The following is a 72,089-nucleotide window of genomic DNA, read 5'->3' as shown; positions in this document are numbered from 1 at the left end:
CCCACTCCATCAGATTTCCCACATTAACTTGGAGTGAAAGTGAAGATGTCGGTTTTCATCAAAACTGGGGGTCATTCGTGTTAACTCGTGACCTTCCCTTTGGTTGTGATGCTCGCCGAGCAAGTTGGGAAGTCTACCACCCCCACTTTACTGCCCGACAGCTTGGCTACCTCCAAGGTTGCCCGGTGCCTCTACTTTCTTCCCGCTCCCTTCTAAACCAAGGGCGCGTCTTTAGTTCTTCAGAACGGGAATGTAGAGACATCGAGAAAGAATTTCAGGAACGGTGCAAGAAATTTCACCTTCGACCAACTGTTCCTGAATCTCTCGGCACTGACACCTTTGACGACTGGTGGGACGAATATACTCACAACTTTTTTGGCACTTTGGTCGAGGACATAGTGAACAAAATTTTTGGTGACCGACCCAAGAAATCCTTTGCCCTTCAATCTAAAGAATGGCCCCAAGGTATACCCTTGTTTCTACCTTTATTCTTCAAACACTTGAACGGTTTATTAATGAGATTTCACTTTCTTAGGTGGTTGGGTACTGAAACAAGAGGACATGGTCATCCCGACAGTGGTCAAGAAAAACTTGGCCCCTTCCTCCAAGAAATCCAAAATCGCCGCACAAAACACACCGAGTAAACGACCTGACCCAGACGCTGAGACGGTAAGTGAAGTTCTTCGTCCCCCAAAACGCGTCAAGAAATTGGCGAAGAAAGGAGCATGGGAGATTCATGTTATCTCTAGCCACACCACCAGGACAACTGCCCTGAGTGCCTCTTCTTCTGCTCTTGTTGTTCAAGCCTCAGCGATAAATCGGCCATCTTTAACCAGCCCGACAATCCAAGCTCAACCAGTACCTGAGGTTGTGGTTAAACCAGTTGCTGTACCGCTGGTCGACACACTTGCAGCTCCAGGGCCGACCGTAGGACCTGTACTAGGGGAGGCAACCCCTTCGATCAAGAACAATTTCCCCAAGAATCTAAAACAATCGGTGATCATCTTAGAAGAGGTATGACTATGCTGGCCACTCATTTTACTCATTAAATTCAAAAGTATTAACAACTCTTTTGTTTCAGGATGATGAGAGTGACGAGACTCTGCCGGCGATTCGTTCTCGACCGACCGAAACTCTTTTTGTTGATCCTGATGCGACGTCAGAAACTCCAATTCACCCGTAGGACCAGGACTTCGGCATCCCCTCTCAAGAAGTGACCTCGACTTTTGTAAGGCTCGATTAATTTCTCTTGTCAATTTTGTTATAACAAGTTTGAATCGAGAAAATATTAACTATCAGGTGCCCAGTTATTCATTCCACCGAAAATTTTATGCGCCGAAAGGTGTTATCTATATTTCCTGGCCACCTCAGTGGCCATCGAACGTAAATAACCTTCATCGGCCGCGTGAATTGAGAAGCAGTTTGAAACACTGGGCTCGGCCTTTAAGCTCTCTAGGTTCGAGCAATGAACCCTGAGACATGGCCGAAATCTCCTATCGGCAAGTCTAAACAAATCCTCCATGCTACATTCTTTTAAGATTTTCCTTCCGCCTAAACTATTTTCTTTTGTAGCCTTCATGGGAAGTCGAGTTTGATGCTCTCCTATCCAGCACTTCGGGAGCGGCTAGTCCTTCAGTAGCTACGACTGAACCCGCCGAATCAACTGTTCTTGTTCGGTTACATGAGCTTTTGTCTCTCTCAGTTTCGCAAGTTCTCGAGCATAAAGGTCTTGATTCGATAGGTGCATGTCTAAACGATCTCAGAACTGATTGTCAATTGAGCGATGAAGCCATCATGCAAGTGTCATCCATCTTAGAACAAACCTAAGAATATTTCAGTGCTTTCGAGAAAGCTTTTCGAGCTGACGATGACTTGAAAGCTGTAACGGTCATTCGAGACGTTCTTCATCTGAAGATCAAAGTTTTAAAGGCAAAAAATGAGACCCTGGCTGACCTTGACCGTTAAATTGTCGAACTTCAAAATTGAAGGTCGGCAATTGTTTTTGAGCTTGCGAAGGATTTTGAGCTGGGCGTCAAATCTTGCTTAACTGAATATGCGGCGAGCGTGAAGCGAGTCGAGCAGCTGAAGATGGACAAGAGGAATAGGCAAGCTGAGATCACGATGGGCGAGGTGAGGTGGTTAGAGCTGAAAGTTGTTCTTGAATCTCTTCTTCCTTCATCACCCTATAATTATTTGATTGTAAACTGATCGATCAATGAAATGAACTTAATGAAATGAACTTTTATTCTCGCATCTCCCATGTGACTGGGTAGTATTTCTTTAAAAACCTTCCATTGATTGGAAACTTGTGAACAATATCGGTTCGATCTCTAAGATGGTATGCCCCTTTGCCGAGGATTTTATGAATAACGAATGGCCCTTCCTAATTCGAAGATCACTTGTCGAACCTGGGGTCTTTAATTCCTACGGGTAGTACGGTTTGCCAAACCAGTTCTCATTCGCCGAATGTTTTTTGTTTAACTCGTTGATTATATGCACACTCGGTAATCTTCTTTTGAGCCATTAATAAGTTATAAGGATCAAGCCGACCTTCTTCTAAATCTTCTAGCTCTCATGGCTTGATTGTACTCGGTGCTAAACAAACTACTTTGTTCAATTATTCGCAATGAGTTCATACTTCGCTCGACGGGCAACATTGTGTCGTGTCCATAAGTCAACGCGTATGGAGTTGTTCTGGTGGCTGTCCGTAGAGAGGTTCGATAAGCCCATAACGGTTCGTTTATCCTTAAGTGCCACATGCCTGGCCTTTTTTTTGTCATCTTTTCAAGAATACCAATAAGAACCTTGTTACTTGCTTCGGCCTGTTCATTCGCCTGCGAGTAGTATGGCGTAGATTGCTCGAGTCGAATCTTTAGATTTGCCGTATAGTCCTTAAATCTGTCGGATGTAAAGATCGTACCATTATCTATTATAATTGTTTCTGACACGCCGAATTTAGTCACAATGTTTTCTTCAACGAAACTACAAACTTCCTTAAACGTCAGCTAGGTATATGACTTGGCTTCGACCCATTTAATGAAGTAGTTCGTTGCAATAAGTATCCACGCATGTTTGGCTGCATCAAAAGATGGTGTGATTTTATGGATAACATCCATGGCCCATCCTCAGAACGGCCATGGTTTGATGACTGAATGTAATGATTTGACCGGTACTCTCTGTATAGGCCCATGGATTTGACACTGTACACAACCTTTTGCGTACTCAATACAATCCTTCAGAATACTCGACCAGACATAGCCGTGTCGTCGAAGTAGCCAACATATTTTTCTTCCAGATTGGTGGGGCCTTTCGTGTACTTCTGCCATTGCTTGAGCAGCTTCTTAAGGGCCGAGGCACAGCAACAGTAACCCATCCTTACCTTTTCGATACAGCTCATTCTAGTATAATACGTAGTTTGTGTCGTGCAACCTTGTCCGTTGGTCGTGTTTTTCATTGGGGTGATCAACATATCGCATAATCGTCATTCTTCAATCGTCTGGTAATGCTTCGACGGCACAAACCTCAATAGAGTCCTTTTGTTCTAACAATGAAGGTAAAGACATGACCTGTGTACAGATCACGCAATAACGTTGGAGAACTTGCTGATTAATCAAGGCTGAATGTGCTTGTCGTGACACAGGTATTTCTCGGCCTAATTTGGCCCTCATGAGTTGGGCTCCGGAGGCTATTTGAGCCAATTCATCGGTGTCAGTGTTATAAACTCGTGACATGTGTTTGAAAGTTACGTCATCGAAGGATTCGACCAAATAGCTGGCAATCATGTGGTAAGGCGCCATAGTACAACTCATGCAACGTAAAGTCTCGTTGAGTTGATTAATGACAAGTTCGAAGTCACCAAGAACAAGGACATAAGTTGCCCGTAAATTGTGCAGCACACTGAGGCCGATAACAAGGGCTTCATATTCGGCCTGATTATTCGTACAATCGAAATCGAGCTTGAGAGAAAAATACCAACGATTATGAGTGGGGAATTGAATAATGATCCTAACACCAGCCGAGACTGAAGTATTAGAACCATCACAGTACATCGTCTAGTAATTATCACGAGTTTGTATCAAGCCGATGTTGACATCATTACCCCTGAACTCATATGGAGAAGGGTGGTGGGCCAAAAAATCAGCTAGAGCTTGACCTTTGACAGCTTTCTGGGGTACATATTGCAAGCTGAATTCAGAAAGGGCCATCGTCCACTTGTCGATTCGGCCCTTTACGATCGGCCGAGTGAGCATGTAACGAATGACATCAGTCTGGGCGATGACCTGAGTGATTGACGGGAGCATGTAATGTCTGAGTTTTGACGCGATGAAAAATAGGGCAAGACAGAGCTTCTTGACGGCGGAGTAATTAATTTCTGGTGGGTTGAGGTTTCAGCTAAGGTAAAAAATGGCCTGTTCGTGCCCGACGTCATTGTCTTGTGCCAAAAGGCATCTGATGGATTCTTCGGCCATCGAGATATACAGTTTAAGAGGTCGACCCCATCGTGGTGGAACGAGGATGAGTGGGGTTGTTAGAGAGACTTTGATCTATGTGAATGCCTCTTGGTGCTCGGTACGCTATTCGAAGGTGCCAAAGTCCTTGAGTTTCAAAAGTGTGGAAAAAGCTTTCATTTTCCCGGCTGAGTTGGCAATAAAGCATCGGAGAAAATTGATCTTGCCGAGCAATGACTGTAATTATTTCTTAGTCGTCGATGGTGGAGCATTAATGATTGCGCAGGCCTTGTTGTCGTCTACCTCAATACCACGGTGATGTATGAGGAAGCCTAAAAAAATTTTGACTGATACGCCAAAAGCACATTTGGCGAGATTCATCTTCAGATTGTGCCGGCACATGCGCAGGAATGCCTGACGGAGGTCATCCAAATGCGTATGCCGTCGTGCTGATTTGATGACCACATCGTCGATGTAAACTTCAATGATGGTACCAATTAAATCATGGAAAATAATGTTTATAGCTCGTTGGTATGTTGCACCAGTATTCTTGAGGCCGAAGGGCATGACGACCCATTCGTATGTCCTGAGTGTACCGAGACACCGAAAGGCAGTCTTATGGACATCAGCTTCGGCGATGAAAATCTGGTTATAACCAGCATGCCCATCGATGAAGGATAGGATCTCGTGATATGTTGCGGCGTCAATTAGCAAGTCGGAGATTGGCATCGGGTACTCGTCTTTGGCATTGCCAAGTTCAGATTATGAAAATGGATACAGATGCGTAGGGCTCCATTTTTCTTTAGCACCGGAACGATATTGGCCAGCCACTCGACGTATCGAGCAGCCCGAATAAACCCAGCTTTTAAAAGTCAAACTAGTTTATCTTTTATGCCGAGATGTACTTCGATCGAGAACTGACGAGGGGGTTGGCGGAAAGGCTTACAACCAGCCTTAATGCGTAATTCATGTTCAACAAAGGTCTGATTAAGGCCCGGCATCTCATGATAACTCCAAGAAAAACAATCTTTAAACTCGTTGAGTAATTGATAGAGTTCAACTTTCATGGCATGGGGTAATAGTGCACTAATAAATAACAGGGTCCTTAACTTTGGGTTGACAGTCTTCAAGTTCGGCCGGTGCAGCCTAAACTTTGTCTAACGACAGTACTGGGCCGTTATCTTCCTCAGCCAAAAATTTGATTAAGTTGATGCCCGAATATGGGTGCTTGGAAATAGCATACCAATAGGCTAGCAGGCGTTCCATCGTGTATGAAACCGCAGCCCGATGCCTTTCGCCTTTGATTTCAATCATCAAGGGTAAGGATCAAGTTAGCCAAGCCGAGTCATGCCGAATCCTGGTGGACAGTCTCACCTACCTCGATGGCTTTCTAGACTGAGATCTGAGTCGGCTGTCCATCTTCATTAAAACCATGTAGGGTAATGTAGCCGACATGGTCATCATAATAGCGGGCCTGAATCATGTTGGTTTTAAACGGCTGATTATCGGCTGGGTGGACCACGACCGATTTACCGTCCCAAAAAATGAGAACTTGGTATAAAGAAGAAGGGATGTAATTCGTTTGATGAATCCAATCCTTGCTGAGTAAAGCATTATACTTGGTATTAGAGTCGACGAGAAAAAGTGCGGTCATGTGATTGCGACCTGTAATGTTCACCTCTATAGGGAGTAATCCTTTGGTTTGAGACTTGTCACCGACGAAGCTGCTCATGGTTATTCCTGAAAGAATGAGTTTGTCGTTAGATCATCGTAATACTTTCATGACGGATACAGGCATGATATTGACCGTTGCTCCGCAATCAACAAAATTTTTGAAGATTGGGTAACCTTCAATGTAGGCCGTGACATACAACGACTTTAAATGCAGAAGATTAGCCAAGGATAAGGGGGGAAACAAGATGGCCAGGGTTGTTTTAAGTTTCTTGTCGTTGTTTGCTGGCTCATCTTCAATGGCGGTGACGAAATCAACTTGTGTTGCTTCCTCAGCTACTACATCACCATCCAAGGAATTTGGTTGGTGTGTAGTTGGCTGGAATTCAGCAGGTAGAACATGGACCATGCGGATTTCCATATTCTCAAGGACTGAAGGGCCCATTGGATCTTGGTCGTCGTCTTCCAGGTTATTGAATACTATATCATCATGCGTTAGAGCATCATCGGCCTGATGATCGGGTGTCTCGACAGGTACTTGCTCTTGTGCCAAGGATCCCGACCTTGTTTCCTTAGGACTGTAATTGTCGAGCTTGTTTGTTTTCGGTGTCTAACTTTGCTCCTGCAGTGTTTTTTGAGCACATTCTTCATAGGCGATCTGGGTGTCCCTTGTGTCCAGGTAGGCGTCCAAACGTACCACCTGATCTTTCTCATTGGTCGTTAGGCCGAATAGAGATGTGGCCGAGAAGACTTCGAAGTGATATCGTAGTTGTTGAAAGTCTTCTAGAGAAAAAGGAAGCTCGGCTGTATCAATGTCTGTGTATGGATCGACCTCGAAACCAATAACCCTAGCCTCTCGTATATGCTGGAATCTAGCTTTCATTGCTGGGTCGGTGGTTTTTTTGGATGATCTGTTCAGCATCGGGGCAAGTTAGTGCCAGGTCGAGGGCTTCTTGACACGCCTTGGGTAGTTCATACAAATCGTTGGCAAAATACTTCTTATGAAACTCTTTCATGTATTCTAAGGATTCACCGAGGAACGGAGGGTGTAGATTCTACCGAACTCTTATTATTAGCTTTTTCAGGTAACGGGGAAAGTTCGCTTTTAACCTCTTTCTTAAACTGCTCGAAGCGAGGTTTCATCTCCCCGGGATGAATGAAGAGTTTAATGCGCTTCTCGGACTCTTTAATGGTAGTTTCATAGTCACGATTGGTTTCTGTTGATGCACAAAACCAGAGGGGTCTTGGAACAACGTAAATCCGACCATAAATATGCAAGAAAGTAAAGAACACAAGATGTATCATGGTTCACCCCAACGTTTGGGCTACGTCCACACTGATGTTGATTGTATTTCTCTGTATGAATGTATGGATTACAAGTGTGAGGGGGAGTCCCCCAGAGAAAGAGAGGGTTTGAGAGAGCTTCTCTGTGAGGATGAAAGCTCTAAATATGAGAGCCTCTGTTTGGGGATGTGAATCTTGAGGATTGTGAGGGTGAGGAGTCCCTTTTATAGACTCAGGGCTCATCCCCTTTTACATAGATCATGGGCTCAATGTCCGGAAGCCCAAGTAACGAGGCCCAATATAATATGGTACTAATAGTAGTCCCCCAAGTCTTCAGTCAAGAGAGTCTTTTAGTTGGAGACTTGAAATTCAGTTAATGTGTGGGCCAAAGTAACTAGATGTCGTCTAGAACTGATACTCGATATGAGACGGTGCTCAATCTAAAAGTAGCACATGTTGTGAGGCTGCTCAGTTTGTCCCTTTTATAGAATAAGGGCTCGCTCCTCAATACATAAGTGATGGGCTAGAGTTGATGCTCTCTAATGATGGCGAGGGAGTCCATTTTATAGAATATGGGCTCGCTCCTCAATACATAAGTGATGGGTTATGAGTGATGCTCGCGGTGAGGCGGTTACTCAGCTGGCGGTGATGCTTTCTAATGATGGTGAGGGAGTCCCTTTTATAGAATAAGGGCTCGCTCCTCAATACATAAGTGATGGGCTAGAGTTGAGGCTCGTGGCGAGGTGGTTGCTCAACAGGCGACGATGCTCTCTAATGATGGTGAAGGAGTCCCTTTTATAGAATAAAGGCTCGCTCCTTAATACATAAATGATGGGCTAAGAGTCTCTCTCTAATGAAGGTGAGGGAGTCCCTTTTATAAAATAAGGGTTCGCTCTTCAATACATGAATAATGGGTGCTCTATATATCGTACACTATAAATAATGGGCTAAGTCCCCTAAGTATTTTTCATGAGGCCCAGTTGCGGAAGCCCAATATATGGTACATAGTGTAGTTCCCCAAGTCTTCAGTTAATAGAGTCTGTTGGCTGGAGACTTCAAATTGAATCCATGTATTGGCCGAAGTGGCGGTTATTCGGAGGCGGTATTTATATACCCTGCACTGAAGCTTTGTAGGTGAAGCTTTGCAAGTGAAGCTTTGAAGCTGGAGCTTTTGTAAATGAAGTTTTTGAAGCTGGAGCTTTCGAAGCTGAAGCTCTGTAAATGAAGCTTTCGAAGTTGATTGACATAAGTGATGATCATGAATGTTTATGTTGATTGACATGAGTGATGCTCATGGATGTTGACATGAATGATGGTCATGAATGTTTATGTATGATCGACATAAGTGATGCTCATGAATGTTTATGTATGATTGACATGAGTGATGCTCATGTATAATTTTGGAATACTGGACGTACTTTTGATCACCTAATTAGTGATAATAGCGGTAAGCTACCGAATAATTTTGGAGTACTGGACGTACTTTTGATCACTTGGTTGGTGATAATAGCGGCAATAATTTTGAAGTATTGGACATACTTTTGATCACCTGGTTGGTGATAATAGCGGCAGGCTGCCGAATAATTTTTTGTAGTACTGAACGTACTTTTGATCATCTGGTTGGTGATAATAGAGAGCCTGGCTCTTTTGGGCATATGGGCCTTCGCCCTCCACATAACATTCCAGCCCATTATTTTGGGCTTGCCATTTTTTTTAATTATTATTATTATTATTACCCTCTGATGGGGTTATACAGATGTCTCTAAAAGATAAGAAAAATAAATCACATCATTAAAAAATAAATCCGACCCTCTGCTCAATGGGTCACGCCCATAATTCCCTTTTCTGCATGCAATCACCACCTTAATTATGTCTGCTTCTTTTTATCTTCTTTTGCTTTCTGCTTTGACTTTCTGCTTTTCTTTCTACTTTCTGCTTTTGTTTCCCACTCCATTTCCAGACATCCTTTTGTTTTTTCTTTTCTCTTTCCACTGCGCCTCTCTCTCTGTCTATGTCTCTGCGCTTTGGATGGCACAAAAGCAATGTTGAGGGATCGCTTCAATGACTACACTACTTCCTCAAATATGCTTGCTGTACCAGCCCCCACGACCCCTACTGTAACATTTGGAATTCCAGCAGCCTTCTAGGCCTCTAAGAAGACTGAACCCGCTTCAGGGGACGTTATGACAATCCAATCAAATGTAGTATCACTTAATACTGTAGAAAGCCTATCCAGATCTAGCCCTCGTGTATGCTCAATGAGCAGAAGCTCCAAACAGCTGATTCCCTGCTTGGCCTTTACGAAATGTAGAACCCAGAAATCCAACGTAGAACACGCAGCAGGGAGGCGATGAGCTTGCCATTCTTCGGTTGTGCGTGTGAAATGGAGGTGGAAGTTGTAGAGGCTGCGTGGATCCTGGAAGCAATAAGGAAGATTCGCCAATGAAATGGCAGACAAGAAGGTGAGTAGGAAATAAGAGGAGAGAGAGAGGAAAGACAAATGTGTGTCATTCGAAACGTGTTGGAGATAGAGGATTGGTTGTGTTGATGAGTGAGAAATGGTTTGCGAGCTGTTGCTGCCTCGTTTGGAGTCACAGTTCTGCTGTTGTTGGTGATGGAATCATCGTCGCAAGCTGGCAGTGCCCATCTCAAAGGCTTAGGTGACGACACATATACCTTGAAGCTGTCGTTTTCTTCAGTAATTCTAGAGTTGTGAGCTGAGGATCTGGAATTGTTGAACATGGAACCGTTTTTGAATTAGTCACCACAGGACAGCTTGAAACCTTGCTTGCAGTAAGTGCCATGGAAGGATCAACACACCATTAAAGTGAAACTAGCCAGTGTTTCCTTCACAGAAGCTTAAAGCTGCGGCAGGAAGCACTGACTTTATAGGAGAGAAAGAGAGGCAAAAGGTATGATCGATCTGTGAGTTTTGGTTTTCTGCAGAGTCGTGGTAGACAAAGAGATTGAGATAGAGAGAGAGAGAGAGAGAGAGAGAGAGAGAAAGAGAAAGAGAGAGAGAAGTGTGGCCATGGTGGCTTTGTGTTTGTAGGGGTTTTCTGGAAAAGCCCAAGGAGGGAGGTTCTGGGTTTCTACAGATTCACGGTGGTGAGATGAAAAAAATGAAAGAGAACTGACACAACTTTTCGTATCGTTTCTCACAGACGGCGCCAAATATTGATGCACAAAATCGGAGGGGTCTCGGAACAACGTAAATCCGACCGTGAATCTGCAAGAAAATAAAGAACAGAAGATGTATCATGGTTCACCCCAATGTTTGGGTTACGTCCACACTAATGTTGATTGTATTTCTCTGTATGAATGTATGGATTACAAGCGTGAGAAAGAGTCCCCCAAAAAAAGAGAGGGTTTGAGAGAGCTTCTCTGTGAGGATGAAAGCTATGAATATGAGAGCCTCTGTTTAGGGATGTGAGTCTTAAGGATTGTGAGGGTGAGGAGTCCCTTTTATAGACTAAGGGCTCATCCTCTTTTACATAGATCATAGGCTCAATGTCTAGAAGCCCAAGTAACGAGGCCTAATATAATATGGTACTAAAAGTTTCATTCTACCCCTGTAATTCATCCATGATTATTGGGGTTGGCCTGTCGTCTCTGCTTCCTACCGCCTCTTTCAGCTACCATCTTGTGGCCGAAACAGTTTAGGCCGCCTGCCGTCGAGCTCTGCAGTTTATACGCTGACGTCGACGTTTCTGAGATTTGGATAGCGCAGTATACATATTGGTGGGAGAATTGTAATTGTACCAACATTGGTCACGTGGTTCAGGCAGCCTGAAGGTTTTTGAATTCGCTGATAAGCTTGAGCTACTGGAATTACGCTAATAATAATCATCGTTGTAAAACGGTGTGTCGAAATTAAGGCGCCGTCTGACCGAGGTAGAGCCATCCGTCTGTTTCTGGGTGCTGAGCCTATCGAACACTTTCTGGCGCTGGCATTCACTAGGTTCCTTTGGAGGTGCCGCCGTGGCCATAGATTGTTGCCGCGATGTCGAAGTCTGAGTCTGAGGTAATTTCTCCTTGAGTTCAATTAATACAACGAGTGCCTTACAATTACTGCACAAAACTATCGGTCCATCACTTTCTTCTTCACTGGAATCTGTCATAGATTCAACTAGAACTGGTCCCGAAAACTCGGTAGGTGGTTCCTTGGAAAATAGGTCGATCTTGAGTCGTGGCTGGGAATGTTTCTTTAGGACGTGTCGTATTGGGATAAACTCGGCCTTCCTTTTCCCTTTGCTCTTGGGTAAACGAGCGTCTACCATGCCAACTGTCACCGAAGGGAATGGATGAGCGTCGACCGTCATTCGTTTTTCGAGAAACTTTAGCTTGCCTTTATCAATCCAACTCTGGATAACATCACGAAATACGACAAAGTTGTTTGTGGCATGCTTGGTCCAATTATGATACTTGCAATACGTCTTTCCTTTAAGCTCTTCGGCCTTGGGAATGTTATGTACTGGCCGAAGTTTGATGATCTTTGCTAATAGCAATTAGTCGAAAATTGCCTCTGCCCTTGTGATATCAAAAGTGTAAACTTTCGATGTTTTCGTCGTCCCTTCAGTGGCCAAGCGGGTTTTAGCATCCTTGGAATTAAGTTGAGTTAATGCCTTGCAAACATATGGTTTATCTATTACTATCTCGACCGCGTTTACACTGACGTATTGGGAATCTTCGCCTTCAATCGATGCGTAGTTGACCGAAGGATTTTTTTAAATCGCTCATCGGGATGGGGATTTCGAGATCTTTTCTTCTCAGAGCAAATAATCATATTGCTCGACATGCTGGGCTAATTCATACATATCCTGAAAGTTTGCCCCTAAGAACTTCTTTTTGTACTCCACGTTGAGCCTGTTCAGAGCAAGCCTAACAAATTCGACTTCGGGAAGAGTTACTCGGCACCAATTCTTGGCAAATTTAAATCTTGTAATATAATCCATTGGTGACTCATCAGATGCTTGAGCCATCGTAGTCAATGAAGAAACTGACATTTCCATCCCCGACCGATAAAACTGTTCGTGAAAGTTCACGACTAACTCCTTCCAGCTTTGAATAGAATTAGGTGGGAGGTTGATATACCATGCGAATGCTGAGCCTATCAACGAAAAGTTGAACAGCCGTAGTTTATGAAAATCACTATTGACATCTCTGCATTGTGCAGTGAAACGGGCCACATGTTCTAACGAGGATAAGGACGATTCTCCAGCAAAAGGGCTGAAATCTAGAATCTTGAAACCTTTAGGATATTCAAACTTTTCTACATAAGCTGGATATGGGTGAATGAATTTCGGGAATTTTAGCCCTTTTTTCATTATCGAATCGATCATTCGTTGGACCTCAGTTATATTGATAGATGTTGCTTCCACTCTTTGGTTGGATCCATCTGACCTACTACTTGATCATCCCCTCTTTTCTAAGTCAATCATTTTGGGCCAAGTAGATACTACTTCGGCTTGTAAGGGATTACCTTTAAATGGAAGCTGCCGAGCCTGATCAACAGGTCTTCATTCGAAGACTTTGCTAACTAATAGTTCGAGCAATCTAGTATGGGTCTCACCATTGCTTCGTATCACTTTGAGTAAATTGTTCATTTTTTGACCAACTGTCTGTTCCACTTGTCAAGATTCCTCATCAAGTCATCTTCGAAGAAACGACCTCGTTCGAGGGTCAGAGCCTTCACCGCCGTCTTCGTCGCAGTTCTCCATTATTCCTTTAATGAAACCGCCTACGGTTCGGTTGGGTACTTCTGCATTTCAAGGCTGGGTACCGAGGCACACTTCATTTTCTCGGTGTGTTACACTTACAGCTTCAGGGGTCACAGCGACAATAGGATTTCGCGTATATGACACCTCTTGTCCAGGACTCTAAACTGGCAAATCGGTCGCTGATTTTCCCATGGTTGTTTTCTTTTTTATCGATCGTGTCTTGATGGTCATGTACTTCGTAGTAAAATGTGTTGATGTTGCGTTGAGCGCGTGGCTGACTTCTCGATCGTGCGACTGCGGTCGAGGAAGGAATACGTCTTGACCTTTGGGTTCTAGAGCCTGAAGAAAAGGCTACTAGTTCTGCGAAGTTCACAAATCATCGTCGTCGGATTCAGTCACGGTGATTATGTTCGTGAGAGTATAAGCACGCCGAATCGACACCAGAGTATATAGACACAAATACTCAAAACAAATTTACGTCTTGATTGTGAAAGTGGTTCGGCCGTTAGAATGCCGAACTCTAAAACCTACTTGCGAATACACAATCATAAATAACTCGACGTTTAATGTGCCGAGCCCTAGTAACACCTCACTTTGCCGAGAAGGCTGATAAGATGACCTCTGCTAATAAGGATCCAAAAATTCTTCTGGACCGAGACTTGGATAGATAACCAGTCGACCCTGTTGCAGTGCTATTTATCCAAACTAAAGGTGCTTCACGGTCGGCTGATTCTACGGCAACAGTGATGTTTATCCAAATTGAAGATGTTCACCGGTTGCCTCCACAGTGCTGTTTATCCAAACTGAAAGTATGTCGGCGAAAAAAGAAAGTAAAAATCTCAAAGTTGTTAAGAGGTTTCGTGTAGAGTGAGAGTTTGCACAGAGTAGTTTGTGTGTTGAATTAGAGGGGGCTTGTTCGATGTCCTCCCTCCCTATTTATAGTAGCCAACCTGCATTGAATCCCAATCATTCTCGGATTAAAACTCATTTCCCGATCCAACCTTATCTCGACCAGTCCTACTCCTACTAGGACTTTGAACTTAACTCGTTATCAGGCCGCATTAAATCTCAAACCCTAGCATCTTTATCTTGTCGAAACTCCTTCTTGTAATAGGACTCACCCGCATCTCACAGGTTCCCGACGAGATATGGCTAACTTCGATTGCGCGGCACATGAGCAGGATAACCCCCAATGACACCTAAAGACGGCCTCTGGGCCGAGAACAATTCTAAACTCGGCCCGACCAATACTGGGCCTAGAACAATTTTAAACTCAGCCTAAACCAATATTTTTGGGCCCAAACAAGAATATAATTAAATTTAAATTTAAAAAAAATCAATAAAGAAAATAGGCAAATGACTCAAATTACCCTTCAGAATCTGGAACCCTCCGCCCCACCCCCACCATTCCTCATATCCTTTACCTCTCTGTTACCCATTCTCTAATTTCTTTCTTCTTTCTCTCTTCCTTTTTTTCTTTCTCCTCCTCTTTTACGCCGGAGAAGAACACAGGAAGGCCGACCACTTCACCATTAGTTAGATCAACGTTGGATACACCAGATTTGAGGTTGAGTTGCCGTTGAACATCCATCGGCTTCCATGTCGAATTAAGAGTGGAGAAATCCAGGAAAAATGATAAAGAAAAATAGGAAGAGGGAGAAGAGATAGGGTGCCTCGATAAACTAGCTGGTCGGCGATGAGGGTGGGTAGTTGCTGCTTTCTGATGATTTTTTGGCGTGGACAAGATGGTGAATTGTTCACTGTGATAGGGTAATTCAGAAATTGTGTTGATAAAAAATTTTAATTTGCATTTTTTCATTTTAAAAAATAAAAGAGACAGGTGGCAACTTTTGATTAGTTGGGAACTCCAACTCAGCTATTATGCCCGGCTCCTGGAAAAATTTCTCCATCTTAACAACATGCCTAGAATTTAAGAAGCCTTTCCAGGCACATGAGTGATTTTGCCTAACTTTCGTTTCCAAGAAACTCTCATGTCCTAAGTACTTATTTGTAATAATTTGAACCCATCAATTTTGATCATCAGTAATGATTTTCCAGCCCAATTTGCCCAAGCAAGCATTGTTAAAATGAACACTCTTTCTAATACCCAGGCCACCATTATCTTTTGAAGAGCAAACTTTATCCCAAGCAATTGGGAATAATTTAAACATAACCTTAAGTGCAAGGAAGCTCTCTCATAAACGGTAGTTTTGAACACAAAACCTTAAATGCAAGATGAATTCTCTTCTTATTACTTGAGCTATAAATATCTTTTTACATTTTTAAATTTGAAAGAGATGGAATTGTTTCTACTTTTCATATATAATTAAGGGATATTTTGGATGCGGTCCCTAATCCTTGACATTCTTTCATTAAAACCTTAATAGTATTCAAAGTTTGATCAATGTCCCTTGACTTTGCTTGACTTTGTACACCTCATTATATTACTATTAATATTTATATTTTTATAGTTTTGACAGTAATTGTTTGATATTTTATGAGATTTATAATCCTATAAATTTAAAATCCCTCATTATAATACTATTACAAACAGTTACAATAAAAAAATTCAAACATTTTGATTGAATAAATGGATAAAAATTATGTAAAAATAAAAAATAATAAATGGCAAAATAATGTATCCATAGTGTTCAAAAAATTGGTACATTTCACATATAAGAAAGTGGTACATTAATAAAGAAGAATGCGTACATTAGAAATAAATTAGGGTACAAATAAAAGATTAAAAATTATGAATACAAATGAATTTTTAAAAATATAGGCGCTAAAAGAAATTAATACATGGGTACAAAATAACACTAAAAAGAAAATACTAAAAATTTAAAAAAAAATATTGCAAATTAAAAGTGGGTACAAACTAAAAATATAAATATATGATACAAAGTTTAGGCATAAAACATAAATATATCATATGTAATTTTTGTGACGACCCGTCCCTAATTTTCCTATGTAATTTCTCCCCGAGTATGTGTGTTGACGATTATACCCTTATTGGCAAGTGACGTGGACTTATTCTTATCGCTTTCCATTTTATTTCTCGCTATCGCATTTAAATTGTACACGCTAGTACGAGTAGACGTAGATTTTAAAGTGTAAAAATATCTACTTCGGATAGATTTCGATTTCCTTTTACTGTAGGAAATCTAAAATCCTATCCTTGGATTCCTTTTAAACCCATCCCGTGCACTTCCCCCTTCATTATTCACTGTCACCTATCCCATCCCTTCTTTATTTTATGTTCCCTCAATCAGAAAAGCATCTCTCTCTCTCTTCTCACTGTCCCACGCCACATTTCTTCTCCTTCTTCTTCATCTCTGCAACCTTCACAAAACATACCAAAACTCACAAACGTGACAAACCAACTACACCATTGTGATCATCTCAGTCTCACGATCACAACCATGTCTTTGAAATCTGGTGTGGACGAGTTTTGACTCACCAACTCAGAAGGTCTGCTCGGCGAGTTCGACATATTGATTTTCAAGCCATGCATGGCTTAGGTAAGCCTTGAGAAACCTTTAGAACCTTCATTTCACTTCTATAGGTTGTTATTGATCCTTTGTTTGTGTTTTGAACGTGTGGTTTTACACAGAAACTCGAGAAGAAGGAGAATCTGCCATTTTTCACTCAAGAACCGTGGCCATTTGGTCACTTTCAAACCATTTTTCTGGTCAACCTCGACCACAACTGGACTTCTTCTAGGTACAAACTTGTTCTCTACATTCCTAACTTCAAAATGGATTTTGAATCACTGAGTTTGGTTAAGTAACGAGTTAGAAATCAACTTTGGAAGTTGGGAAGAAAATTTTAGTTTTCTGGAAAATTTCAGCCCTGGTCGTTTGGCCACTTTCAGACCAAATTTCTAAATAACATGGACTATATTCAAACTTTCTGTAAATTGGGATTGGTAGATCACATTCCTAGCTTTAATTTGGCTTTTGTAGAAGTGAATTTGGTTGAGAATTGAGCTCGTTAGGGGCTCTGGAAGTTGGCCCAAAAATCTGCAAAACTGCAGATTTTCACGAAGAAGGCGAGTACAGTGTACTCGAGGGGCTCGTGGGCGCGCGTGGGCAGCCACTTTGGGGGGCGCGTGGGGGCATGTCCGGCCTCCGACCGGCGCATGGTTGACACGTGTGTGTTTGTGTCATCGAGTAGATCAATTTCATATATTTACACCCTAGGTTTAAGCAAACTATGGGGGTTTTATTTAGGTTTCCGTTATGTGGTTTAATTAATGTTATTTAGTTATTTCACATATAGGGGAAACTTATACCGAGGATTTTCGAGACCAAGCTAGGCTCGGGGGCTACGAACCAGCGACGTACTTATGAGTGGGCAGTTGTTTTATACCTATATATATTTATAGTTTCCATAAATGCGTATTTACTTCACTTTTACGCCTATCTTGCCTAGTATCATTATTGTGATGTAAATTGTGATACATGCTGCTATATGGTTGTGATATTACTGTCATGGCATTCATACGTACTTGTATACATGCTCATCTTGCTACACCCGATGTTAGTACTCGCCCCAAGGCCAAGGCCAGTCCTTCACGTGTATGTACACATCCTCATCGTTCGCTCACCTTGGATCCAAGTTTAGGTGCCAGTCTTGTCGGGTAGATTGCATTTGGCAATGCGACTTGTATGTGATGTGCTTTTGCACCAGTCTTTACGTGATCGTAGTACTAGAGCATATTGATTACACCCAGTCCTGTTCGTGTCAGAAACCATCTGTTCGAACTTGTGTGTCAGCTTAAATGGATGAGCACTTAGTTATACTTGATTATCACATGATTATTATTCTGGCATATGATACATCATTTACTTGGCATATTTCTGGTTTTATGGCTGATATATTGGATTTCATACTTACGTAGTATGTTTTGAGGAAACTATACTTGTTTTACGGCGAGGGGTTAGTATATTCAAAGATAAAGGTTTTTTTATAAGCATTGTTTTGCTGACCCACTTAACTTTGTTTTTCGCCCCTTTAGGACTTAGATAGATGTACTCTCTATGGCACTCGAGGAATCACGGCAGTTCTGACATTTCCTTCTGTTTAGATGTACGAACTTATCATTATTATGTAATAAGTGTACTTTGGTTGCTTTGACTACTCTTTCGTAGTCTCACTGTCTATTACGCTTTGAATAATTGTAGTGGGTTCAACCCACGAAATGCGCACTCTTTCACTATTTAGTTCTAATTAGTTTTAATTTTATTCCCTTTTTGCATCACTTACCCTTATGGTTACGTCACTTCACGGTGACGGCCAGCATGCTTTGACCTTTCTAGGTCGGGGTGTGTCAGCTTGGTATCAGAGCATAGGTTTAGACAATCCTGCACTTCCTAGTGTGTTTTAACTATAGTTTTGTTATGTCAGAACCATGCCACCTCGTAGAGAGCCACGTTCTCCAGCGAAGAATAACTTTTCAGACTTTAGGTAATTTGGTGACATTATTGCCACTGCTATTCAGTCTTCACTTCGTCCTACCCCGAGGAATACTCTAGATATTGTATCCCGCCTGAAGATTAACGATTTCTATGGTAATGAGGGACCGGAGAAGTCAGAGATATGGTTCGATCATGTGGAGAAGACTTTTCGAGTTATGCACAGGTAGGGTAATCTTTCCCTAGAGAGATGGGTTGAGACTGCGACCTAGTTCTTTCGATTGGGAGCAGAATCTTGGTGGGATCTTGAGAAGAAATCCTTATCTTATACGGATGTTGCAGATTGGGATGTTTTCAAACAATTATTTAAGACCAGATTTATTCCTCCTCAGTATGTGGATAGTAAGAAGAATGAGTTCATAGACCTGAGGCAGGGCGATATGTCAGCCATTGAGTATCATTGAAGGTTTACTCACTTATCCCGTTATTGCCCCGAGACTGTTGCTAATCCCCGGAAGATGCTTCGTTTGTTTAAGAGGGGAACTTGCAAGAAATGGCACAATATAGCAACTGCTATTCCTTGTGCTACTTACTAGGAGTTCTTTGAGGTCTTGCTTCGAATTGAAGATTCTAATAATGCTCCTGATGATGAGAATGAGGGTGTTGGCGGGAATGTCCAGAGGTACAATAATGGGGGGTGATCATCTATTGGCCCAAGAAGGGCTCAGAATTAAAAAAAAAGTGGAAATAGCTATGGATCCTCGAGCAGGGGTTCTAACTCCGGTACACCTCAGAGAGGAGGCAGGTCCACTGGTGGTTCTCGTTTTTAGAACCAAGGAAACTTCAGCAGTTTAGGTGTTCAGTTTTGTCGCAGGTGTAACACCCGTCACTATAGCGAGTGTAAGAAGGGAAGCAGAGGATGTTTCACTTGCGGACAAACAGGGCATATGGCTTATAATTGTCCTCAGAATTAGAAGAATCAACCTGTTAATCTGCCACCAGCAGTCCCCCTACAGCAGCTTCCAGCACCTGGTAACCGTCAGCAGTTAGGCTACAGTGGAGCCTTCCACTACCAAGGGGGTGTAGTCCCGAATCAGGGAGGACCATACCAGTATACACCTGAGGTTCCCTGCTACCATAGAGGCTATCAGCAGACTCATGGAGGTTATCCACAGTTCCAGGGAGATTATACGCCGTATCAAGGCGGCGGAGTACAGATGTATACTGGAGGGCAGTATCAGAACCTAAACGTAGCGTCTAGCAGTGGAGGTTCAGGCAGGCAGGCAATTCCACCCCAGCAGGGCCGAGGTAATCAGGTTCAAGCAAACAGAGGTCGTGGAGGCAGACAGCAAGTGCAGGGAAGAGTTAACAACATCACCCTTCGGGATGCTTCGGTTAATCCGGACTTGATCATGGGTACGTTGAATGTTCTAGGCCATTTTGCTAAAGTTTTAATTGATTCTGGTGCTACACATTCAGTTATTTCCCATAAGTTTGCTCCAACGACTCAACCACATCCTACTTCACTCGACTACGCGTTGGATTTCTTGATGCCTAGGGGTGAAATCTGTTATGTTAGTTGGGAATATCAAGGATGTCCCATCCTTATCGAAGATGTAGTCATGTCGGCTAATCTTGTTCCTTTGGATATCATTGATTTTGACGTTATCTTAGGCATGGATTGGTTACACTGCAATCATGCCAGGTTGGACTGTTATGAGAAACTTGTTACTTTTCACCGACCGGGCATGCCTACTGTCACGTTTATCGGTGAACGTGGTGGTCTAAAGCATGGAGTTATGACTACCATAAGGGCGAGACGACTGTTGAGTAGAGGTTGTCAAGGTTACTTAGCTCATGTTGTGCTAGCGAAGGAGACTACTGCATCTGTAGAAGACGTTAGAGTAGTTAGACATTTTCCCGATGTTTTTCCTAAAGAATTACCTGGCTTACCCCCAGATTGTGAAGTGGAGTTCACCATCGATCTACTTCCATGTACTAATCCTATTTCTCTTACACCTTACCGTATGGCTCCTGCAGAGTTGAGAGAACTTAAAACTTAGTTGCAAGAGTTGGTTGATAAGGGTTTCATTCAGGCAAGTACTTCCCCGTGGGGAGCTCCAGTTTTATTTGTACGGAAGAAAGATGGAACCTTGAGGTTATGCATCGATTTCAGGCAGTTAAATTGGGTGACGATTAAAAACTGTTATCCGTTACCTCGTATTGATGACCTCTTTGATCAGCTCAAAGGTACTTGCGTGTTCTCGAAGATTGATCTGAGGTCTGGTTACTACCAATTGAAGACCATAAGCGACGACGTTCCGAAGACAGCTTTCAGAACTCGATATAGTTTACGAGTTCCTAATGATGCCATTTGGATTGACTAATGCACCACCATCTTTCATGAACCTGATGAATCGAATATTCCATCTATATCTCGACAGGTTCGTCATTGTTTTCATAGATGACATTTTGGTGTATTCTAAGAATGAAACTGATCATGCCAGGCATCTGCGTTTGGTTCTAAAGACATTAAAGGCAAATCGGTTGTATGTAAGTTTAGTAAATGTCAGTTTTGGCTGGATCAAGTGTCATTTTTAAGGCACATGGTATCAGCTCAGGGTATGCTTGTGGATCCTCAGAAAATAACAGTTGTGGAAAATTGGGAACAACCTCGAACAGTTACGGAAGTTCGAAGCTTTCTTGGTCTTGCTGGTTATTATCGACGCTTCGTGAAAGACTTTTCGACCATAGCACTACCTCTGACAAAATTGACTAGAAAAGATGTTCCTTTTTGTGTGGAGTAGTGAGTGTGAACAGAATTTCCAGCAGTAGAAGTATCTTCTCACTCATGCACCTATTTTAGCACTTCCCGATGATGGTGGGAACTTCGAGATCTACAGTGATGCGTCTCTGAATGGTCTTGGTTGTGTGTTAAGGCAGCATTATAAAGTGATTGCTTATGCATCATGACAGTTAAAGCCCCATGAGAAGAATTATCTTACTCACGACCTCGAGTTGACAGCGATAATCTTTGCTTTGAAAATTTGGAGGCACTATCTTTATGGGGAAAAGTGTAAGATCTTCACTGATCATAAGAGCCTTAAGTACATCTTCAATTAGCCGAACCTCAATCTTTGGCAGTGAAGGTGGGTAGAGTTACTCAGTGATTATGACTGCACCATTAAGTATCACCCAGGTCGTGCTAATTCAGTAGCTGATGCTCTTAGTAGTAAGTCTCATGACCAACTTAATGCTCTTTATGCTAGCCGCATTCCTCTTTCGATTGACCTAAGATCTACTGAAGTAGCATTGAAAGAGGGTCGTCGGGGGGCCCTAATTGCCAGTTTTCAGGTCAAACCGGTTATGTTGGATCGTGTTCTCAAACCCCAAAGGAATGATACAGAATCTCAGGAATTGATAAAGGCAGTGTTAGACGGGAAAAAGAATGACCTCTAGATTAGAGATCCTGACGGCATGCTTATGTAAGGTGATCAGATGTTTGTATCGAATGTTGAGGAATTAAAGAAAGACATATTGGATGAAACGCGTATCTCTGCTTATGCGATGCATCCAGGGAGCACCAAGATGTATCATACCATCCGACACTTCTATTATTGGCCAGGTATGAAAAGAGAGATTGCAGAGTATGTTAGTCGTTGTGTAATTTGCAAGAAGATTAAGGTAGAAAGGAAAAAACCGTTTGGATTGCTGCAACCACTCCCGATACCTCAGTGGAAATGGGAAGATATTACGATGGATTTCGTGTACAAGTTATCTCGTACTCGAAACGGTTAGATGGTATCTAGGTAGTAGTTGATCGACTTACCAAGTCAGCGCACTTCATACCCGTTCGTGAGAATTACTCGTTGAATCAGTTGGCCGAACGGTTCGTCTCTGAAGTGGTTAGGTACCACGGAGTCCCAGTTAGTATCATTTCTGACCGGGATCCCAGACTCACTTCAAAATTCTGGGTAGCTTTTCAGGAAGCTTTGGGATCGAGATTACTCTACAGCACCGCCTATCATCCCCAAACAGATGGGCAGTCAGAAAGAACTATCTAGACTTTGGAAGATATGTTGAGATCGTCAGTTCTACAGTTTGGAGACGCTTGGCACAAGCGCTTACCGTTGATAGAGTTTGCGTACAACAACAGCTTCCATTCTAGTATTGGTATGGCATCATTTGAAGCGTTGTATGGGAAACCCTGCCGTACTCCACTTTGTTGGTCCAGGTTAGCGAACGAGTTTTAGTGGGCCCTGAGATCGTGGAGGAGACGACACAGAACATTCAGGTGATAAAGGCTAACCTGAAAGCGGCCCAAGATCGAGAGAAGAGTATCGTCGACAGACATTCTACCGACAGAGTTTATAAGGTTGGTGATTGGGTATTCTTGAAGTTATCGCCGTGGAAAGGTGTTGTGCAATTCGAAAAGAAAGGGAAACTCAACCCTAGGTACATCGGACCGTACTAGATCGTTGAACGAGTCGGTGAAGTTGTTTATCGACTTGCCTTGCCACCAGAGTTGGTGAGAGTGCACAATGTGTTTCATGTATCGATGCTACGAAGGTACGTTTCTGATCCGTCACACGTAATCCCTCATCAGCCTCTGGAGATCAATCCAAATTTGACCTATGACGAGGTTCTAGTGACTATCCTTGATTGGAAGGATAAGGTTCTTAGGAACAAGACCGTACGGATGGTGAAGGTTTTGTGGAAGAACCACTCAGTAGAGGAAGCCACTTGGGAGGCAGAAGAGCGTATGCGAGATATATATCCACGTCTATTTTATGGCTTTGATAGTAGTTAGTATTGAAATTTTATGGACGAAATTTTTATAAGGGGGTAGAATGTGACGACCCGTCCCTAATTTTCCTATGTAATTTCTCCCCGAGTATGTGTATTGACGATTATGCCCTTATTGGCAAGTGACATGGACTTATTCTTATCGCTTTCCATTTTATTTCTCCCTATCGCATTTAAATTGTACACGCTAGTACGAGTAGACGTAGATTTTAAAGTGTAAAAATATCTACTTCGGATAGATTTCGATTTCCTTTTACTGTAGGAAATCTAAAACCCTATCCTTATATTCCTTTTAAACCCATTTCGTGCACTTCCCCCTTCATTATTCACTATCACCTATCCCATCCCTTCTTTATTTTCTGTTCCCTCAATCAGAAAAGCATCTCTCTCTCTCTTCTCCCTCTCCCACGCCACATTTCTTTTTCTTCTTCTTCATCTCTGCAACCTTCACAAAACATACCAAAACTCACAAACATGACAAACCAACTACACCATTGTGATCATCTCAGTCCCACGATCATAACCATGTCCTTGAAATCTAGTGTGGACGAGTTTTGACTCACCAGCTCGGAAGGTCGACTCGGCGGGTTCGACATATCGATTTTCAAGCCATGCATGGCTTAGGTAAGCCTTGAGAAACCCTTAGAACCTTCATTTCACTTCGATGGGTTGTTATTGATCCTTTGTTTGTGTTTTGAACGTGTGGTTTTACACAGAAACTCAAGAAAAAGGAGAACCTGCCATTTTTCACTCAAGAACCGTGGCCATTTGGTCACTTTCAAACCATTTTTCTTGTCAACCTCGACCACAACTGGACTTCTTCTAGGTACAAACTTGTTCTCTACATTCCTAACTTCAAAATGGCTTTTGAATCACTGAGTTTGGTTAAGTAACAAGTTAGAAATCAACTCTGGAAGTTAGGAAGAAAATTTTAGTTTTCTGGAAAATTTCAGCCATGGTCGTTTGGCCACTTTCAGGCCAAATTTCTGAAGAACACGGACTATATTCAAACTTTCAGTAAATTGGGATTGGTAGATCACATTCCTAGCTTTAATTTGGCTTTTGTAGAAGTGAATTTGGTTGAGAATTGAGCTCGTTAGGGGCTTTGGAAGTTGGCCCAATAATCTGCAAAATTGCAGATTTTCGCAAAGAAGGCAAGTACAGTGTACACACAGGGGCGCGTGGGCGCACGTGGGCAGCCACTTTGGGTGGCGCATGGGGGCACGTCAGGCCTTAGGCTAGCGCGTTGTTGACACGTGTGTGTTTGTGTCGTCGAGTAGATCAATTTCATATATTTACACCCTAGGTTTCCGTTATGTGCTTTAATTAATGTTATTTAGTTATTTCACATATAGGGGAAACTTATTCCGAGGATTTTCGAGGCCAAGCTAGGCTCGGGGGCTACGAGCCAGCGACGTACTTGTGAGTTGGCAGTTGTTTTATACCTATATGTATTTATAGTTTCCATAAATGCGTATTTACTTCACTTTTACGCCTATCTTGCCTAGTATCATTATTGTGATATAAATTGTGATAAATGCTGCTATATGGTTGTGATATTACTGTCATGGTATTCATATGTACTTGTATACATGCTCATCTTGCTACACCCGATATTAGTACTCGCCCCAAGGCCAGGACTAGTCCTTCACGTGTATGTACACATCCACACCGTTCACTCACCTTGGATCCAAGTTTAGGTGCCAGTCTTGTCAGGTAGATTACATTTGGCAATCCGACTTTTATGTGATGTGCTTTTGCACCAGTTTTCACGTGATCGTAGTACTAGAGCATATTGATTACACCCAGTCCTGTTCGTGTCAGAAACCATCTGTTCGAACTTGTGTGTCAGCTTAGATGGATGAGCACTTAGTTATACTTGCTTATCACATGATTATTATTGTGGCATATGGTACATCATTTACTTGGCATATTTATGGTTATATGGCTGATATATTGGATTTCATACTTACGTAGTATGTTTTCAAAAAACTATACTTGTTTTACAGCGAGGGGTTAGTATATTCAAAGATAAAGGTTTTCTTATAAGCATTGTTTTGCTGACCCACTCAACTTTGATTTTCGCCCCTCCAGGACTTAGATAGCTGTACTCTCTGTGGCACTTGAGGAATCACGGCAGTTCTGACATTTCCTTCTGTTTAGACGTACGAACTTATCACTATTATATAATAAGTGTACTTTGGTTGCTTTGACTACTCTTTCGTAGTCTCACTGTCTATTACACTCTGAATAATTGTAGTGGGTTCAACCCACAAATTGCGCACTCTTTCACCGTTTAGTTTTAATTAGTTTTAATTTTATTCCCTTTTTGCATCACTTACCCTTATGGTTACGTCACCTCACGGTGATGGCCAGCATGCTTCGACCTTTCCAGGTCGGGGTGTGTCAATTTTTCTATCATTAATTAAATATACAATGTCACGTGATGGTATACACATGAGTACAAACACAAATAAAACTTTAAAAAATATGGGCACAAAAAGAAACTAATATATGGGTACAAATTAAAAAATATTTGCAAATTAAAAATAGGTACCAAAAAATAAAAATATATGATAAAAAATTTAGCCATAAATATAAATATACTAATTGTAACATTTTTAACATTAAAGGAATATATTTAAAAATAAAAATATTTATTATTCAAATAATTAATGATGTTATTAATACCTAAGGACCTTGATCAAAAATTGAAAATGAATAGGATTTTAATCAATGGAGTAACAAAAAAAATGATGTGAACCTAATTTTCCCTATAATTAATAAAACGAGAGCAATAACTCTGTTTAACTTTTCATACATAAAACTGGTACAATATGTAATACAGGTGAATTGTGTTAGGTACTAATGTGAGAATACGCAATATATCTTTGTTTTTTATTTCCGGTCAATAGCAATATATATATATGTTTATTGATGCAATTAAATTTGTCTTTTATTGGATAAATTTTTTGTCCCAAAAGCAAATCATTCAACTCTTACTATACGTCTCTCTCTCTCTCTCTCTCTCTCTCTCTGTATATATATATATATATAAACCACTTTCATTTCTCTATAATACATCTTGCCTACTTCTTAATAAGCTCTCCTCTCTTCTCCTCCTTTTTCCTTCACACACACACACATAACAAAAATGGTGAAGTTCTCAAAGGAGCTTGAAGCTCAGCTTATACCAGAATGGAAGGGTGCTTTCGTCAACTACTGGCTACTCAAGAAACAAGTTAAGAAGATCAAGCTTTCAAGAGTCCCCAAACAACCCTCAGACGCAGCCGGAGATTTTGGTGTCTCCATTTTCGATCCAGTTCGCTTTGTCACCAAAAGAATTAGTGACATGTTGTTCAATTTCGATAACAAAACGGAGATAATTCAGGTAATCAATTAATGCACACGAATAGAACATGTCAATAGTTATATATCTATTAACATATTAATTTTCAATGAGCTTTTATTTTTTTTAAAGGTTTATATGTGGTTGCTAGGAAAGGGTTTTGCCTACTTTGGATTTTCAGGCGAGTTTCAGGCAATTGTTAACAAGTTTACAAATCTAAAAGGAACAAACTACTCCAAAAACTTGGTTAACTTAACTTTCTTTCCTTCTTTTCATTTGTTCCCCAATAAAAATAAAGTTGATGTGTTTTGGATTTTGTCTTTCTTTGTGGGTTGTGTTCAGACCTGCAAAACACTCCAGTGATCACGTCATTTTCAGGCTAAAGGTTTTGGGTTGTGTTTCCAAAACTCTGATTCCTAAACCGATCCTCCGATACCTCTGCTTAAAATCTTCTTCATTCCTCGTCCCTTTCACTCTGTGTTAAAGTTACGTCCCTTAAACACTCTGTCAGCCATAACATCCACTTTAGTGACACAAGCACCAAAGCTTTATTTTAGTGCCGGTGCCGTGAATGTTTTAGGGTATATAAATATATAGATGCTTCGGTTTCTCGCCCTTGGAAATATGCATGATATGTGTGCATGGCACAATGGAAATAATATTGGCTTCGATTAGTGCGGCGGCTAGAGGCCTCTTTCCAAAGACCCTTTTACAAAATCAACACCACAAGGTTTTTCTTTTAAAATATATATATATATATATATATATATATATATATATATATATAATATTGGTATCAAATTTGTGCGTCGTACAAGAATAATGTTGGACACATTAAATTCGTGCACTAAATGGTGTGTCATCAAATAAATTTGTACTTTAATTCTAGTTGAAATCGATTAATAATTATAATTAAAATTTATATGGTGTAGAATGTGTCATATCATTTGGAGGCACAAATTTAGTGTACGTATCACCACCTGTTCAAACAATATTCTGTAAATTAATATTGAGTAACCAAACAATAACTTCCTTTCTTTAACGCATAAAAGTGGGTCTTTCTAAAATGAACATTAGCTATTGGACTACGGGGATGACTTATATACAGTGGTTTCTTTAATCTTTTTTCTCATCAAATACATGCTCTTTTTCTTTTCCATGAACTAGGTTTCCCTTTTTTTGTAGTTAACAGATTCAATGATCGGCGTACATTATAATTTGTACAAAACGTTAATAAAGTGGCCGGAAATGTCAGAAAATGTTTCAGAGTCCAGCAAGTATAGTGCCCCTTCTTTTGGTCTTCTTACACGACTTTTTTGAGGGTTTCGATCTTTCCCACGAAAGCAAACTATGGAACGGTTGTAGTTGTAGACAGACTCATATCACGAAACCATCGTGACCATGTGAAAGTAAATCCAAAACCAACATGAAAAAGACACTAAAAAACAAAGACAGCAGTCCCATAAATTAATATGGATCTTTTTCTGTTGCACAGGTGAAAAGTAAAATCATGGAGGATGGTGATGAAGAAGAAATTTATGAGACAGAGCTTGCTCAGTTGTTTTCATCGGAGGATGAGGTATTAACAAATATTGGTACAAATTTTACCACTAAATAATTAACCAATCCAAAGTAATTAAGGTGACTAGTTAGTTAATTTTTTATTTATTGAAACATTTTAACTAGGGCAATATTTAATGTGTTGGGTTGGTATTTATGTAGGTGAGGGTGTTTTTTGAGGCACTAGATGAAGAACTTAACAAAGTGAACCAATTTTACAAGACGAAAGAGAGTGAGTTTCTTGAGAGAGGAAATATTTTGAACAAACAGCTACAGATTTTGCTGGACCTCAAGCAAATTCTCAATGACCGGCGGTGGAAGAATTATGGATCAAAATCCAACATCCCGAGTGTTCCCAGCTCATGGTCTTCTTCTCCCCGGAATTCCAACTTCAGTACCGGTAAGCCTCTTGTTTCGAAATAGGACATCTGCTTATGTTTTCTGTGTTGATATTATACTTCTGGCCAAATTAACAGAGTTTTTCTTACATGGACTTCCACATGATGAGGTCGGTGGAAACACATGGAAATTTCGAGACTGTTCATGTGCAACAAAAGAGATATAGAAAATAAACCATTTAGTGTTGCTTTTTAGATTATGACAAGGCCATGGAGCACCTAATAATGCCCATAAAGGGAAAAAATTTGGGTCGTTTTACATTTGGATCAAACCAAAAATAAATTCTACCCCGCTCTCTTCATGGTGATATGGACTCTTTAGGCCAGTGCCTTAATAATTAACTTGGGTCTTTATTTGTGGTTTAGCAAAAGAAAATTAGCTGTTAATTAAGGATCAGTGGCCACAAAATCCATGGCTGTACTCAAATTTCTAGTAGTGCCACGTGAGGTCACATTTCTTTCTTGCAAGTATTGCTTGCATTCTCAATCCTCTTTCACATTTGCAAGTGATAAATTGTCAACTTTGTAGGTTTAATGGATATACATATGCAAATAAACCACTTTATATGGTATACTAAACGTATGGGAGTTTTCGTGGTCTTTATGGCACTTTGGCTTTCAAGTCGCAAGTCTAATCGTTAGTGCACCTATCTAATATCTATCTATCACAGCTGGAGGAAGATAAATTCTGGACAAATCCAAATCCTTAACGCTATTGTCATCAACTTTTCTCTTTTTTGAGAAAGGCATAAAGAAAATATATCAAAATTTACTCTTTCTGTTCTGTCTCAAATATTTTCCATGTTCCACTATAAATTTGCTAAGAATAATATAAGCTCTAGATAAAAACTATTAAACTGAATAAAAAAATGCTGTTGAAGAAGTAGGGAGTTTATCAAAAGAATCATATCAACCAAAAAAATACCAAATATTAGTCTTAGTAGCATTATTAGTCGTGATAGAACTGAGAGATGATGGTGTATGACCTAATAACTTTTTTTGTATAGGGTGAGTCTTACATGCATGGTCCTCCTTTTTTTAATCCAATGAAACTTCATTAAGAACAATCAAGAACGTACATAGGACATACATGCCAAACATAATAATGTTACATGTTCAATAAGTCCTATATGATGCGAGAGAGTTGAGAAAAGAATTGGGTTGTAAAGAATTTTTCAAAATTAAAAAATTATGAAGCCATGCATTAATTACTATTAATCGACCTTGATTCAGAGAGCTTGGCGGAATCGAATACGGCCCCTACAGAAATAACGCAAACGAGTGAAGCAATTGCAGCATTAGAAAGAAATGGCATTAACTTTATTAACACGACAACTGGGGGTAAGACCAAGAAAGGAAAACCTAAAACGGCCATGAGGATTGATATTCCAAACACAACACCGACAAGAACTATCACAGCTGTTACATCAATGCTTTGGGAAGATTTAGTGAACAATCCTAAAAAGGATGGCCCTGGAGAGTTCATCAATCGAAAGAAGATACAGTGTGCTGAAAAGATGATTAGAGGGGCTTTTGTAGAGCTCTACAGAGGTCTTGGTTTGCTTAAAACTTACAGGTTCTATCTCTTTCTTTTTATAACAATTACTTTGATTTACAAGCTAGGGATAAAAAAAAGCTTAAATATTAAATTTGGTGTGATTCAGCTAAATTTACTGTTTCAGACTCAGTTAAAAGGAATCAAACCAATGTCTGAGACATTTGGAATATATTTTCTGATTCTCTGAACAACAATAGAAATAAACCACGTAATAAGATGGTGTCGTGTCGATTACAGGAACAGTCAGCAAGGCGGTCAATTATGTGGCTTAAATCTAGTTTGTTAGAAACGAATGGCGTCCTCGTTAATTTGGACCACATTTTCTGTTATTTTTATTTTTAAAGTATACGTATAGAATTTGGTTTATATACATGTTTAAGCACGTAGACGGGATCTTTGCAGAATCCTTCACTTTGACTTGAGCATTTGTATCATCAAGTAGCAAAGCATTAGCAACAGTTTCTGAAAGGTATATAACAAATGACCCTTTTATTGTGCTGCTAATGCGGGCACTGGGTGAATACACATGCATATGAAAATTATCAAGGTGGTGATACTATTTACTAATTAATAGTTTTCTTTCTAAAATAGAGAAGTGGAAGGAATCAAACACTGTCTTAATAGTGACTACTTAATTGTGCAGTGTAACACTGGATCTACGCATCATTTAGCTTAACTAATGATTGTAGTTTTGAGTATGTTTTCTTTAAGCACTTGATTAAGTATCTAAACAAATTTGTAACTTCTGCAGCTCACTAAATATGGTAGCTTTTACAAAGATCCTAAAGAAATTCGACAAGGTAAGATATACATTAATTTGTTTTTTGTCAAACGATAAATTTGTTAGATTAGATATTAAATTAAGATATATTTTGATATTCTACCATTTTTTTCAGCCTCATTTAATTAGCAAATAAAAATATCTCTACTTCGTGAGCCATGATAGGATAGTATGATTAAGCTGCATAGATTTTATTAGGGATTTTACTTTTAGGTGGTTATACAGGTCATGAGTCATGCATATTTGATTAGGTGTATAACAGTGCTGTATCAAGTTTTGTTTCTCCAAATTCTGTCGATCTTATTGTTGCTTTATACACATTTACCACATCCACTATTGGTGTACGTAATAACTTGGAGCAACTAAGTTTTTCCATGTATAGGTATCAAACCAGCAGGCATCAGAAAGTTATCTGAAAGCAGTGAAGATATCACATTTCATTAGTTCTGATAAGGTAACCAGTCTGATGCCCTAGCTGCAACCCTAATCTAACTAATATGCACATGCTTGGTGCTTGAATCTGCTCTAGTTACCATGATTTTCATTTCTTTTTCCGTTGTTTTGTATAATGACCATGATCATTATTTTGTATTAGTTGTAGTACTTAGTTTTTGAGTGGAGAGGTTTGACTTGTTATTGCCGTCTACAGTCCATGTTATCATGTCAAATAATAATTTAATAAAAGAAGATTTACTACGGAATTCAAAATATTCTAGTGCTATTTTTTAATTCTTATAACTAGTGTTGGAGAAAGTTTCAATGGTTTTCTGACTGGGCTTGTGTGTATTGTTATATATGGTATGAAAAGGTTGTTAGACTAATGGACGAAGTGGAGTCCATATTCACAAAGCACTTCGCCAGTAATGACAAGAAAAAGGCAATGAAGTTTTTGAGGCCACAACAAAACAAAGATTCTCATACGGTCACCTTTTTTGTTGGTAATCTCTCTCTCTCTCTCTCTCTCTCTCTCTCTCTCTCTCTGTAACACACACACACACACAAATAATTAATAAGAGCTGCATACATGTAAATATTACTGAGGTTATTACTGGCTGGCAATCCAAATATGTGCTTTATACAAAAGTCCATATATATTTATAAATTTAAAATACATAATGGCTGTTTTAAAGTGTCAAATACAGCTTCATATAATATAAGGAAGGTCACTATATAATGCTAGTCCAATGACTATTTAACTATTGTGCCATAAAGGGCATTTTCACCAAATGGCGCAAAAGTTTAATGACAGAAACATCGCTTATACAATGCAATATGATGCATGATTAGTCCTGGGGGCCAACATGAACCGCATTAATCTGCATCGTATCGTATAAAGCTTTTACTTGCCACTAATCCTGATAGTGGGATTGCTCAATATTTAATTGAATGAATGGTGGCCACCAAAAATTTACTTGGTGCCCCACAAATCAGGAGCCCGATTGTTGTATGAGTTTTTTGTTTGGTCTGATTGTGGTCTCAATCTTTTAATAAAGTATGGTCGTTTTTTGTTATGTGGATGCAGGTTTGTTTACAGGTTGTTTTGTATCATTGTTTAGTGTGTATGCAATTTTAGCGCACTTGTCTGGTATATTCTCTCCTAGCACAGAAAGAGATTACATGGAAACTGTCTACCCTGTTTTCAGGTGCACTCTTCATCCTATATATATATATTTTTAAAGTTATATATTTACACATAGGAGGGAGAAAACAAATTGATATCAGACTCATCATTTACAAGATTCGAACTTAAAACATCTTACTTACAAGTAAAGAATAATACTACTAAATTGTCCTAATAAGTGGCTTTTGGTCCCAATCTATATTAATTAGCCCTAATTTTTTTTACGCATGTACTATATAAAATGATAACATATATAAATCGTATCATAAAATAGCAATAGTTTCTACTATGATCTAAAATTAAACTATTTGCACTAAAATTGTAAACCATACTGTGGACAATATCACCAACAGAGGTGAGAGTATGAGAATCACTTGTATAGTCAGTCACTTGAATACACTAATTTAAGCGAATATATCCCTAACTTCATGTTAGTGGCTAGATAATGAAGTTTTTAAGCTTAACTACGTGAAATTTCTTAGCTTACTGGCTCATTTCTTAAACTTAAACTTTCGGTGTCTTTTAATTTTATACTAAGGTATTTAAGCTTTAGTTATAGGACGTGTTGGGTTCGAAACCTTTAATTCTCAGTCACCAATCCTTTGTTGGTTTGCAAAGTGTAGGATGGGGGCTGCAGCTATGTATTTATTATTGTCTGCATTTCTCTAATTAAGGGTGTGAATTTGTGCAGTGTTTTTGCCTTACTCAGCCTGCACTTGTTTATGTATGGGTGCAACCTATTCATGTGGAAGAGTACAAGAATCAATTACAACTTTATATTTGAATTCCAACCAAGCACGGCCCTAAAGTATCGCGACGCCTTCCTCGTATGCACAACCTTCATGACAACTGTGGTTGCTGCCATGGTTGTGCACCTTATATTAAGGGCAAAAAACTTCTTACCTAGCCAAGTTGATGCCATTCCTGGAGTTTTCCTTCTGGTTAGTTTCATTGCCTTAATCAAGGTCTTGTTAGGAAGATGGCTTGGACTTGAGTAACTTGTATAAAACATAATAATCAAAACTCAGGCTTTAAAACAAAGTAACTAAGAAAATTGAGACATATATCAAGAAACATTGTGCTAATCTTCAATTGAATTTTCCAGTTTGCTGTTGCACTGCTTGTATGCCCGTTAGACATCTTATATCGACCAACTCGTTACTGCTTCATCAGAGTAATTCGTAACATAGTCTGCTCACCACTTTATAAGGTACATTTACTGCTTCTCTCATCTCCTCATCAAATATGCAGAATGTTAAGCAATATTTTGAAATTATAATTAATATACTTTTTGTTTTTGTCATTTGAAAAATATGCAGGTTTTGATGGTAGATTTTTTTATGGCTGATCAACTTACTAGCCAGGTAATCACATTATACTTCAACGGTTACAAAAAAACAACCTATGCCACTGTAAACCAAGTCCTAAAAGCAAATAACTCTTAACATTTCATCTCTTGTTATGTAATGAACTTTGATCTTCATGCTTGTAGATCCCATTGCTGAGACACATGGAATCCACAGCTTGTTACTTTCTTGCTGGAAATTTCAGATCACACCAATACGAAACCTGCCGAAGTGGAAAGCTATTTAGAGAGCTGCTTTATGTTATCTCGTTCTTGCCATACTACTGGCGTGCCATGCAAGTAATGCAACCTCTCCCATTATTTTTCTGTTCAGTGAAAATCATAATTCTTTTAGCTAGTCCAACTAACATGTAACCTTTTCCATATGCAATGAACTTCAAGTGTGCAAGACGATGGTTTGATGAATGTGACGTTAACCATTTGGCTAACATGGGAAAATATGTTTCTGCCATGGTGGCAGCCGGATCAAGGATTACATATGCTAACAACCCGCACAGCCACCTATGGTTTTATATAGTAGTGATCACCTCTGTGGTGGCTACAGTCTACCAGTTATACTGGGACTTTGTCATGGACTGGGGGCTTTTCGACCCCAAATCCAAGAACTTATGGCTAAGAGACGAACTTATTCTGAAGAACAAAAGCATCTACTATGCTTCCATTGTGAGTTTTTATTTAAATCTTTATGTGGCCTATACTTTCATTGCCTCCTTAGCATAAACCACATTCATTCAAAATTCTCAAACAGACAGTGCAAATTTATGCAGGCCTTGAATGCGGTCCTAAGAGTTGCTTGGGTAGAAACAGTAATGGGATTTCATAGAATTCCGGATGTTGAGTCACGATTGCTGGACTTTCTCTTAGCTTCATTAGAGGTTATCCGACGAGGGCATTGGAACTTTTACAGGTACAACATTATTTTTGAACAAAATATTTGACCAATAATAGGGTAATTCCGGAGTCATATTCTTCTATACAAGCACTACAAATAAAATCACAAGCTTCTCAACTTGTTAGATTTTTGGGTCAAACAGGTTAGAGAATGAGCATCTAAATAATGTTGGCAAGTACAGGGCAGTGAAGACAGTTCCTCTACCATTCCGTGAGACAGATTCTGATGGCTGAGATGATCCTGTCTAATATGTATAGAAACCCCGAAATGCTGACATGGGGAAATTGTAAGGCGCCGCCAAGTGTAATGAAGAAAGGCGCTTTTCAAATGGAGTACCTTTTTCTGCTGTTCATTTTGGCATTTTAATTTGGAGGTGTATCATATATTTCTGAAGACAGTTCCTTTTCGGATTGACTACTAAAATACTCGCATTCAAATAACAATATAGATGAACCCCGTTACAAGAAATGAAAATTGGAGCAAGTGATTTCATTTCAACAGTTTGTCTCAATTTGATGAACCATCAGAAAACAATCCTGTCTTATCCGATTATTTTTACTAAAAGATTATTTTTACTAAAAGAATAGCACGACTAGGGGCTTACCATTCTTGATGGAAACATGGTCAAATACAAACCTTAAAAGCGAAGCTTCATCTTTGAAATTCTGCATGAGAAATTTACTGTGAGAGTGAGGCTTTGTAATATTTGTACTCAAGTTTCCTAATCTTCAATTCTAGGGGCAGATTAAGTGATGCATATGCAATGGCAGGGAAGGGAAAGCACACAGCTCTCTCCCTTCACAAATCGTCGATCGTAGAGAACTCAACTGAAATTAAAATCCCGGAACCATACATTGTAGTTTTTCCTTGGTGTTTAAACATTTAAAGAATGTACTAACATACATCTGGTTTAAACCTGTTTGGACCTAGATTTATCATCCCTGTTCAGGTCGAGTGAGCGTGGCATTTGAGTCGAGTGAGCGCGCATCTCATTCGAGTCGAGTGCGTGCGCATCTAATTCGAGTCGAGTGAGTGCCGTTTCGTTTGAGTCGAGTGAGCGTGCGTTCGAGTCTAGTGAGCGCGTCGTTTGAGTTGAGGGAGCTTCCAATCCCTATTTCCTTGCAATTTACTTTCTCCCATTTTATTTTCTTGCAATAGGAGTTTTGTAATTTAGTTACTTATCAATTCGATCCATTCTACCAGCAGTTCGTTTGGGTTGATGTGATCACTTTCACATACATCCCAGCTTACCTTATCAACCACCATAACCATTCCACTTCACTTTCACGAACATCACCTGTTCTAAAGTCCTTGCACCCAAGGTATGGAGTGAAAGATATGATTTCTGAAACTCAACTCAATGAATGAGTGAGGCAATTATTATTGACATATATAGCAGTACAAAGTAGACGTGTAGTAGAATACAGTAATTACAAGCAGTATTGGAAACAAACTACAAAACAAACTAGAACTAGGCTGCTGCTCAAGTATCTGTATAGGAGTAGGAATGAACATCCTGAGCGGAGAAGGATAGAACATCCTTGTTCTTGTGGGAGACTGGTTTATCATGGAGAACCCTTAACCGAGACGTGTTCCTTTCTTGATCACAATCATTTTGAAAGAAGCCAGACAAAGGGCAAATCAAATTTTACTCGCTCGGCCTCTAGGGCACGAATTGGCACACCCATAAAACTTGAAGGACAAGAGATACCGAAATTCTTGGATGTGTGGCTGAGACCGATTTTGAGATCATCTTTTGGCATGAGCAATGGGACGCAAACGATTTTCGTTTTATATGTACAAACTATTTTTCCACCGGAAATGAATATCACCAAGCTGTGATGGGGTAATATGGTTTACAATGGACTCCACAACCATTTTCGTGCTAGTTTTGGCTATTATGAGCCAAATTATAATCATAATTCAACTCAAAACATGACTGAGTCATTGGTTAACACAAGATCCCAACCTAGAGTAACTACACCTACACCGACTTTGACGGTCGAATCAAACATGGGTAGTTTGAAACAAGACCTGAATGAAACCATTCATAGGACAACCATGACGAAAAAGGTCAACAATACACTTTAATGCATTGTTGCAAGCAGTCAAGGCGAATGAAGATGCGCTGCACCACCACCATCGCTAAACTCAGGGTGCGACAACTTGGTTAGTCAACAGGTTCAATATCAACAATCACAATTGCTACCCCCAGTTCCAACCGGTTTGTCAATTCCAGTCGCATGTGAGGTGTGTGGAGTGCGTTACTCCACGACCATCACTGGACTCGGGCTCCTGGGTTAATCAAGGGGTTCAACAACGACAATCACAATTACCACCCCAGCTCCAAGGGCCTCAACTGATTTGTCAATCAATCCCAGTCATATGGAATGTCCATGGAGTTAAGAGGCGAAGAACACTTGATAAACCAAGTGTAGATTTTAATCCCCATAGTTGATCATGTTTATTGATAGTCTCCGTTGCTATTCAGATTGGAATAAGTCGATATTTAGGGAAAAAATGAATGTAAATATTTTGTAATTATTAGAGTCATGTTTTAGGAAGGATACTGTGTCCTTTATTTTGTTTCCTTTTGTAACAAGGATTGTATGTACCTTTTATTCAGAATTGTGAAATACAGAAAAGTTACCCTGTAAAATTATATTTGGTATCAGAGCCTAGATTGCCGTAACCCTAGAATATTTTTTTTCTTCCGCAGCTGTTCATGGCCGACTGTTTTTTTTTTTTTCCCGCAATTCCCTTGCAGAACGTCAAGTTGTGTGTGTGTGTGTGTGTGTGTGATAGTGTCGTGTAGGAGTATTGTTGTGCTGAAGTATCCCCGTGGGTGTGCTATTCTGTTGTGCGTGGTCTCAACATATTTCTGCGTTCTTGCAGTAATAAGTTAGGCTGCTCCGTGTGTGTATTGTGTTATGCCGAGAAGGGTAACTGTTGGTATCATCGTGCCGTGCTCTGCTGCTGTTGCAATCAGCAATTGTTGCCTGCAATTGCTACGGGGCCTTGCTACCTTTATCAACGTGTGAATTCTATATATTGTGTCGTGTTGATCAAAAGAGAAATAAAAGGGACAAGAGGATTTGCTGCTAGTGTTGATAATTTAAAAAAAAAAGGGAAAAATGGGATTGGCTGTTGTCTGAATTTATTTGTTGCCATGTGCTCTGCTTTCTGGTTTTCTAGTGTCGTGCATCAACAATCACAGAAGCTCTTAGTGGCGTGCTGCTACTGTCCGTATGTTATTATATTGGTTTTGCTGAGTATCTACAAGTTTTGTCCGTGGAGTCTACTGTAACAATTGGATATTGGTGTGATTGCCGTGAGAATATTCTATTGCAAGTAGTTCTTATGTACTATTACTATGATGAATACCGGTTGGATTTTGGATTCTGGTGCAACAGATCATATGACGTATGATAGAACTTTGTTTCAGTCCATGAAAGATTCTCATAGAAAGTGTGTTGCAACTGCCAATGGTACTACTGCTGCTGTTGTTAGAGCGGGAACAATGTCTCTTACACCCTTCCTTCCATGACATAATTGTTTATTGGTTCCATCATTGTCCCATCACTTATTGTATGTACCTCAAGTCACTGAACAATTGGATTGTGTTGTAGTAATGTATCCTTCATTTTGCTTGCTAAAGGATATTCAGACAAAAGAGATCATTGGGCATGGCACTAAGAGAGAGGGGCTATATTATGTGGATGACGTGGTTCCTGGAAGAGCTAATTTGGTTCATTCATCACATAATAGTATTCTACAAAAGGTATTATTATTGCATTGTCGTTTGGGGCATGCATCGTTTGGTTATTTGAAAGATATATTACCTAATTTGTTCAGAGGTATTGAAGACTCAGAATTGAAATGTGATGTATGTATTTTAGCTAAAAGTCATCGTGCTTCATTCCCTCCAAGTATGAATAGAAGATCTTTTCCATTTGCACTAGTACACTCTGATGTGTGGGGGCCTTCCCCTGTTAGTACTACTTCGGGAATTAGGTGGTTTGTTACTTTTGTGGACGATTACACTCGTATGACGTGGTTGTATATGTTGAAAAATAAAAGTGAGGTTTGTGATGTGTTTCGTCTGTTTCAACAAATGATTAAAACTCAATATTCCATTGATATTAAAGTTTTGTGTTCTGACAATGGTCGAGAATACATAAATTATGAGTTATCCCGGTTTCTACAAGATCGTGGAATTATTCATCAAACTACCTGTCCGCATACTTCGCAACTGAATAGGGTTGCTGAGAGAAAGAATCGTCATATCTTGGAAACTGCTCGTGCCTTGCTTATTGGTGGGTCCGTGCCCAAACGTTTTTGGCTTGAAGCCGTTACCTATGTCGTGTATGTGATTAACTGTATGCCGTCTCAGGTTGTAGAATTTCGTACACCTCTTCAAGTATTGATGGAACATGTTCCTGCATATGTTCATATTCACAAGATTCATCGTAGCAAATTGGATCCATGTGCCCTTCAATGCGTTTTTGTTGGGTTTGTCTCCCAACAGAAAAGGTATAAGTGTTATCATCCTAAAACTCGACATATGTATGTGACTATGGATGTTACTTTTTCTAAATCAGAGTATTTTTACTCTTCAATCCCATCACCTTCAGATCACCAGGGAGAGAACACTAGTGGTGATCAAGTTGATCTTGGGTGGTTAGAGGTACTAGATGATGTGATATGTAGTTCATGGGGAGTATGTGTTGACAACAAAGATGAAAATGGGACATCAGTCTCTCAGCAAGAAACTGCCAAGGAAGCTATAATAGTCCAGCAGCCTACTGCCGAACCAAGTACTTCAGGGGAAGAAATGTCGCCTAATGTGTCTACTCTGATTGTCCCTGAGGTAAGTACTACAGATGCTCATGTAACTAATCCAAATAATGATGTAAGTACGTATAAGTTGTCGCCAAGGCAAAATCGTGGTGTTCCTCCTGATAGGTTTTCTCCTAAAGGAAAAGTAAAGTATCCAATGTCATGCAAGAACCTTGCACCGGAACGCCAAGCCTGGTTAAATAATGTGGAAGCAATCCAAGTACCAACTCGAGTTGAGGAGACCTTGAATGATCCTAAATGGGTTGCTGCAATGGATGAAGAAATGATGGCACTACACAAGAATGATACATGGGAGGTAACGGAGCTACCTAAAGGCAAGAAACCGGTTGGGTGTAGATTGGTCTTTACGATCAAGTACAAGGCAGACGGATCGGTAGACATGTACAAAGCAAGGTTAGTAGCAAAAGGTTATACTCAAACTTATGGTGTTGATTATCAAGAAACTTTTTCTCCAATAGCGAAGATGAATACAATATGAGTTCTGATTTCTTTAGTTGCAAATTTGAATTGGCCACTGAAATAGTTTGATGTGAAAAATGTTTTTCTTCATGGGCACTTGGAAGAAGAGGTATATATGGATTTTCCTCCGGGGTACAATGCCGGAGGGAAAACCGGAGTGTATAGGTTGAGAAAGTCACTTTACGGACTTAATTGTTTGGTAGATTTACTCAAGTTATGAAGAGGATTGGGTATTATCAAAGTCACTCGGATCATACATTATTTGTGAATCAGATAAGTGGTAAAGTGACTACCTTAATTATTTATGTGGATGACATGATAATAACGGGTGATGATTCTGAAGAAATGATGAAGTTAGAATAAAACCTTGCAACCGAGTTCGAGATGAAGAATTTCAGAGATTTGAAATATTTTCTTGGCGTGGAAGTCGCTCGGTAATCTAGAGGTATTTTCTTGTCTCAACGTAAATATATTATGGATTTATTAAAATAAACAGGCATGTTGGGATGTAAACCTGTGGACACTCCCATCGTAGAGAAACATTATTTGGGGATTCATCCAAATCAGGAACCGGTTAACAGAGGTAGATATCAAAGACTAGTGGGGAGGCTGATTTATTTGTCTCACACTCATCCTGGTATTGCCTATGCCATAAGTGTGGTAAGTCAATTTATGCACTCACCTAGTGTGGATCATCTGGCGGTGGTAATGAGAATCTTGGCATATTTGAAGTTTGCCCTGGGTAAAGGAATTTTGTATGAATATCGTAGACATATGAGGATTGAGGGATTTACTGATGCTGATTGGGCAGGTGATGTGACTGATAGAAGGTCTACATCTGGGTATTTTACATTTGTTGGAGGTAATTTGGTTACGTGGTGAAGCAAGAAGCAGAATGTGGTATCACGGTCTTTTGCAGAAGCCGAGTACATAGGTATGGCACATGGTGTGTGTGAAATTCTTTGGCTACAAAAATTGCTTTGGAGTCTCAGTTTTAAACAGAAGGAGGCAATGAAGTCTCGATTTTAAACAGAATGAGGCAATGAAGTTGTATTGTGATAATACGTCCGCTAGAGAAATTGCTGAGAATCCAGTACAGCATGACAGGACTAAGCATGTTGAGGTTGATAGACATTTTATCAAAGAAAAGCTGGAGAAGAAGATTGTGTCAATATCGTTTGTGAACTTAGGGGAACAACTTGTAGATATTTTTACCCATGTTGTGTGAAGTAGGAGGTTTGATGACTCGCTTGTCAAGTTGGGTATGAGTAATATCTATACTCCTAACTTGAGGGGGAGTAATGGAATAAGTCAATATTTAGGGAAAAAAGGAATGTAAATATTTTGTAGTTATTAGAGTCATGTTTTAGGAAGGATATTGTGTCCTTTATTTTGTTTCCTTTTGTAACAAGGATTGTATGTACCTTTTATTCATAATTGTGGAATACAAAAAAGTACCCTGTAAAATTCTATTGTTCAAACTTATAAGATGATGCTATGAGAATATATGAACAATAAAGTAAACACGTCATACACAAACACATAATTTAGAGAGGTTCAACGAACTTTGACAACTCCTCGTGTGATGTCTCTTGAGAAATCACCTAACTATGGAGACCCATATGTGGTAGAAATATGACTCCTTGAATTAACCATGTATAATGTTTACAACATATATAGGGTTTGAGAAGACCCATATGTGGTAGAAATCTTAAATTATTTGTAATCAATATTACATTCCATTCATTACGAATAGATTTTGCATTAATGGTTTTATTCTAACACTTTCTTAGAGAATCAGCTATTCTCTTTGAGAGACAGTATGCAGTTGATTGGATGGTGATCATGGGATTAACACCAACAGCACTAGGTAGAACACTCCCATCACATACGAAGAGGCTTTCTGCTTCCCAGCTCTCCCCATTCTCATCAACCGCCCCTTCCTTTGCATTGATTCCCATTCTACAGCTCCCCATCTGATGAGCTGAGGAATAGATTGTCCAATTCTCTACCAGTGACTGCGGCCCTTCATCTGCAGTAACCATGTCAAGAAACTCCTCCAGTTCCTCCTTATTAATCCCTTTACATTTGAGTCTCAGCCCATCACTCCGATGTGTGCCAACTTCAATTGCTCCTGCTGCTATTAGAATCCTTAATGCCTGCCTCAAACCTCCCTTTATGTTCTCTTTGTCTAAGGCAGAAAACTCATAACTTACTCTTCCACCCTTCGTAACTACCCCGGAACCCTTATCCCTGATAATTGAAATCAAATGGGCAGTTCTTGAAAACTTCAGCATTCTGTTCTTTATGTCTTCCCCAGACACCCAAGGGCTCAAAGCAGAAAATGTTCCCGGCCCTAATGCCGGTGTTTCTATGATTGCTTTTACCTTAGAGTCTGCTGATACCACCTTATACACTGATGTAATTATTCCACCCTCATAGTTTTTACCCTTGAACTCTGAATTTGAGTCAGGGAAATATCCCCAGGCCATTAAAACAGGGTGGAGATGAAGATTTCGACCAATGTTCTTGTTCTTCAGTCCACTAGAAAGCATTAAAGGGGGTGTCAAAAGAGCTCCACAAGCTGAGATTGTAACTTTGGCCTCAATTTGCAGCCTCTTCGTAATGTTATTGCTCAAAGGTTTTGCCATTACTCCCAAACATTTCTTTTTTCTTTTACTTCCACTCTTGTTGGTTTCCAATACAAATCTCTCAGCTTTACATCCAGTTATGATCACGGCACCATAATCCACTGCATCCATTAGCCATGTAGAATCTGTTCCCTTTTTCTCTCCTTTCCTGCATCCATAACCACATGATCCACAGTAATGATTTTCTGAAGAATTTCGAGGCACAAAATCCACCCCAAGGCCTAGATTCTCACACCCTTTCCTTAGTACTTGATTTTGAAACCCTTCTTCTACACAATTCTCAGTAACACCAATTCTCTCGCACACAGTATCCATTGCAGAAAGATACTCTGATCCCCCAAAGAACTTGATCTTATGATCTTTATTCCATTCCTGAAGCACATAATTTGGTGTTTTAATACAGGCTGACCAATTAATAGCAGAGCCACCACCAACTGTTGATCCAGCCTGAAGCACAATTTTCCCATCAACAGTTACAAGAATGCCTCCTGATTCATAAAGGTGATCATGGGAGGGAGCTTCCAAAGAAGAGTAATCTGAGGGAGTGAAGTAGTTTCCTTTTTCGAGAACGATGACTTTGTGGCCTGAGCTTGCAAGAGCAGCAGCTGCGACACCTCCTCCACAACCAGAGCCAACAATTATAACGTCACATTTGACGTTGTAAATATTTTTTGTGGAGTTATGTATGACTTGGAAGCCTTTCTGTGCAAGGGAATTCAGAAGGCTGGTATCAGTTTCAAGCCTTGTTTCTATGATTCCCTTCTGAAGAGGCCGCTTTTGTTCTTGCATTTTTGAGTGGTTCTTCTGATCATCTTGGTCATCATTTTCTACATGGTATCCAATGGCTTGCCATATTGGGTTTTCTGCATTCTCACCAACCTGCATCAAAGGATTAAAGCTTGAAAAATTTAGGGATTGTTTGGTTTTCAGTTTGAAATTAAATTATAATTTTCAAAAATTAAGAATTCATTGGTTAAAAAAAATCAATTCCAAAAGAGTATCAAATAGGCCTTAAGTTATCAAATGCTTGGAAACTACTTTACAGTTAAATATGGGGATTTTGCCTAGCAGAACTCATGGGATTTGAATCCATAATTACTAGAAAGCCTTGATATTTTTGTCATGTATTTTGACATCAGTAGGGCAGCATTAATATAACTCATCTACAAGAAAATACTATATACATAAGCACAATCAATGGCCACAACCCTTTTGTCAAGTGACATGGCGTGAGTGGGGATAGGATGAGGATTCACGTACAAACTCACACATGACCTCCATGAAATAAAAAGCCAAGAATTCTACAAGCTCCCACATGATAAGTTGGTCTAACTCTTTATTAAATACAAGTTTTCATTTAGTTGGAGGAGGTCCCATATACAACACACACAAATACGAAGATAATATATATATATATATATATATATGGGTTAGAATCGAGGACACGTCATTTTTTACACCTATTTTGTAGAGCTCACTTCGTAACCTTTTTCAATGATCTGAATTGGCTATATTTTAATACATCATTCATAGATCATCCTTACGAAAAATTAAACAAATCAAAATTATTAAGACATTCATTTGTAGTGAAGAAAATAGATGAATACGATTTTGCAAAGAAGCACTAAAATGACTAACATTTAATCTAACAGTCATATGGTTTCAGATTTTGGTGATTTTTCGTAGATATGATTGTTGAGTGAAGACCTAAACATAGACAATTCAATCATTAAAATACATTAAGAAAGAGACCTACAAAATATGTGTAAAAAATGTGTCTCCTTATCCTAACACTATATATATATAAGTTTTAGTATTGAGTTTCTCCCAAGATTACTTCCCAAGAAAGATTTTTTTTTTTAATAGAAAGCGAGTCTAATTGAGATTTTTTTTTTATGAGAACTAGTTTAATTGACATTTTTTTTATGAGAACTAGTTTAATTGAGATTTTTTTTATGAGAAATAGTTTAATTGAGATTTAACTTTTGTTTAGTAGGATAATACTTTTCAAAAAAAAATATTGACAAATGATAAGACACTACAAAATTAATTTTGTTCACTATGATAATGTATTGTATTCATAGTAAAGCTACACCACCACAACGTAGCTATAACCACAATTAGGTATTCAACACATCATAAATATGCATCATCTTTATACTCATGTTAGTCAACAAAACCTAAAACCTCCTCCTCCAACTGAATAGAAAAAACTATATCAATACACTGAAAACTAATTGATATACTTGATTCCTCGACTAGGTGTCTATCCCACATGAATTCCCTTTCTCATGAGATTATATGCTTTAGAGAGACAACTAATATCAAACTGAGTTTAATGGCTTAATACTAGCTTGTAAGGATGTGAATATATGTCTCATTAAAAAAGTTTAAATATATATATATATATATATTGTAAAGGCACATAGGAAGCTGAGTCACGCCCCTAATGACCAGTTGATTTTGACCTTGTGGAGAAAAATAATGACAAAAAATTAAAAGTGTTATTTTGCTAACACAACAGCTATCACCTAAGGATGACTAAGGGCTGGTTTGGTATTGCTGTGCTTTGAAAAAAAAGCTGCTGTGAGAAAAGCGGCTGTGAAATAAATCAGCAGAGTGTTTGGTAAACTTTTTTGTAAAAGTGCTTTTGGAAAAAAAAAACAGTCTAATAGTGGGTCTTTTCATTAAAGAAGCATTGTAGCTCAGTGTGCTTTGAAAAAAAACTAATTTTCCAAAGCTGCAAATAGCAGCTTCAGCTTTTTCCTTTGATTTCAGCTTATTCTCACAACAGCTTCCAAAATAAGCCATTTTTTTTTCAGTTTACCAAACACCTAAAACCCTCACAACTTTTTTTCATGGATGCTTTTTTTTTAACACCTCACTCCCAAACTAGGTCTAATGCTCATCTTGGGGCTGAGCTACAACTTCATGCATAGCTCTCTTGTTATGAGGAGAGTTGTTCATCACCACGTGGTACCCAATAAGAAAGATTAAGCTTTTCTTGATGCCTAATTAAACATTTAATTGGCCAAGTCCTACTTGATTTTATACCTAAAATATAGTACGCTGACGCATAATCATCTTATTAATTAGCTTCATCTGCATGGGAAGTGATGACGATGATGTTTCAACCACTGGTTATTTTCAACTTTTTTTATTTATTTTATATTTGATGTCTCATGACTATCATGCAGTGATTTAATACAGCCTTTCGCTATCTGTATGCACAAACCGCTCACCGGTTCAACTTCTTAATTTGTTTGATGTGCCATACTACTACTCTATTTGTCAACCAAAAAAAATTATAATCTTTATCACCCTTTTTTTAATACAAAATTTTGACTAAGCTGTATAATGGGTTAGTTAATTTTTTTTTTATTTAACTCTCTATCTATAAAAGCTGAATTTAAAACTTTTTACTTACAAGTATCATTATGACACAATACTAAGTGGTGTGGTCCAAGTCATGTAATAAAATTTTTAGAATTTGAACCATTTTCCTAATTTCTCTCAACTTCTTCCCCAAAAACTGCCTTCCATTTTTAACCCAAAGAAAAACTGCCTCACATGGGAAACATGTGTGATATTGCTAGTAATTGAAATAGAAAGAAAAAATCTTTTACAGTGAAACTGTAGTTTAGAGAAAGGGAATGAAATATTACCCGAGAGAAGAAAATGTAGAGGCAAAGAAACTTGATGTAAACAAAGGCAAGCCTAATGGGGGTAAGAAACTTGTGCTTGAACCACTTCTGCAGGACCTTTTCTCTTTTCTCCAACGACAAACTTGAAAACTTGTGAACGAAGGGCCATGTCTTACCAAAACAAAGAGAGCCACAGAGGAGTAGGGTTCCCAACTTAGTTCCCAATATCCACAAAACCACTCTAACCAATACCACAGCTTCTATCAAGGCCCTTTTCACCATTAGCTGTGCAACCTGTACTCATCGAATATATCCAAGTGATGTAATAAATCCAAGAAATATGAAGACCTAATTTAAAGAGCACAAGCTTACCTAAACTAATATTTTATTTTTTTGTTAATTTTTCACAAACTTTCACACATTAATTAATACTTAATTAAATTTTAGAGTCATAAGTTTGACAGACAAAATAGTTTAGTATTAGGTCGACAAAATAAAAAGTTTAGTATTAGTGCGGTCAGTCTAGAACCTGCACTAGTGATTTTTTGTTGTTTTTTTTTATTAAGCCTACCTAACCTGTGATTGAACATTATCATTTTCATTCAAATTTGTTAAAAACAATTATCAACTTATATAAATAATTCTCTTTTTAATGATTTTTAGTTAAAAAAAAAAAAAAAAAAAAAAAAAAAACTCCGCGGAGAGAGAGAGAGAGAGATACCTCATCAGGGATGGGAGTTTGAGCCGCAGAAGTTTTGTAGAAGGACTGAACAGCCTTGTTAATTGTAGGTTGTTCACCTTTGGTTTCATAAAAAGGAGGTAATAAAGCCTCACAGATACTTGCCAAAGACTGCATCTCAGCTGAAGAGAATCCATGACTGTATTTTCTGTCATCTCCTGCATATCCTCTTCCCCCATTCAACAAAGGATGACAGACCTTTCTCATCTCTCTCTCTCTCTCTCTCTCTCTCTCTCTCTCTCTCTCTCTCTCTATGTGTGTAAATTGAAGGTACAACACACAGCTTGGCTTGCTAAGTGAGAGTTGAAGAGAAACACAAATGGGAAAAGTTAATATATGATTAGAAAGTAGAAACTATCACGTCTCTCTTTCTCTCTGTACCTCTATATATAGGAACTTTTCATTGTCCACTTGCTCGATCAGAAAAAGTCATGTGGCAAGTGCATATGTAGGTGTCATATCTCGTAACCATTATTAGATTGTCCCTCCAAGCAACTTGAAGGCTTTAATGAGGTTGAAAATTTTGATGAGGTCGAAAAGTTTGAGCTGTTCTTGTATTTAGTGCAACTTCTTTATTTTGTTAATTTTAGTTAAAAAAAATTATTTATGTATTTTTACTCAAAGTTTTAATTTAAATATTTAAAATATGCAGATCCAACCACTTTTCATGGAACATAGTTAAAAGAAAAATTATATGTCATCATATATGATACCTATATCATAAGTTGATGAAATACATTTGGCATGTGATAAAGGTATCTACGAAAATAAATAAAAATTAATATAATATCATCCATAAAAATAGTTCAAAGAAATTTCATCCTTCATCTTTGTATAAATTCATACTAGTATTGACACAATTTCATCCTTCACGTGAGAGTGACGTAACCATTTACACAGTTCGAAAGCTTTTAAAATACAATTACTAAAATGGAAACCCCCGAGGGTGAGTCCTACTTTTGTGAATTCTGTCAGAACGCCGTTGGGTTCCTCGTGGCCACCAAAACTCTGCTAACTTGAACCTGGAGGGGCGAAAAACAAAATTGAGTGGGTCAGTAAAACCAAAGCTTTTCAAAAACATTTCGCCAAAAATAATTCTAACCCCTCTCTGTAAAACCTATATACTTTTCCCAGAAAATAACATAATAGTATAAAAAAATCCTCATATCTCAAATCATCAATCTGTATCAAAATCCAGAAATCATGCCATGCCATAAAGTCAAAACAGAATATGGATGCATCAATATAACAGGTGACATAATGAATCAACCGGAGACCCTGCAGTTTGTCCTGTACGGTTAATTCTATAGCTCAATATCTCATCCAGCCGGAGTCACCACAGTGACCTATACGGCCCTACTCTGCACATCACTCAGAACTACGTAAGGTAGTCTGTACGATGAAAGGTGTAAAAATACGCTCTAGTGCTTCTTTCAACAATCATCAGCGCGCATAACTAAGGTCACCCACTAGTCGGAATCACATCTGGTGATCTATACGACTAGCATGTCGAAACCCTCACATGGTCTGTACGACATCCACCTTCTTGGATCCAAGGCGAGCGTGCGGTGTGGTGAATAATATAAGCACTAACACCTAAGGTGCAGGTTATGAGCTTTCAATGCAATTCACATAAATAAATCGTATGAATAATGTAAAAACTCACATGTGCGTCCACAGCGTCAATTCACATATATATGTATCAATTATTAATTCAAATATCTCATCAATTGCATGCATGGCATTTAAAAACATATTTTCATTAAAACTCAATTTCTGGGAAATTCAATAGCATATAGGTATAAATAGAAAATACTACCCACTCACCTGTAGTTCGCCCTACAACTCCCTAGCACAATATGCCAAGGCGTCATGACGATCGGCGCCTAAAACAATAATCAAATCCAACTTCAGAATTCATATCGATAGAATATATAACTTATATAAAATACGTCACTACGTAGTTCGATCCGGAAGATCTGCCACTCAAATTTTAAATCCATAACTTCTAGAGGTCCACAATATATCTCCAGGACAACATCCTAAAATTTCATTACCATCCAACGGTCGGATCTCCGTAAATTTCCAAAACAAAGTGACGGTTAACATTCTATTTTATGAACTTACAACTCCAATTCTGGAAGATCCGTAAATCGGATTCCCGATCCGTAAGTTCCTATAATCCTCAAATATTACGTATTACAACATATCAAAGTTTGGTGACGATCCGACGGTTGGATCGTAAATTCACATTTTCTCCTAACCACGAATCGTAACCAACTTAGGTTCAATTACTCAATTTACGTCCAACCATTATCAAAACTGAACCTAGAACCTTAAACACATGCTAAGAATGACATTGGCGGGCCATTGGCCACGCGCTGCCGCGGTGAATACTATATAAACGTTGTTTAAAGCATATAACCAATAATTCTCAATAACTTCTCATACGGTGCTCAATTTGGGTACATGAATATACCACAGTGACCTACTCGACGTCACGGATGTCGTGATATTTTTTGAAAAATTTTCTGAGGCCGCACGCGCCCCCACGCGCCAGGAAGGTCACGGGTTCACGCGCCCCCACGCGCGTCTCCTACCTTGGGCTTGCCGGACTGGTTTTTCCGGTGGCCGGAAAACTGGGGAATTTTCAAATGCTTCGTTCTCCTTCGTTTCTCAACCGTTTTCTTCGTATAATATATCAATTTGAAGCCCTCAACATGTAGAATCACAATAGACTAGTTTCAAGGTCCAAAATCCACTAGATTTTACCTGAGGAAGCACGATAATCCGGCCAATTTTGAAAAACTCCGATCTCGGTCCTCCGACGTCCAAATTCTACCAACGAAGTACCCCGAAGCTCGTGAGGATCTCCTTAAGCTCACTGTGAGCTTGAAATTCCCTGAAATGCAAGATTTTACGTGTGCATGAACAGTGCACATTTTCGGGGTTATGGTTTCACGATGATTCTGAGGGTTTTAAGTTCCAAAAATCACATATACTTGTGAACACGGAAAATTCCTGAAACGAAAGAGACAAGAACAACGTGCACAAACAAATATTTGTATTTGATGATTTTGGGTTACAATCTCTCTCTATTTTGATCCTCTGATTCGATCTCCGTAAGGTGTGTATTTGTGGATGTTTCGTTGATCCAAGGGCCGTCGAGGCTTGATATTGGATGAACGTTCTCCAAGGGTCGTGGACTTGATCTTGAAGGTGGATTTGAGCGGATCTTCAAAGGGGCTTTTGGGCTTGATCTTTGAAGAACAGTGACGAACGGATCTCCAAGGGCTTTTGGGCTTGATTTTTGAAGAACAGTGATGAACGGATCTTCAAGGGCTTTTGGGCTTGATCTTGATGAACGGTTGGATGTGTGGATTTGCCGACGTTTGTTGATCCAAAGGGCTGTTGGGGCTTGATCTTGGATGAACTGATGATGAACGATGGTGCTTTCTTCAAGGGCCGTCGGGGCTTGATCTTGAATTGGTGGATGGTTGATCCAAGGGCCGTCGGGGCTTGATCTTGGAAGAACGATGAACGAAGAACGAAGAACACTTTCTTCAAGGGCCGTCGGGGCTTGATCTTGAATTGGTGGATGATTGTTGATCCAAAGGGCCGTCGGGGCTTGATCTTGGAAGAACGATGAACGAAGAACGAAGAAGGCTTTCTTGATTCTTCGGGAACCTGGATGCTTGAGAGCTTCGGAGTTTCAGAGCTTCAGAGCTTCAAGGTGTAATATGAATTGGTTCCCCTCAAATGAATGAAATGGGTTTGTATTTATAGAATTTTCCAAGGCCTAATTTTGAATATAATATCCCAGATGAAATAAGTCGTTTCTGCCAGGTGTTGACACGTGTCCTATTTGATGACTTTTCCAACTCATTTCAATTTTCGTTGAGTCACACGCTACGTGTAAAATTTATGTAATACATGAGCGTTGACACTTTGCAACATTTATTTACCGAAATTTCGATGTCTACAAATGCCGCCACTTCAAGGCACGTCGTATACATGTGCTTGTCACGTGTAGGAGATGCGTTTTGAAGTCCCTTACTGTAGATGTCGATTCAAGGGCCGTTGAGGCTTGATCTTGAATTGGGCTTGAGATTTCTTCAAGGGCCGTTGAGGCTTGATCTTGAATTGTTGTTTGAAATTTCTTCAAGGGCCGTCGAGGCTTGATCTTGAAGGTTGAAATTGGGCCACAAGGAGCTTCATGTGGTAGATGATCTTTGGCTTTGGTAGTGGATGAATCGGCACGTATTTTGTTGCGCTTGTTGACTTTCTACAGCTTTGATCTTGAACTGGGTTGGAGGATTTTCTGGATTCCTCCAATTGTTGATTTTCCACAGCTTATTCTTGAACTAGGTTTTGATTCAAGGGTGGTAGAATCTTAATCTTGAATCAGACTTGTGATTTCCTCAAGGGCCGTCGAGGCTTGATCTTGAATTGTTGTTGGAAGCTTCTTCAAGGGCCGTTAAGGCTTGATTCTTGAAGGTTGAGTCGAACATATGACAAGCAGGCACGAGGTGAAGGTGACGACTTGTTTCTCTGTTCAATCTTTCTAATTCACACCTGAGCAGTTTGGTCAACGGTATGATTTTCAAGATTGACGAGCTCCTCTTCCAGTTGGTGACTTGATCTTTAAGGATTTGAATCAAGGGTGGTGAATCGACACGTGCAGCTCACAACGCCTAGTAAGCCGACCCAAGAATTTGAGGGTCAAAACGAATTCACCGTCCAGAATGATTGCCACCCTGATGATATGAGATACTTTTGATTTTGAAGAAGTAGCGGCTGAATCGGCACGTGCTTTGTTGTGCTTGTCTCCACATGCTTCAATGTATTATTTTTTTTTCTTGCTTTATCTGTTCCTCAGGTAGATGTGGCATCTTCTCGAGTTCTTCATCTCAGACTCTTTCTGCTGAGTTGACTGTGCATGCTGCATTCTTCTTTGCTTGTTTCTTCAGGCAGATGTGGCATCTTCTCGAGTTCTTCATCTCAGACTCTTTCTGCTGAGTTGACTGTGCATGCTGCATTCTTCTCTGCTTGTTTCTTCAGGCAGATGTGGCAGCTTCTCGAGTTCTTCAGCTCGGACTCCTTCTGCTGAGTTGACTGTGCATGCTGCATTCTTCTCTGCTTGTTTCTTCAGGCAGATGTGGCAGCTTCTCGAGTTCCTCAGTTCGGATTCCTTCTGCTGAGTTGACTGTGCAGACCGCATCCTTCTCTGCTTGTTCCTTCTGCACCTTGTCTCCACATGCTGCAAGGTATCATTTTCACTTGCCTTATCTGTTCTCCAGGCAAATGTGGCAGCTTCTTTGAAAGTACAGCAGCAGTGGAAGACGAGTACTCGAGAGCAATGCTAGGTAGGCAATCAGGGAAGGGCTCCAAGCAGTCGGTTCCTTACCCGAGTTTGAGTGGAGGTTCCGGCATATTGTTTTCTTTATCCTTGTCTTTGTAGGTAGGAACAAGGACAAAGGAAAGGACAGGGAAAAAACATGATATGAGATACTCTTGCTTTCTACCCTGGTGATATGAGATACTTTTGCTTTGGAGTCATTGGCTTGCAGAGGTACCCCAAGGAATAAGGAACATTGAATGACTCAAGAGGCTTCGTTGGGAAAGCATTTTTGGAGATGAAGAAAGGCTCTGTATGTTTGCCTTGCTATGGAAGGCGAAGGTAGACAATTATAGGAAGTTCTTTGATACCTGTAGAGGTATTATTCTTTCACTCGTGTCGGCAACCAATGCGTGATTGATCTATATGGCTTCATGTGCTTTCTTCTTTATCAGAAATCTTCAACAAATTGTCCGTAATTTCCGCCAAGCTGAGTGTGCATGTGACAGGTGTTGACGCGGCTGAAAAAGACTGGCGCCTTTTCGATAACTGGGATCGGCGCTTCGACAAATTACCCGTGATTTCCGCAAAGCTGAGTTTGCGTGTGATGGGTGCTGACGTGGCTGGAAAAGCAAGATACTTCTCCGATTTCTGAGCTTGCCTCTTCGATTTTTGAATGGCCTCTTCGAATTCTGAGCTCGCCTCTTCGATCTCTGAAATCCCGTCGAGTGCTGATTTTTTATAGAGGCACGCTGTTCGTTTCAAAGCATACTTGAATTTTACTTGTGAAAACTCCCTTCTTGCACTTCTAAGATCTTGATTCGTCCGACCTCTTCTTTCTTCAACACTTTGAAAATGTCAGGACCCTCCGATCGTCGTTTTGACTTGAATCTTGGTGAAGAGGCAGTCCCGTCTTCTCCAAACAACATATGGCGCCCATCCTTCATATCCCCTACTGGTCCTCTTACCGTTGGAGATTCGATGGTGAAGAATGATATGATCGCTGCGGTGGTGGCCCGAAACCTTGTCACTCCCAGAGATAACAGACTACTTTCCAAACGGTCTGATGAGTTGGCTGTTAAGGATTCTCTGGCTCTCAATGTGCAGTGTGCATGTTCTGTGTCTAATATGGCCCAACGCCTATTTGCTCGAACCCGTCAAGTTGAATCATTGGCGGCGGAAATGATGAGTCTCAAACAGGAGATTAGAGGGCTCAAGCAGGAGAATAAACAGTTGCATAAGCTCGCACATAGCTATGCGACAAACATGAAGAGGAAGATTGACCAGATGCAAGAATCTGATGGTCAGATTTTACTTGATCATCAGAGGTTTGTGGGTTTGTTCCAGCAGCATTTGCCTTCGTCTTCTGGGGCTGTACCGCGTAATGAAGCTCCTCATGATCAACCTCCGGCTCCTCTTCTTCCTGGAGTTCCACCGAGTGGTGTGACTTCAAACAGTCAACCTCCGACGTCTCTCTTTCCTAGAGCTCCACCGAGTACTGAGACACCACCTGAGCAATAAAGACTCCCTCCCGTTTGTTTGCACATTTGTAAAAATTTTTTTTTTTTTGGGTATGTAGAATGCAATTTTATGTAAAATTTCCAGAAAAAATAAATAAAATGGACTTTTATTTCTCTTAATGTTTTTTTTTTCTGTATATATATATATATATATTATACACACACATATATATATACACACATACATGTATACATACATACATATATATATATATATTTTTTTTTTTTTTTTTTCACATGGAGTGATCCACCATCCCAAAACCCATTTTCCCTTTGTTTTTTTTTGCATGGTGCTAGCCACCAAGAATCCACCTTCTTTTTTTCTTTTTTTTTTAAATTTAATTTTATTTTATTTTATTTTATTTTATTTTTTTTTCGTCTGCTTTCACATGGTGCTTGATCCACCATTCCCCTTTTTTCACGTGGTGCCAGATGCACCACCACCTTCTTTTTTCTTTTTTTTCTTTTTTTTTATTTTTTTTATTTTTTATATTATATTTTATTATTTTTTTTCTGTATAAATTTGGGCGATGGGTAGAGGAACTTGCAGGGAGCAGAGCAAGGAGGACGGAGAAGATGGTGCTTCGAGCTTCACGACCGGCTAGTCGTTTGACGGCGGTCGTTGAAGTCGTTGGCAGCTGCGAGGCAAGAGACGGAAGAGGTCTTTGGGTGTGTATTGATAAACTTCAGTTTTGTCAATCTCATTCAAAGGCGGCGGCCATGGCGGAGGTGCAGAGGAAGACGCTCCACCACTACCGTTACTGAGCACAACCACTGAGCACAGCCATTGCACTGCCTGCCGAGCACAGTCATTACACACCCGTTGCACTGCCACTGAGCACAGGTACAGAGCACAGCCAATAGACTTCGCCTCGTCAATTCTTACTGAGCCCATGCCGACATCATGCACGCCATTCCTCCGACAGCCACTCCGCGATCACTCTCAGCGTCATTTTCTTGAGCTTGTTCATAGTGGTGATCTCTAAGATTTGGCAAAAACGGACTTGATGGGAGTAGAACTTGTACTGGCTGCCACCACTGCAAAACCCATCGTTGTACTGCTCGAATCTTCGATTAGCAAGCACATGAAGCTCGAGCCCCTTCGGTCGCCAGCTCCGCGATGCCTTCAAATCTTGACGAAGACTTTATCGGGTTCGTCTCCATCTCGAAGCTTTGGTACAATCCTCCACTGCTCATTTGGTCATCTTCATCAGTGGTATCATCGTTCTACGCTTAGGTAAAAGATGGAGCACGATATGGGTAGGTGTGGAGGACAGAGAGCTAGAGCGGATCATCCTTGCTGGGCAGAATCAGATCCGACCTCCTCAAGTCAAAATCTCTGTGACACAGATGCAATCATTTACAACAACAGAAATGAATCAGTTCTCCTGAGTCCAGATCTTCACCGTCATTGCTTGCACAAATCCTGGAAGCGTCATCTCCAAGCTTACTGTATTCAAAATCACCATTGCACTCTCTCTCTGGACTTTCATCAAACACCTGCTTCCCCTGAGCATAATCCATCAAGTTCTTGAACAGAGACGAAATGGGGTCCTCCACATCCGGTTCCAGCTCCAACAGCCCAACCTTGATTGATTTCCATTTTTTATCTTCAAATATCTGGCAACACACAACCATTACAAACAAGAGTACTATAAATTATCGACAGTTTCGATATCTGGTACATCACTGCTGCAGAGAGCATAGGCAATCCAACGGCATGACTCGCATTCACAAATATGCTAATGAAGCATCGAGGGTCAGCAGTTAACATGAACTGATTATGTAGGTGGTGATTGGAGCAATTGATGAACGAGATCGGTGTTTCCTGCCTTATCTTCACTGTAAAAACTGGCTGTTGAGCGCCAGGTTGTTGTACCGGCTGAGAATATATGTACTCATCAGCCCTCTGCTTTGCGAGTGCCACCTGTTGAGCACTACCACAAAACTGAACTTGCCTATGCTTTTGCTCACCTTTTTCGCCATAAACCTTGATCATTGCTCCAGACTCATTTCTGATCCTTGAAATGTTGGAACCGTTTCTACCAATCAACCCACCAACTAGTGTTTCCGATATCACCATCTCGAAAGTTATATATTCAGCTGCAAGATTGGTTGTCCTGAAGCTGGGTCCATGTATGGTTGAACTTGAGGTGGTCGCCTTGTTGTGTAGTTATAGGCTGGGTTAATAGAAATCACTTGTCGGGGCGGGTTTTGCTTAGCCCAGGATCATGATCTAAGAGTACCTGGATAATGGCATGGTGTCTTTGACTTGCAGCAGCATGCAAGGGGTCGAACCCGGACCTGTTCTTCTTCGTAAAGGTCTCTTTGTTCGAATACTTCAACAGCTCCTTAACCACATCAAGGTGCCCTTTATCAGCCGCCGTGAACAAAGCCGTCTCTCCCAGCTCATTCACCTCATTCACCACCGCCGCCCGGACCTCAGCTACCTCCGTATCAAACTCCGTACCGCTTACGGTCCCCACCATCTGCGAATCGATATCGTCGAGAATCTTCTTTACGGCGGCTAGATCCGCGCGCTGAGCCGCCAAGTGAAGCTCCGTGTCGTTGTGCCGCCCCGTCACCTGCTTCACGTACTTCTTCTTCCCCGCCTGGTCAATCCGCTTTCCTGAGTTGGAAAGCACCAAAGCCGGCGCTGACGCCGTGGAAGACGGTGATGGCTCGGCCAGAGGGTTTTGGCTCGGTTGTGCAGTCATCAGACCCTTCCCTAAATCCGCATCACCTCCTTGCTCAATTGGGGACGCCATGAGAGAGAGAAAGAGAGAGTCTGAAGGCTGCTGGGTTGCAGAGGAGGAAAATTGGGGAAGAAGAAGAAGATGGATGCGGAGGTGGCGGCGTCAGTGGGGAGAATGACGGCGAGTGGAGAGAAACTTCTTAATCTGAGGGTACTGAGAGGATCTGACAGAGCCTAGGAGCGTGAGGCTCGTCCGTGGAGGATAGGGCCGGGAGTTGTTGGGAAAGACGAGATCGTTCTCTTCAGAAGCGAGAGATTCTCCGAGAATGACAGCGTTCGGGTGGAAAATGTTTCCAGCGCCGGAAGGCATTGTGGCCATCGACTCCACATGCCGCAGGTGATCGCCTGTCGTAATCAAATTTGGATTATTACGAGGCTTCTTGTTGTTGTTGTTAGCAGCATGATGATCGGCATGATCAGGCGTTGATGATCCCATGTCCCAACCGCAGGATTTAAATCTGGGCGATGCCCACAACGAAGTCCTCCTTTTTCCTCCTCTTCGTCAAAGAGAAGAAGACGACTCGGCGAATTGGAATTGGAGTCTGGAATTGACTTTCTTCTTCCGTGGAGAGCGGAAAGGGAATATATGGCCAACGGAGGAGTGTGATGATGATTCTGATTGTATTGAGATTAACGCTCTGGAGGAAATCGGGGAGCCGTCGGGTTTGGTGAATCCGGACCCCGACCTCACCGCCTTCGTCGCTCTCTGTGCTTTGGAGGGAAGCCTGGGCTTGGAGGCTGTCACGTGGGCCTGGATAGCTTCCTTTTGAGTTTGGATGACCTCCTTTTAATGGGCTAGCTGGATAGAGGTCATATATACATATATATATATATATATGTATGTATGTATATAAAAGGAATCTGTATTTATTTATTTTTTTTTTATTTTTTTTATTTTTTAATACATAAAACATATGTATTTTATTTTATTTATTTATTTTTTTTCTGTAATAAAATTGACTCTATTTAATAAAACATTTTTTTTTAATATTTTTTTTTGATGTGACTGAACTTGAAATTGAATATTCAAGCTGCCTACGTACCCTTCCAAAGAAAGAGATCAAGTCAAAACGTAGTTCAAATACATACATATATATTTTTTGGTATTTTCTTTTTTGTGCCGTTTGCAGTTTTAGCTCATGCAGGCAAGGAGTGTTGGTGTCGTTTGCAGTTTCAACTCGTGCAGACAAGGAGCGTTGGTATTGCCTTTTATGCTTGTGCAGACCAGGAGCGTTGTGCCATGCAGTTTAGGCTCGTGTAGGCGAGGAGCCTTGTGTCTTGCAGTTTAGGCTCTTACAGACAAGGAGCTTTGGTGTTGCCTTTTATGCTCGTGCAAACCAGGAGCGTTGGTGTTGCCTTTTATGCTCGTGCAGACCAGGAGCGTTGGTTCGTGCAGTTTAGGCTCGTGCGAACAAGGAGTTTTGGTTCATGCAGTTTAGGCTCATGCGAACAAGGAGCATTGGTTCGTCAAGCGATCTGAGAGAGTCGTTCCTCGCAATCTTCATAACAAGGAGCCTTGACCGAGTGATTGAAGAAGTCTTCAGGAAAGAAATCGCGCATCGTGATGGGAATGGACGATCTATGTGTCGAAATTTCATCATCTTCAACACGTTCATGTTGCTTTGAAGGTTGACAAGAGCTGTTTTGCCCCCTTTCCGATTGGCGGACTTGTGGAGGAGACGTATGCTTCTTGTGCAATTTCTTAGGAGTGACTTGAGTCCATCCTTCAATTTTGCTTGTCTTGGAGGATGCCCCCAGCGGTTGAGGTGAAAACTTCGAGTCGGAAGAGCCAGAAGCGAAGGTGGTATAGTTTGTGTTCACCACATCGTCAAGATCTAGCTCGATGATTCCTTTCTAAGCCAGCTTCATGATGAGATCTTTCAGCACAAAACATTTTTCTGTCGGATGACTGATGAAGCGGTGGAATTTACAGTACCTTGGACTGTCAGTGCGATTCATTTCTTCTGGCCGTTTGCATTCAGGCAAACTAATCACCTTCTTTTCCAGCAAGTCTTCTAACATGGCAACCACATCAGAGTCGGGGAATGGATAAGTTTTCTCCTCAAGCTCCTTCAAAGTGCGTCTACGCATCTCTTGATCACGAAAGCCTTCGGCTTGAATCGCCTTGCCTCGTGTAGGGATTTTGACGGGAGCTGTGTTGACTGTCATTGCTTCTTTGGTGGATTTCCACGCAGTCTTCTCCAACTTTGGCCCAAGAACTTTGTCGTTCTTGTAGTCGGTGATCGGTTCTTTCTTCCCATGATGGGCGATGCTCAACTCCATGTTATGGGCACGGGTGGCTAGCTCTTCGAAGGTCCGTGGTTTGATGCCTTGAAGGATGTATTGCAAACCCCATTGCATGCCTTGGATGCACATCTCGATTGAAGAGGTTTCCGAGAGCCTGTCTTTACAGTCGAGGCTTAAAGTGTGCCACCTGTTGATGTAGTCAATGACTGGCTCGTCCTTCCACTGCTTTGTGCTCGTTAGCTCTAGCATGCTCACAGTGCGGCGGGTGCTGTAGAAGCGGTTGAGGAATTCCCTTTCCAACGGTTCCCAGCTGTTGATGGACTCAGGCTCTAGGTCCGTGTACCACTCAAAGGTGTTTCCTTTCAGCGAGCGCACAAACTGCTTGGCGAGGTAATCTCCCTCCGTCCCCGCGTTGTTGCAAGTTTCGACGAAATGTGCAACGTGCTGCTTTGGGTTTCCTTTTCCATCAAATTGCATGAACTTTGGTGGTTGATATCCCCTCGACATCTTTAGGGCATCAATCTTCTTGGAATAGGGCTTCTAGTAGAACAAGGAGGTATGTGAGCTCCCTTCGTACTGTGCCTTGATGGTGTTGGTGATCATCTCATGCAGCTGCTGGATAGAAAGATATCCCATGAGTGCCGCTGCTTGGTCTGGCTTCGGCTTCCCATCGATTTTCTTCACCGGGGGTTCTTCGTCTCCGCCAGCTCCTCCCTTTAGTGGATCATCCTCTGGGTCGGGTTTATCGCCGTCCTGCACCTCTAGTCGGTTGACTAGTGCTGCAATTTGCAAGTCTTTTTCTTCCACAGTTAGGGTTAGCCTTGCGATTGCTTCATTCATTTGAGCCAGTTGCTCATCGATTGAAGTTGCTCCAATGGTCATGACTTGCATGGCTGAATTGTCGCTTGAATCGGCATCGGAGAGCATGGATTCGGAGTATTTCCTTGGGCTTTCCCCCCTTGGTGCCCTTAGTGAGGCTAAGGTGATCAAAGGCTCGTGCCTTGGGTGCTTTTGTTCCCTTGGCAGAGTTGATGCAGAGGTGAAAGAGGCGGCAGAAGTAGCTCTTGCCATGCTTCGAGTCGTGATGCCCAAAGTGACACCAGTTGCGACGAGGACGCTTTTGTTCTTTGCGCCGGTTGCGGAAACAGTTTGAGCCTTCCTTGATGCCATTAATTTTGGAAGTGCGCTTGAATTTCTTGAACGGAGAAAGAGATGAAAGGCAGAGATTGTCCCACTGGGCGTGCCAATTTGTGAACACGGAAAATTCCTGAAACGAAAGAGACAAGAACAACGTGCACAAACAAATATTTGTATTTGATGATTTTGGGTTACAATCTCTCTCTATTTTGATCCTCTGATTCGATCTCCGTAAGGTGTGTATTTGTGGATGTTTCGTTGATCCAAGGGCCGTCGAGGCTTGATATTGGATGAACGTTCTTCAAGGGTCGTGGACTTGATCTTGAAGGTGGATTTGAGCGGATCTTCAAAGGGGCTTTTGGGCTTAATCTTTGAAGAACAGTGACGAACGGATCTCCAAGGGCTTTTGGGCTTGATTTTTGAAGAACAGTGATGAACGGATCTTCAAGGGCTTTTGGGCTTGATCTTGAAGAACGATTGGATGTGTGGATTTGCCGACGTTTGTTGATCTAAAGGGTCGTTAGGGCTTGATCTTGGATGAACTGATGATGAACGATGGTGCTTTCTTCAAGGGCCGTCGGGGCTTGATCTTGAATTGGTGGATGGTTGATCCAAGGGCCGTCGGGGCTTGATCTTGGAAGAACGATGAACGAAGAACGAAGAACACTTTCTTTAAGGGCCGTCGGGGCTTGATCTTGAATTGGTGGATGATTGTTGATCCAAAGGGCCGTCGGGGCTTGATCTTGGAAGAACGATGAACGAAGAACGAAGAAGGCTTTCTTGATTCTTCGGGAACCTGGATGCTTGAGAGCTTCGGAGTTTCAGAGCTTCAGAGCTTCAAGGTGTAATATGAATTGGTTCCCCTCAAATGAATGAAATGGGCTTGTATTTATAGAATTTTCCAAGGCCTAATTTTGAATATAATATCCCAGATGAAATAAGTTGTTTCTGCCAGGTGTTGACACGTGTCCTATTTGATGACTTTTCCAACTCATTTCAATTTTCGTTGAGTCACACGCTACGTGTAAAATTTATGTAATACATGAGCGTTGACACTTTGATTTATCGGTCAACATTTATTTACCGAAATTTCGATGTCTACAATACTAACTCACAAGCTTACTAGGAGTTCAAATCTTACCTTAGAACCTTCGATCCGTGAAGAAATGGGAGGTTCCTAGCTTGTCCGTACGTTCGAGAGTGAAGGAGAGAGACTGAACGGAGAGGAAGAGAGAGAAACACGGGGAAGAGAAAGAAAAGGGTTGACTGGGTGTGTGGTCCAACCAAAACCATACATACTAATTTTAATCCCTAACCACACAAAATACAATCCAATTTAATCCAACTTAAATTATTTTCTCCAAAAGTTTAGGAATGTATATTTAGTCCAAATAATATATCATACACACACATACCTTAATACCCGTCAAGGGTAATTCCGTCTTTTCACGTCCTCGATGAATAAAATCCCGGGACGGGCTGTGACAATCTTCCCCCCTTATAGAATTTCATCCTCGAAATTCATACAACCTACCAATCCACTTAATACTCATAAAATAACCTCGGATACATCTCTCTCATCCGATCTTCGGTCTCCCAAGTAGCTTCTTCCACGGAGTGGTTCCTCCACAATACTTTTACCAAGCTCACTGTCTTATTCCTTATAACCTTGTCTTTCCAATCAAGTATCGTCACCGGCTCCTCTTCGTAACACAAATCTGGGTTAAACTCTAAGGGTTGCAGAGGGATCACATGCGACGGATTTGTAACATAATGTCGAAGCACCGAAACGTGAAACACATTATGTACGCTGGACAGCTCTGACGGCAATTCAAGCCTGTAAACATCTTCACCGACTCGCTCAGTGATCTGATAAGGTCCGGTGTACCTAGGACTCAACTTACCTTTCTTTCCAAATCGAACAACACCTCGCCACGGTGATAACTTCATAAATACCCAATCACTTACCTTGTACACTCGATTAGTGGCATGTCTGTCTGTTAAACTTTTCTGGTGATCTTGGGCCGCTTCCCAAGTTAAAATTAATCACTCGAACATTCCAAGTAAACTCATTCATAACCTCAGGGCCCGTAAGAACTCTTTTGACAACTTCTGTCCAACACAAAGGTGTACTACAATCTTTACCAAAAAGTGCCTCAAATGGTCTCATACCCATGCTCGAACGAACGCTATAAATGTAGGCAATTCCCCTCAAATCCAACCGCTTAATCTAAGCGTCGCCAACTGCAATACTGAAGATCTCAGCATATCCTCCAAAGTCTGGATAGTGCTCTCTGATTAACCATCTATTTGAGGGCGATAAGTTGTACTATAAGGTAACTTGGTAACCAAGCTTCCTGTACGCTATCCAAAACTTAGAAGTAACCAACATACCCAAAAAGCTTAACAGTGTACATCGTCAAAATTGCTTTCTTTAATTCCACATAATTTGGCACATACGTCCCATTCTCTTGCATAAACATACCATCCAATTCTGCCTCGGTTAATTCTTGAATTCCTTCGTCAAATTTCTGGGCATCAAGTATACAATCAACTAAAATTGGTCTAACCTGAAAATTAGTCAATAAAGCTTCTTCTCAACTTTTACCTTAAGTTTCACTCCAGGGTCCCAAATCCACAAGAAGGGAAAACACAACAAGCATACAAAGCATTAATTCTTACTGAAGCCTTCCTACCAAGTGCATCAATCGCAACAATTTCACGATCACCCTGGTTGTGCAATCATAATTATTTAGTAACTCAATCCACCTTCGCTGCCTAAGATTAGAATACCTCCGAGTAAGCAGACATTGGAGACTCATTTGATTCGTAAAAATCTTACACTTTTCACTATAAAAGTAATGTCTCCAAAACTTCCAAGTAAAGATGATAGCTACTAACTCCAAATTGTGAGTAGAGTAATTCATTTCATGAAGTTTCAATTGCCGTGAAGCATAGGCAATCTCCCTACCTTGCTGCATTAACACTTATCCAAGACCAACCAAAGAAGCATCACTAAAGACCTCATAATTACCGCTATCTTCTAGGAGTGCTAAAATACGTGTATGAGTGAGGAAATACTTCAACTGTTGAAACCTTTGCTCACAATTATTATCCACTCAAACTTAACCTCTGTTCTCGTCAATCTCGTCAGTGGCAAAAGCAATGACTGGGAAATCTTTCACGAACCGTCCACAATAGCCTGCCAAACTAAGAAAACTTCGAATCTCAATCACAGTTCGTGGTTGTTCCAAATTCTCAATTTCCGCTACCTTTTAAAAATTCACTTGAATACCTTTAGCAAATATAACTTATCTCATCATTGCTTCTTGATTCATCCAACATTGGCATTTGCTAAACTTAGCATACAATCGACGTTCCCTCAAACTTTGTAACATCAACTTAAAATATCTAACATGCTCTGCTCTAGGCTTAGAGTATACCAGAATATCGTCAATGAAAACAATAACAAACTTGTCAATGCATTCCTGGAATACTTCATCAATCAAACTCATAAAACAGCAAGAGAATCCATCAATCCGAATAACATCACTAAAACTCATAATGACCGTAATGAGTCCTGAACACAATCTTAGGAACGTTATCATTAACTCTTCAATCGGTAACAACCAGACCTTAAGTCAATCTTAGGAAATACGCAGACCTCTAAGTTGATCAACAAATCATCAATACGCAACAATGGATAACGGTTCTTGATCATTACCCGATTCAATTGCCTATAATTAAAACATAGCCTTAATGTCCATTTTCTTCCTCACCAATAAACTGGTGCTCCCCCAACGTGATGTACTTTAAATGATACCTTTATCAACCAATTCCTGTAACCGAATTTTCAATTCCCTTAACTCATCATGAACCAATCTTTAACATAAAATTTGTGCCTGGAGACAAATCAATAGTGAACTCCATATCTCCACCTAACGGCAATCCAGGTAATTCCTCAGGGAAAACATCAAAAAAATGTCTAACCACCTTTACATCTCCCAAACTACTAGAAGCAACATCATTTAGCACCATATGAGCTAAGTATCCTTGGCAGCCTTTCGATAACAATCTATTTGCTCTCACAGCATAAATAACGGCCTAACTCAATCCACTTTGCATACCCACAAAAGTAACCTCTAGTCATCCAAATTGGTGGAAGGTAACTGGTTTCCCGTAGCAATCTATCGTGTTATGATTATAACGCAACTAATATGTGCCTAAATTCACATCCAAATCCACGATGTCCAACGAAATAAGATTCACTGGCATAACTATATCTTCCACCATCATTAGGCATCCTGAATAAACCAAATCAACATAGAGTGCCCTACCTGTTTACTTGCTTAACGAATCCAACAAATAAGTTATAAATATTACGGTCTGCAGCCCGCAATACAAATAACTCACTGTTGTCTCGATAAGTAAGTAGCAATTCTTGAAGGCGTAATATTATCATCTTGTTCTTCCTTAGAAATACATAAATACGCCTCGATCGTGCTCCAACATTACTCTCTTTGGCAACATCGTCCATAATAAGAAATATATCAGCCGGAGTCAGCTAGAATGACCTGTACGGCTGATTCTCTAGCTCAACCATCCATGCTAGCACATAAGTCGGAGTCAACTATAGTGACCTGTACGACTTACTCATCAATTTTCCAAATAATATGTCCACCGGATCCACCTCTTGTGGCCTGTACGGCTGGACTTATAACTCATCAAATATCCCTGTACCCACGGCCCATCTGACCAAACTATTAAGTCCATAAACCTGCTGGATCGATATTGTGGTGTCAGGGAAGACTGCTGGGTAACAACTGATTCTAGGGACCATTCATAACTCTATGTCCCATCTGTCCACATGAACACATTCACTGATTCCCACACTCTCCAAAGTGTCTAATATTGTACCTACGGCACAAAGGTACATTTCCCTTACTCGAGTCACCTTGTCTTTAAGATCTGGGATCACCAGTAAATCTATCACTTCGCCTCTGACCAGTGGCATTAAAACCTAAGCTGGAAGAATTAGTTCTAACTTCACTTATTTTGAAGCTCTGAGTCTTTCGATGTCCTTGATATGAATCTTTAACTTTATCGTCTTTCCTCTAATTACCATTCTTTTCTTATTCTTCTTTACTCTCGCTGATCATGCTCTCAGAGTCCTCAATTCTCAACAACATCTCGTAAATTCTTGGTAAATAGTACATTGGATAGTGGTCGCCAAAGAACACCACTTCTTCTTATTATCCAACCAAAAGCGACATAACACCTCGACCGGATTAACAACAACATCCGAATGGAAACAAGGCAAGTCTGTAAACTTTCTATAATATTCATCCGTCGTCATTTTCCTTGTCTCACATTTGCAAATTCTTGCTTACCACCATCACAATATGCCGGAGGAATGAACTTTTTCTTAAACAATTCTTTAAACAACTTCCAAACAGTTGTCCTTCCGATATCATCGAATAACATTCCTATCTCCATCAGAATGCAGATTCAACACTCAAAAACTAGGTAGTCATCTCAACCCACCTGTCGGGAGGAAGATTCCCTTGACTTTGCATAATCTGAAACGCCTTTTCCCAAATGATTAAGCCATCAATCTGCTCCCTTAGGTCCTTCATATCCCTAAAGGGATTCAAATTTAACTTATAACCAGTCTTAAAGGTTCCTTTAGATAATAGACTGAATCATAATGGCAATAATTTCCCCCCAAACTACTATATCAGGGAAATTAGGTTCATCCGAACTACGTGGCTCGCTACGAGGCGGTATAGTTCTGACAGAAGACACTAGGAAATTCTCAAGATGTCCAGAATTGCAACCTAGGCTCTGATACCAACTGACACACCCTGTCTCGAAGGAGGGCATGCTGGCCGTCACGTAAGAGTGACGTAACCATTTACACAGTTCGGAAGCTTTTAAAATACAATTACTAAAATGGAAACCCCCGAGGGTGAGTCCTACTTTTGTGAATTCTGTCAGAACGCCGTTGGGTTCCTCGTGGCCACCAAAACTCTGCTAACTTGAACCTGGAGGGGCGAAAAACAAAATTGAGTGGGTTAGTAAAACCAAAGCTTTTCAAAAACATTTCGCCAAAAATAATTCTAACCCCTCTCTGTAAAACCTGTATACTTTTCCCAGAAAATAACATAATAGTATAAAAAAAAATCCTCATATCTCAAATCATTAATCTGTATCAAAATCCAGAAATCATGCCATGCCATAAAGTCAAAACAGAATATGGAAGCATCAATATAACAGGTGACATAATGAATCAACCGGAGACCCTGCAGTTGGTCCTGTACGGTTAATTCTATAGCTCAATATCTCATACAGCCGGAGTCACCACAGTGACCTATACGGCCCTACTCTGCACATCACTCGGAACTACGTAAGGTAGTCTGTACGATGAAAGGTGTAAAAATACGCTCTAGTGCTTCTCTCATCAATCATCAGCGCGCATAACTAAGGTCACCCACTAGTCGGAATCACATCTGGTGATCTATACGACTAGCATGTCGAAACCCTCACATGGTCTGTACAACATCCACCTACTTGGATCCAAGGCGAGCGTGCGGTGTGGTGAATAATATAAGCACTAACACCTAGGGTGCAGGTTATGAGCTTTCAATGCAATTCACATAAATAAATCGTATGAATAATGTAAAAACTCACATGTGCGTCCACAGCGTCAATTCACATATATATGTATCAATTATTAATTCAAATATCTCATCAATTGTATGCATGGCATTTAAAAACATATTTTCATTAAAACTCAATTTCTGGGAAATTCAATAGCATATAGGTATAAATAGAAAATACTGCCCACTCACCTGGGGTTCGCCCTACAACTCCCTAGCACAATACGCCAAGGCGTCATGACGATCGGCGCCTAAAACAATAATCAAATCCCACCTCAGAATTCATATCGATAGAATATATAACTTATATAAAATATGTCACTACGTAGTTCGATTTTGCCACTCAGATTTTAAATCCATAACTTCCAGAGGTCCACAATATATCTCTAGGACAACATCCTAAAATTTCATTACCATTCAACGGTCGGATCTCCGTAAATTTCCAAAACCAAGTGACGGTTAACATTCTATTTTATGAACTTACAACTCCAATTCCGGAAGATCCGTAAATCGGATTCCCGATCCGTAAGTTCCTATAATCCTCAAATATTACGTATTACTACGGATCAAAGTTTGGTGACGATCCGACGGTTGGATCGTAAATTCACATTTTCTCCAAACCACGAATCGTAACCAACATAGGTTCAATTACTCAATTTACGTCCAACCATTATCAAAACTGAACCTAGAACCTTAAACACATGCTAAGAATGACATTGGCGGGCCATTGGCCACGCGCCGCCGCACGGGCCGCCGCGGTGAATACTATATAAACGTTGTTTAAAGCATATAACCAATAATTCTCAATAACTTCTCATACGGTGCTCAATTTGGGTACATGAATATACCACAGTGACCTAATCGACGTCACGGACGTCGTGATATTTTTTGAAAAATTTTCTGAGGCCGCACGCGCCCCCACGCGCCAGGAAGGTCACGGGTTCACGATCCCCCACGCGCGTCTCCTACCTTGGGCTCGCCGGACTGGTTTTTCCGGTGGCCGGAAAACTGGGGAATTTTCAAATGCTTCGTTCTCCTTCGTTTCTCAACCGTTTTCTTCGTATAATATATCCATTTGAAGCCCTCAACATGTAGAATCACAATAGACTAGTTTCAAGGTCCAAAATCCACTAGATTTTACCTGAGGAAGCACGATAATCCGGCCAATTTTGAAAAACTCTGATCTCGGTCCTCCGACGTCCAAATTCTACCAACGAAGTACCCCGAAGCTCGTGAGGATCTCCTTAAGCTCACTGTGAGCTTGAAATTCCCTGAAATGCAAGATTTTACGTGTGCATGAATAGTGCACATTTTCGGGGTTATGGTTTCACGATGATTCTGAGGGTTTTAAGTTCCAAAAATCACATATACTAACTCACAAGCTTACTAGGAGTTCAAATCTTACCTTAGAACCTTCGATCCGTGAAGAAATGGGAGGTTCCTAGCTTGTCCGTACGTTCGAGAGTGAAGGAGAGAGACTGAACGGAGAGGAAGAGAGAGAGAAGGGTTGACTGGGTGTGTGGTCCAACCAAAACCATACATACTAATTTTAATCCCTAACCACACAAAATACAATCCAATTTAATCCAACTTAAATTATTTTCTCCAAAAGTTTAGGAATGTATATTTAGTCCAAATAGTATATCATACACACACATACCTTAATACCCGTCAAGGGTAATTCCGTCTTTTCACGTCCTCGATGAATAAAATCTCGGGACGGGCTGTGACAAGTATATATTATGATATACATTATATACATATATATAGTACCTGCAACATAAATTAGTTAACATATTTAACCTGTGATGGAGGTAGAAGAAAAAATTAAGATACGAATTAGGGGCAAGGAAAAAGGAGAAACAATAGTTAATTCTTATATTTAATCTTAAAATATTTTAAGATAATAAATTTTATCTTAAAATATAAGAATTTAATATTTTAAATTTATCACAATTTAATAAAAATAACTGACAAGGATAATCAGTGAATGGACCTAACTTAAGAAAGTGGACTAAACCCAATAATGACTCACAAAACTGAACTTATATATATATATATATATATATATATATATATATATATATTTACTCAAGTTCTTAACCAATATAGAACCACTTGACTAAAACAAAACTTTCTCCACCACAAAGAGAAACTCTCTTACCCAATGAATAAAATTCATCTCCTGAAGCAGGAGTTCATCGCCTAAGATTTTGGGCAGCGGAGACCCATCGTCCAAAGATTGTTGCGCAAAATCCGTCGTCGGAAATTTTTCCAACAAAGTTTAGCATCCGTCGGGCAATCCTGCGTTGACCAAGAGACTCGATGAAAATTTATTGCCCAACAAAACATTTTCCTCGGGTAAAAATTAAACTTTTTTCAAAAAAAAAAATATAACCTTAATATTTCCCTACAAAACACTTGTCGAATAGGCTTTTTAAAATTTCCCCTACACCAATGCTTGGTGGTTCAAGTGGTAATGAGCTTGTTCCCTTTAAGCAAGGTCTCGAGTTCGAGCCTTGTGAATGGAGAAGCCAACATTGGGAGAGCTTGCTCCCCAAATGGGGTCCAACCCGGCTCGAGGGATTAGGCCTTGCCTACGTGCAGGGGATACCCTAGATTCATCCAAAAATAGGCTTTATAAATAAATAAATAAATATAAATTTAAAAACTTAACCGACGGTTTAATTCGTCAGCCAAAGTTCACTTTCTATATTTGGAGTGCCAATAACAATTCCCTGAATTTAATTAATTAATTTTTGTTATATTAATATCATCGTATTAAGCAAATTTATTTCATTAATAAAACCACAATGTTCATGCAATTATATTCAAATTGAAAAAAGAAAAAAAAAATCGGTGGGGAATTGCTTCACTCATCCAAAAACTTTTTCACCTCAGAAGGCGTCCATTTCCATAATTTATAAATTCTGAAAATAATTGCAGAGGCAATGCCACTCGTCCATCCTATGCCCAAATTCAAGAGGCGGACAGGTCAGAGCTTCTTCATGACTTTCAAAAGTCTTGCAATGGTTGTGCATCTCGTACTTCCACTCCCTAAACCAATCATTCCACATCTAGATTATGTAGTCCAACATACCCAGCTCTTGCATGTCGATCTGAAATAGACAAAAAAAACAAGTGTTATGTAAAAAGTACATTAAGTAATTATCTTGAACAATTAAAATTAATAAAAATATTAAACTGAAAAAAAAAAAAAACACATTTACTGAGAGCCCTGCCATTAGCGTCTGCTTCACTTTGGGGGAGATATTTCTCCATTTATAGGTAGTCATAGGGTACCTCATGCAGATGAGGGCTCCTATCGAGCGATTCAATAGTGCATGAACTCGGAAATGCGCAGTGCGCACTCATGTGTTCTAAGTTGTTTTCAAGCCTCATTCTTCCGTCATCCATTAAGCGGCTTTTGTCATCCCTTATGTGGCAGCTATTGCGTGATCTAGGCATCTATGGAAACATTGTAAAGAATTTCTAAAAGTTCCAAACTTTTCTAAATAATTCTAATATTTCATACAAATTTATAATATATCCAAATTTATTAATTTCCTAAAGATTGATTATATTTCCTACTAATTATAATATACCTAAAAGTTATAATCTATATTTTCTAAAAGTTTGTATTAGTCCTTCTCACCTTCCCCCAACTCGTACCCTCCTTTCTTCTACCCCTCAATTCATCCCCCCACCTCCCAAACTCGTCCCTCACCAACCTCCCCAATTTTTTTCAACCCAAATTCTCGTAAAAATTAATATCTAAAAATCACAAATACACAATATAAGTTATACATTCAGAATATAAATCACAAATTCAAACATAGGAATCACAACTTCGAAATAATTGAGAATAAATATCATACATTTGAAGAAGTATAAGAGTTAGAGAGATGTCGAAAGAGATGGCAAGTGTGAGAGCTAAGGAGGGAGGCGAGTTTGCAGGAGGGGGATTTTGGAGAGAGAGAGAGGCAGAATTGATGAAATGAAGTTGCTGCAAATGGTGGAGCTCTCGGCCTGATAAAGAACATAAGGCATTTCCCGACGAAACATTTCATTGGGCAAGGGTGTTAATTTTTTAACACGTGTCTGTAACTAGCTTAGCTTTTCCCAAAGAAGCATTATGTCAGGTAAAGGTCTCATTAGGAAAGAGGAGAAAAAAAACGCCTAGTGAAATTTTGGCGCAAAATTTGGACGAAATTTTGACTTTTTGGGGGAAAAAGTTTAGCCTTCCTCGACAAAACTTGAATTATGCTCGAAGAATTCGTTGGAAAAAGCTCAAAAATTCAAGAATCCCCAAATTTTGGAAAATATTTTCCTACGGTTAAACAATCATCAGATTTGATGATCAGGTGAATTCAATGTGGGTTTTAACCCTCAATGAGCATCTTTGGAAAGAAAAAAAAAAACCAAATCAAAGGTGATATAGCCGTTAAAACGTGATGCTAAGTTTGTAACCGCTCAACCTTTTACCTTGATCCCTACTTCCGTACTCTATTCTTACAAGTTTGACGGTTGAATCGAGGGAATTGATTTTGTAGAGTGCATATCTCCACAATGCAATTGATTCAACCAACACTTAGAGCTTTTTCTATAGTTCTATTAGGTGTTACATCATCTTGTGGTAATAACTGTTGTAAATATTTTAATTCATGATCAAGGTTCATTGTATTTTTCTAAGGGTGAGGAGTGTAGTTGTAAGAAATCATCGAAATCGGACCTAAAATAACCGTTAAATATTAATTTTTGTTTCTAACCGTCGAAGGATTTCATCTTGTTACCAAATCTACGAATGTTTGTTTTTGGTGATTTTTTTAGTATACAATCTCGTAGTATATACAACTATATTGATGGTTGGATGTGGAACTATATTGATGGTTGGATGTGGAACCCGACTGCAAAATTCCTCAAAGGAGTTGGATATGTGAAATTTGCCAAACACTTGCCCGACGAATTCTGGTCACTTTGACCAACGAATTGGTACCATATACCTAAGCCCTAAAAGACTTTAACCGACATAATGGTTTAGGGTTCTACCGGGCAAGACTCCTTTATCCGACGAATATTTTTTATTTTGTCGGGCAAAGCTTTAGTTGTTTTTTAAAACAATAAGATAAATGGGCCTTTGAACGTAAATAAAATTAATAGAATATTTTATTTAGTACACAATAATATTACATCAATAAATAATCAATTA

The 72,089-nt window shown here is 40.1% G+C and overlaps 2 protein-coding genes and 3 long non-coding RNA genes across 5 annotated transcripts; 2 read left to right on the top strand and 3 right to left on the bottom strand.

Moving 5' to 3' along the window:
• The first annotated feature begins 23,832 nt into the window (after positions 1–23,832).
• On the top strand, positions 23,833–24,769 carry LOC126596434 (uncharacterized). Its single transcript, XR_007613963.1, has 3 exons — positions 23,833–23,970; positions 24,063–24,172; positions 24,702–24,769. It is a non-coding gene; the product is annotated as an uncharacterized LOC126596434 (long non-coding RNA).
• Positions 24,770–26,429: 1,660 nt separating this feature from the next.
• LOC126596430 (phosphate transporter PHO1-like) lies at positions 26,430–35,369 on the top strand. The gene is made up of 15 exons (XM_050263019.1): positions 26,430–26,737; positions 28,191–28,274; positions 28,418–28,655; positions 29,887–30,229; positions 30,963–31,011; positions 31,375–31,446; positions 31,801–31,930; positions 32,515–32,635; positions 33,305–33,554; positions 33,719–33,823; positions 33,933–33,977; positions 34,106–34,258; positions 34,361–34,642; positions 34,747–34,886; positions 35,014–35,369. The coding sequence occupies exons 1-15, from the start codon at positions 26,501–26,503 to the stop codon at positions 35,102–35,104; spliced, it is 2,340 nt and encodes a 779-aa protein (XP_050118976.1). The 5' UTR covers positions 26,430–26,500; the 3' UTR covers positions 35,105–35,369.
• A 6,446-nt stretch (positions 35,370–41,815) lies between these two features.
• LOC126596431 (long-chain-alcohol oxidase FAO1) lies at positions 41,816–47,598 on the bottom strand. The gene is made up of 3 exons (XM_050263020.1): positions 47,207–47,598; positions 46,507–46,779; positions 41,816–43,720 (listed from the first exon to the last, which is right to left on the bottom strand). The coding sequence occupies exons 1-3, from the start codon at positions 47,429–47,431 to the stop codon at positions 41,969–41,971; spliced, it is 2,250 nt and encodes a 749-aa protein (XP_050118977.1). The 5' UTR covers positions 47,432–47,598; the 3' UTR covers positions 41,816–41,968.
• A 571-nt stretch (positions 47,599–48,169) lies between these two features.
• On the bottom strand, positions 48,170–50,212 carry LOC126596433 (uncharacterized). The gene is made up of 3 exons (XR_007613962.1): positions 49,997–50,212; positions 49,052–49,110; positions 48,170–48,246 (listed from the first exon to the last, which is right to left on the bottom strand). It is a non-coding gene; the product is annotated as an uncharacterized LOC126596433 (long non-coding RNA).
• Positions 50,213–66,068: 15,856 nt separating this feature from the next.
• On the bottom strand, positions 66,069–68,356 carry LOC126596432 (uncharacterized). The gene is made up of 4 exons (XR_007613961.1): positions 68,286–68,356; positions 68,022–68,151; positions 67,073–67,131; positions 66,069–66,265 (listed from the first exon to the last, which is right to left on the bottom strand). It is a non-coding gene; the product is annotated as an uncharacterized LOC126596432 (long non-coding RNA).
• Between the last annotated feature and the right edge of the window lie 3,733 nt (positions 68,357–72,089).

The sequence above is a fragment of the Malus sylvestris genome, chromosome 13, assembly GCF_916048215.2.
Source record: "Malus sylvestris chromosome 13, drMalSylv7.2, whole genome shotgun sequence".
Classification (NCBI taxonomy): domain Eukaryota; kingdom Viridiplantae; phylum Streptophyta; class Magnoliopsida; order Rosales; family Rosaceae; genus Malus; species Malus sylvestris.
The sequence above is the reverse complement of the archived record's forward strand: the minus strand, read 5'-3'. Positions and strand labels throughout refer to the sequence as shown.

What these genes read in the sequence shown, in the direction of transcription:
- LOC126596430 (XM_050263019.1), top strand. Translation starts at nt 26,501, where the DNA reads ATGGTGAAGTTCTCAAAGGAGCTTGAAGCTCAGCTTATACCAGAATGG. An exon ending in ATTTCATTAGTTCTGATAAG is followed by an intron (nt 31,447 to 31,800) that starts GTAACCAGTCTG and finishes TGGTATGAAAAG; the next exon opens with GTTGTTAGACTAATGGACGA. An exon ending in TCTGCTCACCACTTTATAAG is followed by an intron (nt 33,824 to 33,932) that starts GTACATTTACTG and finishes AAAAATATGCAG; the next exon opens with GTTTTGATGGTAGATTTTTT.
- LOC126596431 (XM_050263020.1), bottom strand. Translation starts at nt 47,431, where the DNA reads ATGAGAAAGGTCTGTCATCCTTTGTTGAATGGGGGAAGAGGATATGCA. An exon ending in AAACTCCCATCCCTGATGAG is followed by an intron (nt 46,780 to 47,206) that starts GTATCTCTCTCT and finishes CGATGAGTACAG; the next exon opens with GTTGCACAGCTAATGGTGAA. An exon ending in TCTACATTTTCTTCTCTCGG is followed by an intron (nt 43,721 to 46,506) that starts GTAATATTTCAT and finishes CCTTTGATGCAG; the next exon opens with GTTGGTGAGAATGCAGAAAA.